Source organism: Haliotis cracherodii, unplaced genomic scaffold (assembly GCF_022045235.1).
Source record: "Haliotis cracherodii isolate W230 unplaced genomic scaffold, xgHalCrac1.p SCAF_11, whole genome shotgun sequence".
Classification (NCBI taxonomy): domain Eukaryota; kingdom Metazoa; phylum Mollusca; class Gastropoda; order Lepetellida; family Haliotidae; genus Haliotis; species Haliotis cracherodii.
The window spans coordinates 24472806-24529086 of NW_027266266.1; the positions used below are offsets into that span (position 1 = coordinate 24472806).

A 56281-nucleotide genomic window follows, 5' to 3' on the forward strand; every position below is an offset into this window, starting at 1 on the left:
CCGTTGTGGAAAGTCACGCGCACGATTTGTTGACGGTGAATTGACGATAGATGCGTTATTCGGATGACTTAGGGAAATAACAAACTACTTGTTAATAATTATGTCTAATACCAGTTCTCCATAATGGTTGATAATTTAGGAGTTCGCTGGGAACAGTTTTTTCTTTGGCGTCCCAGAAACCAATCATAACCGTTTCATTATGGACTGGAACATGATCAAACTGAATAAGTTCTCCTGTAAAAAGAAACAGATCCAAAGTACTTTAGCATAGATTGATTTTCACAATGAGTATAACCCCGTAAAACATTAAAACCCAGTGGCAAGGTCGATACGACCAACCGTTTGTCATAAGACCTAAATAGAAATCAGGTGGTTAAGATGTTTGACCCGGCTTGTGTGTCAGCTACAGGCATGTCCGACATGGTTATTTAAAAGGCGTCGTGATGTGGCTGGAGTGAGTGAGTTGGGTTTAACGCCGCTTTTAACAGTATTACAGTTATATCACGGCGTGTCAGCTTAATGTGGGAGGAAAGCCGAAGTGATGCAGGCCTCAGGCGTTTACCACTTCGGTGAAACCCATGAGCATGGATATGGTGCTGACAAACTTAGAAACATAATCGGGACGAAACGGGATTCGAAGAGGCAAATTCCTATCTATAATCATTAGGAATCTTTACCAATAGCAGAATCCATTGCACGATTCCCACTATATATCATACGCATGTGTTTATGAATCACTATCAAATGATTTTAATACCAGGACTTCGCGAATGTGAGTGTATCCCGTCCCGTTGGTAGTACCCGTCACAAACACATGCAAAGGCGAGTCAATTGTTTGCATGAAAATTACACAAATTACAGGGAATTTTCGTCAATGGTGTACCAAATATGGAAATGCCTTCCACAAACTTTTGAAAGCGTTAATTACTAAGGCTTTGAATTTTATAACCGCGATCGAAACAAGAGTCGCATGACGCTCTTTGACATCGTCACAGAAAGAGCATTCTCTGCTGTACAACAAAAAGTGTTAAATTTTAGACGCCAAAGGCTGGAGCTGCTGGAATATTCCGGGACAAAGCTGACTATTGAAAAGTTGAAGTCATCCCTTTTACCATAAAGTCTTGTGGGTATATTTTTCTCATTCTGAATCTTTAGATCCAAATACGACAACGGTGATGCGGTTTCACTGGCCTCTCGTAGTTCCAGCTCAGATGCGTAAATCAGTGGAAGGTAATTGAAGGTACAACTACTGAATAATATCAGATCATGGATATATCTGAATCGTAAGTTCAGCTTCTTGGACCAAATTCCCTCGTTTTGATTTTGCCAATCCAAACCGAAATTCCGACTTGTATGTGCATAAAGAGTGAGTGAGTGAGTATGGTTTTACGCCGCTTTTAGCAATATTCCAGCAATATCACGGCGGGGGACACCAGAAATGGGCTTCACACATTGTACCCATGTCGGGAATCGAACCTGGTTCTTCGGCGTGAAGAGTCAACGCTTTAACCACTAGGCTACTCGACAGAAACAGATCAGCAAGGAGGGAAGCACAACACCAGAAGAATTACACGTTAAAGAATCTAGCATCTTGTGGCCAGGCACAGTCTTGTAAAACACATGCGAGTAGCTAGACTAACATATAGTCTCTGAAATGAAAATATTTTACAGAAAAAAACAGTTGTTAAATTATAGTTTTAAAATATAATAAAAAGGAGCCCAGATACTTTCTACATTTTAAGATACTACAGTTATCTAACCTTGCCAAACATTATAGACTTGCATGGGCTGTATTGGATATATTTGTTTCAGGGTGTATGACAGACTAGCGAGTAGCCTGTGCGGCCTGTAAATATGTCATGACGTCATAATGTTTGACTTGCTTGACTTGCTTGTTACGTCACAAGTGATCCTGTTCGCACTTCGAGATACCATGCTAGATCCCGATTTAAGAAATAAAGTTTGCCCCAACCCCATGTGTAGTGTAATAAAGTATAGCTTTACCCTGAACTAGTTTAGTTAAAGCTGTCAGACGAATATGGCGGAGGAGGAGCAGTCGGATGCACTGAGCAACAAGTGTGAGTGCGTCATGAAACATTTCAAGGATTGCTCATGAAACATTTCAAGGATTGCTTATTCCTGTGTCCAAAGGCCGACATAGCAAGGGCACCAACGCCCGCCTCGGAAAACGTTGTGACTGCTGTGACACAGACCAGAAAACCATGCTATTATTCTATAAGGCGGAATAAGGTTCTGTCCATGGACACAGTGGTTTGAATATGTTTGGGACGACCACGACGCATCAGAGATGTTTGACGTCGTCTTGCCATATGTCTTCCCAAGGAATGATATGCAATTATTCAACATGTTTAAATAAACTGTTTCACCGATCTATTGATGTAGATGTTACCAAGGATACTTAGATCACGGAGGAGGTAATATGAACAGCGTCATGACGTCAACCCATTATGACGTAACTCAAAAAGCTTGCTTTATCGCATGTTAGTGGGCATATTTGAATGCGGTTTCGAGGTGTTATTGTCACACGAAAAATATTTCACTGAAAATAAATTTTGTAACTTGTGAAAACTTAATGATAATTTCGTTAGAAGTGTACGTGATTTTACGAGATAATCGTTGGGTACATTCAGCTCATGAAATTACTTACACCCCCCTAACTATGTATGTACGAGTGGGGTATAGCTTAACGCCGTTTTTGCGATATTCCAGCAATACCAGAAAAGACGGCGCCCTGTCAAGACGAACTGATGGATGACAAGATCTATATTGTAATAAAAAAGGTAATCAAATTACTGGAGTACCTTGATTAAAAAGATTTAAAGATTCAGAAAATGTCTGCCAGTTGACGGTACAAACGTTTTGCAAATCCTGCAATCGACTTAAATCTACACGGCGGTTTACGAACCGGATGTTGATATCGTTACGCGATTTGAATTGGGCTATGCATAATCAAGGTACTCCAGTAATTACAGTATAGCTCTTGTCAGTCATCACTTCGTCTTGACTGGGCGCCGTCTCTGTTTGAAGCAAATGAAGTAATATGCTTGGTGGAATCTGATTGGTAAGTAGGAGGGACTTAGAAGGGACATAACTCGTTAGTCAAGCAAAAACTCCGAAGTTCCAGCCTAGTTCGCCCATGATGGAAGTGGACTTTTACAGTCAGTTAACTCCCTTTTGCAGGAAGGTGGTTGACTCCTCCAAAGTGCAACAGCATGGGGCGTTTCTTGGGCCACCAAAAGATTTCTTTTTATAAAACACACAAAATACGTAATTATATTTTACCACCGATCTAACCAAAAATGAACACTAAAAATAATGTTTAAATAATATTCCATCAAGCAACGTTGTTATAACTGTTATTATCAGTATATGTATGTCCATATGAGTCCACTAATCAATAGAGTAGCCCTATTACAACCCCTACCGGAGCCCTGAACAACCCTCTCAGTTGTGGCAATGAGTTCACACACAATTAGCCAGGTATTTGTAGACAGGTTCCCAGTCTGAAGCGTCTTGTGAGAGTGGCTATAATATCTGCAATTTCCTGTTAGCAAGCTTTTCATGGGATCTGCTGGTCATCCTCATAAGCTTGGTGAAGAGTCGTGGCATTGACTGACCACTGGTCATGGCTAATAGGCAGCACTTAAAGCCACTTCAATCTCGCCCCTAGATGCCTGAATCATCATCGGTAAATGGTTTCACTCCTAGTATGCGCAGTAGACATGACAGAAACGGATTAGCAGACAGGATCCCAGTCTCTCATCACTCCTTCCCTGGAGTCTGACACCCTCGTTTATCTGTTTGAAAGAGCTCACTTTTCAGGCTGAATTAGCAATAGTAAATTAAAGTTTTGTAAATTCTTTAAGACTTTAACTTTAATTTGTTTTCAGCGGTATCCGAAGTTGAATGTATAGTCTTGGTGTCAAGAAAAACCTAACAGTCACCATTTCTCCCCGTATTCAATTATTGACATTTTGGAGATAAAGAGTCTTTTTTTATCAAAGAAAAAATAACCATGGATATCGCAACATCGTCAACCACGAAGACAACCGACGTTGATCGCCATCGGATCACGCCAACTTAAGCCCGAGATGCGCCCAGGATCAGTTTGCATGATATTTGACAAATAAATTAAATCAGAGTTTGTACTTAACGTTCATCTTTAACATGAAAAAGGCACAGTTTATTCTTCATATTTAACTGTAAACAAAATTTATGCTTATTGTTTAAATTGTTTGTTTCACACAGTTTTTACTTATTTATTAACGTTGTTACACACTTAAGCATTGTGTGTACCAAATGTTTGAGTTTGACACATTAAAGCACCGTGTATGCTTAATGTTTCAGTTTGACACATTAAAGCACTGTGTATGTTAAATGTTTCAGTTTGACACATTAAAGCACCGTGTATGCTAAATGTTTCAGTTCGACACATTAAAGCACTGTGTATACTAAATATTTGAGTTTAACACAGTAAGGCACTGTGTATGCTAAATGTTTGAGTTTGACACATTAAAGCACTGTGTATACAAAATGTTTGAGTTTAAGACATTAAAGCACTGTGTATACTAAATGTTTGAGTTTAACACAGTAAGGCACTGTGTATGCTAAATATTTCAGTTTGACACATTAAAGCACTGTGTATACTACATGTTTGAGTTTGACACAGTAAAGCACTGTGTTTCAGAACACTAAAGCACTGTTTATGCCCTTTTTTGAGTTTTGATTCGATACACGGTTTAATATTACCAAGTGGTTTGTGAACGATGTCGTTAAAGTTGTGACACCTACGTAAAGGTACTGACAATGAAAAGGAAAGAAAATGAGTCGTCAAAGAGATAACCTTCGGGCCGTGACATAAACAGCTAGAATCGCAGATCCAATTGGTAAATACGCCCGAATCGTTATTTATTCACTATACCTAACACGGTTGGCATTGGTAACTGAGGAAAATATTTATATCCCATTCCATAAAGCCATTCACAGATATCACTGACCAGTGGCTATTTCATACATAGCGTTAGTACTAATATCACCGGAATGGACAATAATGACCGCTGGCTATTATATTCCACGACCGTTATGAGGGGGATATGAGCCTATGGCACCGGCATGACCATTCACAGAATTAATGGAATATATTCTGTGCTGAAATGAGAATATTGGTTTTTGTTCTCCCAAGAAATTGTCTCATATTGCAGGCTGTAAATAGAACGAACACAATATGGCATTGTGGGTTCTGAGAACGAAGGTGGCGGAGTGAGTGTGTGTGCAGGGAGAGTGGGCAGCTCAGGTATGGAGTGATACACATCCATACTAAACAGTAAATCATCAGGTAGATCTCCGGCAATGTAGGCAGTAACGGTAGTAGTTGTTGGACTAGTAGTGCAGAAAAGCAGATATGGTGGGTGAGTGAGTGAGAATGATTTTACGCCGCTTTGGGCAATATTCCAGCAGTACCCCATCGCCCCAGTTGTGGTAACGTCATCGGTGCAGATAACAATAGATGTTGTGGTTACAGTGGTGGTGATGGTTACATCATCGTTGCAGATAACAATAGATGTTGTGGTTACAGTGGTGAGGGTTACATCATCGGTGCAGATAACAATAGATGTTGTGGTTACAGTGGTGATGTAACATCATTGGTGCAGATAGCAATAGATGTTGTGGTTACAGTGGTGATGGTGGTTACATCATGGGTGCAGATAGCAATAGATGTTGTGGTTACAGTGGTGGTGATGGTTACATCATGGGTGCAGATAACAATAGATGTTGTGGTTACAGTGGTGATGTAACATCATTGGTGCAGATAACAATAGATGTTTTGGTTACAGTGGTGATGTTACATCATCATAGCAGATAACAATAGATGTTTTGGTTACAGTGGTGATGTTACATCATCATAGCAGATAACAATAGATGTTATGGTTACAGTGGTGATGTTACATCATCGGTGCAGATAACAACAGATGTTGTGGTTACAGTGGTGATGTTACATCATCGGTGCAGATAACAATAGATGTTGTGGTTACAGTGGTGATGTTACATCATCGGTGCAGATAATAATAGATGTTGTGGTTACAGTGGTGATGTAACATCATCGGTGCAGATAACAATAGATGTTGTGGTTACAGTGGTGATGTTACATCATCGGTGCAGATAATAATAGATGTTGTGGTTACAGTGGTGATGTTACATCATCGGTGCAGATAACAATAGATGTTGTGGTTACAGTGGTGATGTTACATCATCGGTGCAGATAACAATAGATGTTGTGGTTACAGTGGTGATGTTACATCATCGGTGCAGATAATAATAGATGTTGTGGTTACAGTGGTGATGTAACATCATCGGTGCAGATAACAATAGATGTTGTGGTTACAGTGGGGGTGATGGTTACATCATCGGTGCAGATAACAATAGATGTTGTGGTTACAGTGGGGGTGATGGTTACATCATCGGTGCAGATAACAATAGATGTTGTGGTTACAGTGGTGATGTTACATCATCGGTGCAGATAACAACAGATGTTGTAGTTACAGTGGTGATGTAACATCATTGGTGCAGGTAACAACAGTAGTGAGACTGGTAACATCATTGGTTCCAATAGCAGCAGCGTTTGTGGTTACAGTTTTGGTAGTGGGGAACCCTTTATTCCCCGTAACAGTAGTGACAATGGCAACGCCCTGTATCATTGGGAACAACCGATCTCATTTACTTCGATACGATACCTGTCTGTGTTAAGATCCATAAAAGGTCATGTCATGTGACCACTGAGCGAACTTTGACCGTCAATTTAAATGAAAGCCGCACGGGTTCTTGAGCCAATCAACGGTCAGCTTTCTAAAACAACAGGGGCTCATTTTTTAACTATCCCTTTTCGGAAATTCGATTTGTACAAATGAAAACAAACAAAGGACACAAATAATACTTGAATGGTGCTCTCATTCGATGGCGTTCAGAAACGAGAGGATGTTATCATATGATTTATCCACATTATAAAGACGACGCCTTACTTTCTACTTTCAAACTTGTTATTTTAGTTTGTTTTCAAGTGAGTTAGGATGGTTTTACGCAGCTTTTAGCAATATTCCAGCAATATCACGGCGAGGGACACCAGAAATGGGCCTCACGCATTGTACACATGTCGGGAATCGAACCCGGGTCTTCGGCATGACTAGCGAACGCTTTAACCAATAGGCTACCCGACCGCCCCTAGTTTGTTTTCGAAATACAGAAAGCAGATATGCTGGTGTCAATGCTTCTCTCACTCGTACTGCATGAAATGTAGAAGCCTCGGCGCTAATTGGCTGATTACAAAGCTCACCTGACGCGACCTCTTGTGGATGTGTCCTCAGATCTTCACACAGTGAGGTATCTTATCGGAATGAAAGATCTGATTATAATGAGATTGGGTAACACCATTTGTGATAAGATTATACGGAAACCAAACCACATGAAACGTTGCTCAGTGATTATAAAAAACATGAGAAACAATACTATGTGTCGTGATATGCGCAATGATAGCATTAATCAGTGCTACATCTTACAGTCGGCGGCCTGAACGCATATTCTCTCATCACGACGCATGTGTCTGTCCAAGGAGTTTGTTCATATCCCGTGTCAATCACCTTTGACCCAGCCTCGATATGACATATGCAAATATCGGCGAGGTCATACAAGGTCTCGTTTGATTAGTTGTAGTGTCAAAGGTCACGTGATGTCTCATGCGATGATTCCTATATTGCTGCATAATGGAACATGCTGACGGAAAACCTCGTTAACGGGATTTTGCGAGATGTCCCGCAATATTTCATTTCAATACCATCTGTATCAAAGATGATTATATTTCTCACATTGGCCTCAAAGAAATTAAATGAGCTTGATTTCAGACGATACGGTTATATTTCTATATATTTCAACATTGGTTTGGTTGTTTCAGTTTTTCCTTAACCAACAAAAAGTTTCTTTTTTGCAACTGCACACATCTTGATCCGTTTCTAAAGAGCAATTCCTCTCTAAGATCACTTCTTGACCGATGTCATGGGAACTGTACTAATTGAGACACGCGGTTTCCACTCTAAGCATACCCGTTCGCCCCGATTATGTTTCTAGGTTTGTCAGTACCATACCTGTGCTCGTGGATTTCACCAAAGTGGTTAACGTCTGATACCTGCATCACTTCGGGCTTTCCTCCCACATTAAGCTGACACGCCGCGATATAACTGGATTTCTGTTCAAAGTAGAGCTACTGTATATCAGTCTTGTGGACGTGCGTGTGACAGAGACCACCCTGAATGTCCTAATTCAAGACACTTTTAAAAGAGTTCTGCTGCAAGCTATATTATGTATGAGAAAAACAAATTTAACAGCATTGTAAATACAAATTGAACATAAACCATTTAAAAATAGATGACGCTTCAGAAGCTGTTAATGAAGGGTTTATCACAAACGAATTTCTCCACTGGAATGGAGAGGGATCGTCTTTCTGAGCAAAGCTGAGCACCGTGATTAGGCCCATCCTCGACTATCCAGGGTAAAAATCTCCATTTCGGAAGTGATGTCACAATCACCATCTCTGATTATAATCGCACCGGATTTATCTCCGTTATTTGAAAGGACGCCTGTTTTTAGTTGTGAGTTTTTCGAATACGGTTGAAAACGAAGTTATAGTAGCAAATGAGTCCAGGCTATTTATCTGGGTATTTTAGTGGTCTTATAGTGGTCTCATTCACATCCCTAAAAATTTACATGATATCACCTGTGCAGTTCACCAGGTACACCTCATCATTTGATCATCCCAAAATATACATGATGCAATTTGGCATATCATAAATTCTCTTCTTGCCACATCATGCTTGTAAGAGCTGATCACAATGTGCTTCCTGGGCGAATGTGTGTCGTCGTCCCTTCGATATTGCTCATAATATTAACCATTGGTTTGTGTGGACCAGATGTTCATTATATAGACCATCGTGATAGCCCTGAAATGTTTCTCACTCTCACTATCAACCCTCAGCGCCTGCACCAGTTTGAATCATCCGGCGAAACAGATATCAGTGGGAGAAAGGCAAGATTGCAGTAAAATATATATGAATGAATCACTGAAAATCAGTGATGACACCAGGTGTTCGCAAAAGGGGTAAGCATACCATGCCTTACCGCTAGAACCTGTCACTTACACAATTTGCATACAAAATTAATTGTTTTTTTGTTGCAAACAACAAACAGAGAACTTCTTGAAACGAAATTCTTCTACGAAATGAGTGGATCTCGTTGCATTGCATTCTTACATCGCCCTTGGCAGCACAAATTGCCATATCTCTTTAAGAATACATTACAATAATTTACAGCCCCATAACGTATATCTTCCCTGCTAGTATCGATTATCCACCACAAACATGTCAGAAATTATCACATGGTGATCTGATTTAATATCCTGCTTCTGATAACACCATCTCCACATGCAGCTCTGGTGATTAACTCCTAATATCGCTGCTAGGTGTCGCTCCACAGGTCACATGATCCATTCAAGATGTCAGCCGAGGGCAGAAGTGACCCAAGGTCAAGATTTGGTTATTCCTTCTTGGACATCAACCACTTGAGAAGTCTTAGCATCGGAGTGGAAGGCATGTATGAATACAACGTGGTGTGATTGACTTGGCCCTTTGCCGTCTATGCAGACACGAATTCCGTTGGCTTTAATTAAAGCATTACTTTAGACCAGAAGGGTTTTTAACATTTTTGTCCATGTAGGCAGAAACGTAGTTTACCAGTAGAGCAGGACGTCAGTCGTGCTTACCCATTTCGCGAACACCTGGTGTCATCACTGATTATCAGTGATCCATTTATGTAATGTTCACCTATTGTGCCTTTTACGCCCAATAGAAGTTATTTCGGCAGATAGCCAAGACTGATTATTCCCTGGCAGTGAAGTTTGATATTTACAGCAATGGCGTTTAAACAAGAGAAGAAAACTCTTTGTTAAAATCCGGACAATCCGGACATATAATAAATACAAAACCATAAAACATTGATCATTAACAGTTTTATACTACTGCACGATAATGAGAAACATTTTCTTGTGTGCATGGCTTTAGTCACGACATTATACATATTAATTGTTATCACTGAATATTATTTTTTTTAAAGCTATCTATTTTGACATATTTTAACCGATCTCTCAGTTAGCTCGGCTGTATTGCCTACGTACTATGATGAATGCTCGAAGCCTGTTCTGTCATAAAGTACACGTGTCACCCAGAAGGTAAAACAAATTGTAATTTGCATTTGGTACTTTCAGAATCAGTCCTGAATGAGAATATGGCCGCCATATTACAGTTTAAATATTTTATGCAATATAAAAGAAAACAAACATATTATGAAAACAAAATAGTGATGTGTTTTCACAACAATGACTTCCTGAAACATTTGTTATTGTTTTCAAGGAACAGGGTATTAAGTTGACAATACCATGGTGGTGTTCATTATGCTGTTGAAATTGATAAATCTACATATTTTAATATTCTTCATAGTTTATCTTTCGGGGTAATAGCTACATTGTTGTAAGATTATTTTATAATGAAGTAGATCAGTGGAGACAAGCAGATATTGTTAAACTTGAAGCCCACAACGTTGTGATATGCATACAACCTCCCTAATGCTAGTATGTTTACTTCTGAAGCCTAACAGTCAATTATTAACACTGTCCAAAAGTGCTAGTACCTCGCTACACGGAACTGGGTCAACGTTTCTCGCATAGCGATATGCTGTAGGCCTGTACCAGTCCATCTCGACAGACAGACCTGCAACACGGAAATGCGTCAACGTTTCACCGCAGCGAAAAGTTGTATGGGGAAATATGTCGGATAGAGCTAGACTGATACCCTGCCCGTCTCCTCCTAGCGAATGCAGGCGAGAAGCGCAAGCGCTATAGGGCAATTAAACCAGTCTATGGCAATGTGTGTCCCTTTCAGGATTGTGTCCGAATAACACAAATCATGTTTTGCGCAATAATTTACAGTTAGGAATCTTTTTAAAAATAAAATAAAACTATTGCTGGAATACTGCTAAAAGCGGCGTAAAACCATACTCGTTCGCTTTAAAAATAATATCATAATTATTTATGTATTTTAGGATACATAATGATACACAGAGAAGGTTTCTTTTGAAAGTCTGTTTGCATCTTTCCAACAATCAGTCATCTGTATGTAACTTTCTCAAACTAAAAACAATTAACGCACGGTGCATGGCGCGTGCAAAGACATGCCGTAGCTGACAAGGAAACCAATCAGAGATTCAATCTATATTGTCTTCTCCGACGTCCGCGACCAATATCTAAACTATTTCCGCTGGACCTGTCGAATCCCCCTTTTAAATGAACAGATATTGGATTTGCTGGACCGCTTCATCTCGTTATTCCACTGACTATAAACATACCTATTTAAGTACAAGACCCTCTACTGACAGGTCTCGTCTGCTACCTGGTAATATAAGTCAACATTGTACAAAGTTCACGGCACAAATCGGCTTAAAACCCAACACTCCCACTCACTCACTCACTCGACCAGAGATTAACCAAGCTCATGTTTGGAACACTGACTGAAGTCCTTGACCTTGTGAGATCTCGAATGTGTCGGTGGGATAGCCGACTGGTTAAAACGTTTGTTACAATGAAACCCGGGTTCTTTTTCACGCATGGGTGCAATTTGTTAATTGAGGCCGTTGTTGGTGCCCCCTGTCGTGATATTGCTTGAATATTGCTAAAGGCGGCGTAAAACTCCACTCACTCACTGTCGATCATTTTGAGTTGGTGGTTATGATCTTCTCGTTGGCCGCCGGTCACAAGAACACGCTATATCTGACAAGGACTCAAAATGGTTACCTCGATCTTTCCCATCTGCCTATAAATTGTTTAATTCTTAATTCATTGAAACATATCCTTCCGCATAATTTCAGTTCTTGCCATGCCCTGGATTCAATGTACAGACATTGACAAAGTGTATCCGAAAAGAGACATTCCCCAAATGCGACAGAATGTTTCTTGTCGGAATCATTCATTTTATATGTTATATGTTATGTTTGTTTTTGTTTAACGCCACACTCAGCAGTGTTTAAATACTCGAGTCTGGGGCAGACAATCCAGTGCTTGACATCATGGGCATCGGCACACGCAACTGGGATACGACGACATGCATCAACCAAGTCAGTAAGCCTGACCACCGTACACAAAGTCCGGGTTCTAGACTACCACGTGTCGGACTTTCACTTTTAATGAAACCTCGGCGGCTGAGCAGGTTGGATCGCTGACTTTGCGCGCTGGCGATTAGGTGCGTCACTCTGACAAAATGGGTTCGATTCCCGGGCGGGACTCAACGCAAAAAAATACTTTACTAAGAAAGTGTTATCCAAAATTATAACATGTGTTACATTTGACCACTTTCTAAATGGCATTGTGTGTTCATAGCTTTCGGCCATGGGACCCGTGCAAATTTACACTTGTCAGAGGGGTACACAAAGTACGTATTCTAGACTACCAGTTGTCGGACTTTCATTTTTTAGGGAGGCTCGGTGGCTGAGTGGGTTAGATTGTTTACCTTTTGTGCTGGCGATGAGGTGCCTCACTCTGGCAGTATAGGTTCGAATCCCGGATGGGACTCAACCCCCAAAAGCACTAGGATCTGTACTTTACTAAGAAATATAACATTTGTTACGATGATATATATGTTAATATGTTATTTTATGTGTTATATGATGTGGACCGTCTCCGTGGTCTAGTGGTAGAACTTCTACCCAGGGAGCGGAAGGTCGTGGGGTCGATCCCCGGCCCCGTCATACCAAAAGAGGGCGGTCGGGTAGTCTAGTGGTTAAAGCGTTCGCTCGTCACGCCGAAAACCCGGGTTCGATTCCCCACATGGGTACAATGTGTGAAGCCCAATTCTGGTGTTCCCCGCCGTGATATTGATGGAATATTGCTAAAAGCGGCGTAAAACCATACTCACTCACTCAAAGACGTTAAAAATATGGTAATTGTTACCCTGCCTGGCGCCCGGCATTAAGGGGCCAAAACAAGGACTGGATGGCTCATTGTATCTCAGTGGGATAGCACTATGAAATTGGCATTAGTTCGGACTAGCACACACACACACACACACACACACACACACACACACACACACACACATGCACGTCGCTATACAAAAGCAATAACCTTGAACGCGACGTTAAACCCCATTTCACCTCACCTCACCTCACCTCACCTCACCTCACCTTGTTATGCTACTTAATGTGTCAATAATATTTGTTATATAATGTATCAATTATGTCTAAAGTGATCATTATATATGTTAGAATATGTCGCTGTTGTTCAATGTTTCAATAATATCTGTCATCTGACTACCAGTCAGTATTAAGAGTGTGACTACATAGGCTATTCATTACACAACTCGAGCCACACGTACGACGCCACTTTTTAAAAAAAACACCATTTTTGCCTGGACTCTTATTGAACGCCCTTGACAAAATTATTTTCAGACGTAAATGTGACTGTAATAATTGCCGAACAAGGCGTAAACGAATCATTGGTGAAACCTGACAAATTTAAATCACATCAAAGACTACCAGATAAAATTCAAGTCAATCTTAATGAAGCATTTAAACTCGATTTTCCCAAGAAATGACTTTTATAGTGAGTATTGACTATTTGGGGTGACCTCAGGGGTCATAAGGTGACGGCGGGAGTCATCACACGTTCAATTATAACAGAAGTTTTATAAGCGCTCACTATTGATATTGTTACTCAGTGTGATAATGAACGAGGAGCGCTCTCATCCACAGCTTTAATCGTCGGGAAATGAACCCAGCTTGTAGCAACACGGCCCCAGATTTCCCAAACATATGTCACAGTCAATATTTGCACGGCCCTTATGTGTGCGAAGTGCACGGGGTTGTGTGTGTGATCTGCACGTGCAGTGCTTGCTCCGCTTCTTACAATGACAGACCCTTCTGTGGGGGAAGTTTGAACCTTGTTTTCAACTCCTGAGGATCTTGTTTCAGCATCGATCGAGGATCACAGAACAGTTGAATGTAACAATGTTTGCGCTCTGACATGTTTATGGTACTGTGAATATGGTCGTTAGGTTAACTAAACATTGGTACAAAAAACACATGAAAAGTTTACCCTTACATTGGCGGAATGTTTTCGGGGTGTAGTAATTATCGCCATCTCTAATCGTCAAAATAATCACAAGCATCTTATCGGCTACAGAAAGATTACTGCAGCAGGTGGCTTGCTCAAAGGCGCTTTATTAACATCCCGATCGTAGAATGTTTCCCTCACATACCCCCACGCACGCACACGCACATGCACACACACACACACACACACACACACACACACACACACACACACACACACACACACACACACACACACACACACACTGTACAAGACTCGTGTATAAAACTCGTAGTCCGGCTCGTTGACTTGGCTGATGCATGTCATCGTATCCAAATTGCGTAGAGCGATGCTCATGATATCAATCACAGGACTGTCTTGTCCAGACTTGACTGGACCGCCGTCATATAATTGGGACATTTGCGTACAAACAAGCAATTGATATATCGAAAAGCGAATTATGCCAGCATAGAAATCGTTGGATAAATATATCATACCAAGTAGTTTACAAGCACTTTCGAATGTAAAAAAACCTTCAAACCAAAACATTAATTATATCTTGTTAACAAAATATGTTTCTAGTATTATGACACTGGTATTACGCCAGCCTAATTAAATACACGACGCGTCTCATGAATCTATCTAAACGGTTGATTATATTACCATGGTAAAACGAGTTAGCATGCGGCTTTTAAAGCCTAATATCATAAATATTTATATTTTATTAATCCATAACTTCTGAAATATACACCGCCCAAAATCTCAAAAGAATACTTGGTTGAGATTCTATACAATTAATAACCCCAATGAATCATTATAATCACGGCTTCAAGATAGATAAGCTTGTTGCGATGTGTCTGGTCTCGGTATGTTCGTCTCGCGGCTGTTACCTTAACCGTGTTACCGTGTTACCACTAACAAGTGTCTAATATAAATCAATTATTATCATACGTGCAGCGGGCTGTATTCTATCGCATGAAGACTGTTATTAAGTTGACATAATAGACCGTATTATCTACCATCATAAATACTCCTATTCGATAACGACCGCTAGATGGCGCGGGCTTATCACCTTCCGTTGTATCGTAGCGCGTACGGAAGTAATGTTACACGCGAGATTTATGGCGGATTTAATTGGCAGCGGTAGCCCATGACTGGGGATATATAGTAAGCACTGTAGATATGTAGTGGTCATTCGGGGCCATAAATTAAGAGACAATAGTTAGATATGTGCTTATCTTATTACATTTACCCTCGTTAATTGTCGTAAACAACGCCAGTTAATCTACCACGTGGCGCGGGAGACCACCAACCAACAGCTTCCGATTCCATCTTTTATCTCGTCGCGATTGCATGACGGGACGTGTCGTTCTGGCATGGTCACCAGACCGAGGCTGGCACGTACAGATCACGTGACTGGCTCATTATACGTGATGTATTGTTGATACGATTACAAAATTGCTGATTTATTCACAATGGCTCTCGTTCATTCTGATAGGAAACTTTGATGAATTTCAAGCGACGAACTGACAGTTAGCGTCCCCGAAGGCTGCCATCCTTCCGCTTATCTTACACGTTATTTCTGGTGGTAGCATGCAAGAAAAGAATCTTCTTCTCCGCTGCTGAAATTGATTGATAGTTTAGGGTAGCTCATATGCATAATTATTCCATACAGAGTTGGGTTGACTTCAGCATTAGGTACACGCCAGGTTGTCTACTGCTGAGGGATCTCAGACCACAGCTCAACTGACAATATTTGTACAGTTAAGTGTTATTTTTTCAGAAACCAAGATATCTACGAGAAAAAATGAATACTAGTATGCTGGGGAAGGGGGTGTCCAAAGCATCGCAGACTCAGAGGCAAAATGTCTGAAAAATGTTTAAAGGTTACTGTTGAAAAACATAGAGTGGAAACTTCTATTGGAAAGAAAGGTGGGTTTTATTAACTGGGGGGATTTTTTATATAATGTGCAACCTGTTTTTACAGTAAGAATCAGAAAACAAAGACTACAAAAGAAATCTAGATAGTGACACGAATGGACGCCAAAAGGATGCAATGAGGAACACATGGGCACCAAAGTATGTAAAGACGAACACATGTACATGGCCAGCAAAGGATGCACCGACGGACACATGGCCACCAAAGTATGTATCTACAGACATATGGCCAGCAAAGGATGCACCGACGGACACATGGCCACCAAAGTATGTATCTACAGACATATGGCCACAAAAAGATGTTACCGACAGACACAAGGCCACCAAAGTATGTATCTACAGACATATGGCCACCAAAAGGATGCACCAACAGACACATGACCACCAAAGGATGCATCGAAGGACACCTGGCCACCAAAGGATGCACTGACGGACATCGCCACCAAAGGATGCACTGAAGGACACCTGGCCACCAAAGGATGCACCGAAGGACACCTGGCCACCAAAGGATGCACCGAAGGACATGGTTATCAAAGGATGCACTGACGGACATGGCCACCAAAGGATGTATCGACAGACATATGGCCACAAAAGGGTACACCGACGGATATGGCCACCAAAGGATGCACCGATGGACACATGACCACCAAAGGATGCTGGATCTGGATAACGATACCGACGGATGCCTTAAGGATATTGAATATGGATAACTTTACCGACGAATGATCAATGACAATTATATCTTATAATCATACGACAGAGGCGTAAGGTTTAAAGGAACAATGTTAAAGATACATGTTTGTGCTCTCAAGTTTCTGGGTAGTTTTATAATTACAATGACACCTGTATGTAGCTCTTCACTACACTGCAATGCATCAAACATGCGCGTCGTCTAACATGCGCTGTATCAAAAATGCTCATTGTCCACCATGCACTGTATCAAACAGGCACATCGTCCACCTTCCACTGTATCAAACATGTGCAGCGTCCCTCATCATGCGCTTCCATGTGATCCATTCACACTGTGCTTCATCCATCTTGTGCGTTACCCATATGCGTTTCATCCCTCATTGTTTTACCCACCATGTGCTCCATTCATCAAGCCTCATCAAACATGTGCTTCGTCAATCATGTGCTTCTTGCAACAACAAGACCGCCTCCGTGGTCTAGTGATAGAGCGTCCGCCCAGAGAGCGGAAGGTCCGGGGTTCGATCATACCAAAAGACGTTAAAAGATGGTACTTGTTGTTACCCTGTCTGGCGCTCGGCATTAAGGGGCTTAAACAAGGACTGGTCGGCTCGGAGTCAGTATACTGTGTCTGAGAGGGGTATTCATGTTAAACTGCGGCATGGTATCTAAGTGAGGTAGCACTATAAATCGGCGTCAGTCCGGACTAGTACAAGCAGCCACACAAACACACGTACATGCACGTCGCTATATAAGTGCAATAATCTTGGACGCGACGTTAAAACCCCATTTCACTTCACCTCACCTTGCAACAACATGTGCTTCATCAATCATGTGCACCATCGAACACGTGCGTCATTCGCCATGCGCTCAATTTACCCAACATTCGTCAACGTACGCTTCCTCCAACATGCGCTTTATCCAACATGTGCGTCATCCGACTACGTGCTTTCCTCCCACAATAGCTTGACATGTTGCAATATAACTGATTGTATTTACTCACAACAAACGGGTCTTCAAAAACGCACAGAAGACTTTGAATTTACTGATCACATAATGTAACACGAGGGTGTATGGTTCCTATCTGCATGTAATAGATCTCATATCGCGACAGACAAGAACATACACCGTCTTGTGTAGGTTGAAGAGTCTACATAAAGTCAAAATAACCATCAAACATGTACTAAAATTACTCCAGTTTATACGAATTGTAAAAAGTACAAACGCTTAATAACTGACTCGGATTCCAATGATAAAACCCTTTCGAATAATGCACAATATATCATTCCGTTGAGTCTTATAAAAACAGAAATGATCTTGAAAAAACATTACACGTTGAAAAAGTCTTCATATTTCCTATTATGTTCGGCAGACCAAAACATTTTGACATAAAAACTGCACCGCTTGAAATTATTACGGAAACCATCAGCTGTTTGTTACATATATCCCCGGCAATGTGACGTAGACAGCCTCACAACACCTGCACGAATATGTAAAAATCCGCGAAGCACTTAACTGTATACCACGTGGAGGTTAGCATCAAGTTGAGATCAATAAGTAATAGAACTCACCCCAGAGGGACAAAGCAGTTTTTTTTATCATTACAGAGATAAATGTAACCTGATGCCTACGTGGCGAGCAGTCCCCGCTGATGCGGGAAGTCTCGCCACGATAACAACAGCATTTGTCTGTAGAACGATCTTCTCAATCTCCAGCTCCAACGTTTATCTCTGGCGATTCCCCTGGATGGGAATTTATATCGCTTTTTTTTCAGTGAAGGATATCCGATTGAATGGCTGTTCTTCCGTTACTTCCCCTCGGACCAAACAGATTTGGAGTGGTTTTTTTCGTTGTTCGACCTTTTTGTCTTACTAAATACATTCTCATGTCCCGTGAAACAAAATGGCCGCTGTGGGACTTGGTTCGCGGACGCGACGCGTCCGGCTATGCTCAAGGGAAGGATCTTTTATCTACACCATATTTGAGCCCCGTTTCATGATAAATAGCTCTTTTAAATTTTATTGAATTCGTTTTGGCACGGTTACAACATATATCTTTTAACCATCGCTAAGCGGCTTCTTTAATTTCTCGGAGGACTGCATTTGATATAGGTTCTTTGTGTTTGGGTGACACGTACTTTAGCTGTTTTGAGTGGCTGGTGAAATGAAATAGTCCCTTGAAAATGGCTTTCGATAGAATTAAGCTTAGTGGTCCTTTGGGGGGGACTCGATTCTTTTGACAAATGGTTCCGTGGATCGCGCGACTAACGCCGACTATTAGTAAGTTGTATGTATAGATGGAATCTGACGTCAAAAATGGCCTCCTGGCGAGACAAACCGCCTCCAGCAGAGAAGAAACTATGGTTCGAACGATAGCGATTTGGTGCTTGGGCTACGCTGGCAAACGTTTCACTATTAAGAACCAACGTTTGACAGATGAGAGTCATATTTTATGACGTCGAAAAGAACCTCTGGTAATGAGTTAAAGACTGAAAATAAAGAATCGATCGTCTGTGCGGCGTCCATTGGTATAGGGTTTGTGGGGATGCCAAGACCCAATGTCCGTCACGCTGAAGACCCGGGTTCGATTTTCCACATGGGTTGATCATGTGAAGCCCATTCGTCGTGTTCAATGAGGTGTTCTGGCTCTGCCTCTCGCCCTTGTGACATTGTTTCATTCCCGCTACATGTCTACAGTTTAAAGGTATTATTGTGTCTCGATTTCTTGTTCATAACTGACTGGGTAAGGAAGGAAAATGTGTTATTTTAATGGTTCTTGTGAATTACAAGTCTCTAAAAGTCAGCTTGATGTAAAGGTAGGATGTGACCTCAATTGGCCACGAAGTATGAAGAGACGTGCCCGAGGCCACAGTAACCACAACTAATTAAGTTCCTCTGCGAATCTGACACAGCTTTGAAAGGCATGGCATGTGCAAAAAGGTTGGAATCTGATCCAGAAATGAAATATAACTTGAATATCGGCTATTTTTAACAGAGACCAAAGTATATCATCAAGTATCTACGGCAGGGATAGTCATTAGAATCAAGACATGTACATGTATTTTGTATGAAAGGTGTGTGGTGCCGGTAGATCAGTATATGTTTATCCTTTTAGCGAACACCTGGTGTCATCCCTGATTTTCAGTGGTCCGTTCGTGAAGATACTTTCACAGATACGTTGCCCTTTATTCTCTTGCATTGCCGTAAGAGGCGACTAACGGATCGGGTGGTCAGGCTCGCTGACTTGGTTGATGCATGTCATCGTATCCCAATTGCGCAGATCGATGCTCATGATGTCAATCACTGGATTCCCTTGTCCAGAGTCGACTATTTACAGACCGCCGTCATATAGCTGGAATATTGTTGAGTGCAGCGTTAAACAAGAAACAAACAAACAAAGCAATGCAACATATGTCACCTCGATGAAACAGGGAACTAACATCATATTATCTTACAATGTACCCATTTCAATACCCACAGGCTCTTGTACATATCATGGTGGTATCGAAACAAGCCAAACATTTATAAATGTAATAATATGTTTAATAGCAGAAAAAACAGAGTTTTAAGAAAGCTAGACATAAGTGTTTTCTGTTCAATATAAATGAAAACTTACAAGTCCTCTGGTGAAAACTAACTCTGTTAAACGCTACCTATTAACAATATATATATTCCGCCATGTTCTATTAACTTATGGGGGTACGGGTGACCAAGTCGTCTAAGGCGCCGCGATTCTCTGTGTAGAGTTGCTCCCTTGGGCACGCCAGAATCCTATGATTGTGGGTTCGAATCCCGGTTCGCTCCTTTTATGTTTCTAGGTTTGTCAGCACCATATCCGTGCTCGTGGGTTTCACCGAAGTGGTAAACGTCCGAGACCTACATCTCTTCGGGCTTTTTCTCCCACATTTAGCTGTCACGCCGCGATATAACTGGAAAAATGTTAACAGCGGGGTTAAACACAACTCACTCACTCTATTAACTTATTCAAGCATATGGTACTTCATATGCAGTTATGGGCTGCCTGCAACACAGTTATGCTCTGTTTCATTCTACACTTTGCATCACTGTGATCTTTCCTCCCATTTCCTCCTATTAAGCTGACACGCCGTGAAATAACGATCAAAGCGGAGTTACTATATATCAATCTTGTGGACGTGCGTGTTACTGAAACCACTCTAAACGTCATAATTAAGGATACTTTTAACGAAAGAGTGAGACGGCAAGCTATGTTATGAACGAGCAAAAACAAATCTAACTGCACGCTCACAATACAAATTGGACATAATTTTTAGATAAAACCATTTGGAAATAAATGACGTTTTCGAAAGTGTTAATAAAGGGTTCAACACAAACGAATTCCTCCACTAGAATGGTGAGCGCTCACATGAATTGATTTATCACAAGCCGTAAACACCTTTCCAATTCCCGTATATTTATCACCTGTATTAGCGGAAAGTACAATGGTCTCCTAATTTTCTACCCTCGCGTTGTCAGCTCTTCTGATTTTCTGAAGCGAATTTAACACTTTAACATGTTATTCAATCGGTAAAAAATCCACGTAATTTGTTTTTCGATTTTTTCCAAGTTTACCTTTTAAAACTTCACGTTGGAACACACCAATTTGCTCGTCTAATTAGAGTTAGGCTACACATTCGTCACGGTTAACCACTGAAGATCATTACGTAATTCGTTCACAGGGATCCGATGACGTTCACTGACGTCGTGCAGGTGACGCTAAGACCGGAGATGCACGTGCATCTGTGACAACGTGGCGACGGCGACATTACGTAACGTCTGCCGGTAACGTTCGTCAAGCACGTAGCGTCGTATGACTTCAGTGCCATGGCTCGAGATACAGTAAACAAAGTTATCTCTGCACACAACAACCTCATTATTCACGAGAGTGTCACGTCGGAGTGTCACGTGCACGCGTTTCAGCACGACCATCAATAACCCGCCTGGTGACGTCAGTGGCATACACGTGTTTACCGAGACATCATCGGGAAATTAACGGTGACGTATGTTACATAATACATATTAATGTATTTATTTTAACACTGTGCACTAACTATGTTGTTAATCATTGTCTATTTAGCCCCGCTGACATTGACGAAGCGATACAAGGGCATCCGGATAGTAAATCATAACAGACTGATGCTTTCTCTTCATGAGTTTATTTTCATTATGCGACTTGGTAAACGACATCTTGTAGAACCAGTTATTTTAATTGATGTTCTGCTGGACGTTTTAATCAGATATTGATGTAAACGTGTCTTGTAGCCGAAAGAAGAATGTTTAACACAGACCAAACAACGTTTCCCATGTTTAATCGAGCTCGGAAGTAAACAGTCAGATACGTCAATTTGTAGATTTGTGGAAACGTTGATGTTTATAGTGATTTATATTCCGGTTTTGTTTTCTTTGTTTGTTTTGATAATTTAAATATCTAAATGCGAAGGATGTAGTTAAAAGGCAAATTTGATTAATGCAGCTTTTTATGGAAAAATGTATTAATGTGGCAACTGGGGATTTGTACATCATTATTGATGTTTTATTTAATGTGGAACTGTAAAAATAAAAAGTTAAAGTCCACAAGAGAAAAGGCCTCTTTACTGCCCTTTTATTGCACGAGACTGATCAAAATGACATCACCAAACTCAATCGCCACTGTTCAGGGTGCGTCTCAAATATATTCACGCCATTTATTGTTATAGTAATCTGAAACCAAAATGCCCTAAAATATCACTCTCAGGTTAAATAATTAACTTTGTTTAAAATAATGTCCAAAGAATATTAGGGTTGAGTATGTTTTTTCACTCATGTAGTGGTCAATCGCATTGATACGGATCTTCATTATGTTTCAGATCCAGCATCTGTGCTATCGGTACATGATTCATCTACGGATATCGGCCTCTAATGGTGGTCATTCATTAGATAATGTGACGACTGACCAATCCAATTCTAACCCTAAGTGTGCACGCCTGTCCTTCTAAGTCAAATTAGACCCGTTATGGGGCAATATCATTTTCATAATCGCATCAATATCTAATAAACTCGAGCTACAAAAAGGGGAAGACCATGATAGTACACAGGCGGTGCGAGATACGGTCGGAACGGGATTATTTCTTCACGCGTAAAGTCACAAAGAGTCCGAAGTAAATCACCTCGGGGCGGATGGCTCCCGTGGGACCTCTCATTCTGAGTCTGACACTGGGGGGTGATCAGCGGGTGAACGATTGGGGGAGGGGAGAGTCATGCTGTTTGTTTCAAAATGTTGGCGCAAGTGGACAATTCCAAGGAAGATACCATTTATTCAAATTTTGAAATATAACATATATTTGAAATATAAATATAACAAATGTTATGATTTTTTAAGAAATCAAATCTGTGTGTTTCTTTGAAACATTTATTGTATTGCTAAGTATGTTTGGCTTTCTAGCTCCCAGTTCAGGAGAGTCTGAGTAGCACTGTGGTTTAAGTGCTGGCTTGTCGTGGAGACGTCTCTGGTTCGATTTCCAACTTGGTACAATTTGTTCAAATTTTGAAATATAATTTTTTTTATGATTTTTTAAGAAATCAAATCTGTGAGTTTCTTTGAAACATGTTTTTGTATTGCTAAGTATGTTTTGCTTTCTAGCTCCCATTTCAGTAGAGTCTGGGTAGCACTGTTGTTTAAGTGCTGGTTTGTCGTGGGAACGTCTCTGGTTCGATTTGGTACAACTTGGTACAATGTATGTATCAGTCCCAGGTACCCCCCGACATGGTATCCTTGGACTATGACTAAAAGTGGTGTCATAAACCCGCTGTTCCATGCGAGGGAATGCCAACTACCCACACACCCAGACACCCAGATCAGTTTCACATGTAAACAATTCAATAATCAACTTCTTTAAGTGGTATTATAAGTTGGTATGACGGATGAGGGAGGTAGCTCTATGGATATACAACTTGTTTACTACAATGGATGCTGATTGTCTGGTGAGTCTGCTTCTTGTCGGGAAGGTGAAGTGATCGGAGAATTGGACACACATTCTCTTGGTTATTGAGTTTGTTGATGGCAGTAATTGCCACGTCTCCATGAAGACGGCGGATGGCATCTTCTGGCAGCTGGTATGATGAACAAGGGAGACAGTTCTGTGGATATACAACTTCTTTATTAATAAATGTAATAAAGAAGTTGTTTTTCCATAGAACGATCACCCCTGTTAAGTTAATTGTTACGTCAAATACCAGCATACGTAAAGGAACGTTCAACCCATGCAAATCTTATCGGAATTATATTTAAGAAAAAAACATATTGTAAAATTTTCAAAGAAAATACATAAACATGTTATGGAATATGGGTTTGTTTTTTCACAAATCGTCATATAAAAAATCAAATTATGTGAGTGCCTTTAAATAAAATACATTTACGACTTTTGAAATCAGCATGTGTTTTGCTCAAATGGAAATGATTAAATGTGTTGACAAACGGGATTTAACATGCATCGGCCCCTTCTGAAAACATAATATTCATATGGGAGCCTGTCTTATCCGACATTTGGTCTGGAAGCTACTTTTTCAGCCGTATGATTTCGAACTCTAACACGGAATATTAAAGAGGGAGGACATGGCCCGAAAAGAAATCCTTGAAAAAGATGCTCAAGTCCCTTTGCGTTACGATCTGTCAATCATCCTGGCTCGGCAAGGCGCGTCTCAATTGACAGTGTCAAATTTCACTGGCGAGTTATCAGGCAGATTAAATTCCTTTCCTGATGGTGTGATTACGCCTTTCTTCATCTGTTCATCTAATCTCACTTCGTTTGTGATAAACGACTTTCTCCCCAAAATTATTAGACCCGGAATGGATCTTTCCAGCTCTGTGACTCACCCTTAACTCACAACGCCCGCGAGGGAACGGGGGAAATAGGAAAGAAGGTGCGTTCTACCGGAGTGTGATGCGGTTAAACGGGATTAGAGTAACATTTGTTCTAATTTTGTTCAATTTCACAGTAATCACGATTTTTTGGGTATGTTTTTTAGGCTGGCCCGAAATTTTGGTTCGGTTCATGTTGTGTATAACGCATCGGTCGTGTAATATTTACAGTGGATGTTTACCTTTCTGAAATAATGTCACTAATTTTAAAATATTTTGCATTAGAAAATAGTGGAATGTGTCTACAAAGGGCAGGCTATTACGCCCTTAGGCTGAATTCGTCCCTCATCAACCAAAAATGATTTTTGTAAGGTGGATATGGATCTCGCATGGACTCGTGTAAGATTCAACTGAACTGTGGGTGAGTGAGTTGGGTTTAACGCCGCTTCTAACAGTATACCAGATATATCACGGCGTGTCAGCTGAATGTTGGAGGAAAACCCGAAGTGATGCAGGTCTCAGACGTTTACCACTTCGGTGAAACCCACGAGCACGGGTATGGTGCTTACCAACTGAACAGCGACTTATATTAGTGAGTAAAGTTTGAATATTCTGTCATTTCTATCAACACGTGTCAGATAAATGTAAGGGTGAATCGTGTTTTTCCCAGCACCAAACCGATTTTACTATGAAGAAAAGAGGGGTGTGGTTTTACGACCGGCATAACTTTGGGCTTTCCTCCTACATTAAGCTGTACTATAAATGAAACACTTTTAAAAGTGGTGATAAACTCACCCACTCACTCACGCACTCATCACTGAAGGTTACTATCAAACTCTCCGCACAATAAACTAGCATTTAAGTATTTTTTTAAAGATTCAAAAGTGTAAAATAATAATTCTATTGTGGTTATCACAACCCAATCCATCGACAAAACATCCGATAATCAGGATGGCGTACATGTATGTCAAGGCTATTTTTTGTTTGTTTGTTTGTTTGATGTTTATCGCCGCACTCAGCAATATTCCAGCTATATGACGGCGGTCTGTAAATAATCGAGTCTGGACCAGACAATCCAGGGCTTGACATCATGAGCATCGATACACGCAATTGGGATACGATGACATGCATCAACCACCCTGACCGCGAGCCTGACCACCCGATCCCGTTAGTCGCCTCTAACGACAAGCATAGTCGTCTTTTAGGCAAGCATGGGTTGCTGGAGACCTATTCTACCCCGGATTTGGATTTATGACGTAATCAACTACAGCAACCTCATAAACCTGCTTCCCTCGATACACTGACATGTTCCCCGCTTTTCTCCATGAACATATTGTGTACTGTAAGACATTTACGTCAAGAAACCATTTTAAATATTTCTTCAGCGTTACTGAATTTCTGACATTCTGTAAATAAACCATCACAATTTAGAAATCTAAGCGACAAAACCATTTCCATAGTCATAAGGGACCCGTGAAGATCCGGGGTAGAATAAGTCTTCAGCAACCCATGCTTGCCTAAAAGACGACTATGCTTGTCGTTAGAGGCGACTAACGGGATCGGATGGTCAGGCTCGCTGACTTGTTGAAGCATGTCATTGATCCCAATTGTTCATTATATCAATCACTGGATTGTCTGGTCCAGACTCGATTATTTACAGACTGCTGTCATATAGCTGGAATATTGCTTAGTGCGGCGTAGAACAACAAACCAAACCAAACCATAATCATATGACATTTCTACCAAAAGAAGAAGCTTTACTAAGGCTGTAACCCTGATCAAACAACTTTTAATCAAAAGAAATCCGCTCAGAAAGAACATGTTCGGTTGTACCTAAAAAAGACATCGCGCATCACATCGGCAAATGTGGACGCTACTTTATATCTCTATCATCCAGTTTACAATATAACAAATTCAGTCACGTCACTTCCGTCTAAAAAGGACACATGGTGTGTTGTAGCAAATGGTGTCCCTTAGTCGTGACAGGGTCCGCTGTTCGTGGTTCAAAGTCCGACTATGAGTTTTTATTTGTCAGTACTACACCCGTCTCCTGGTCAGTAAACCCCTTCAACCAGCGTAACTCTAAAATCATCCACATCTAGCAGACACGCCGCGATGTAACTTTCAAAGCCGTGTCAAGCCCAACTCACTTACTTGCTTCGATTCCATCTGAGACTTTTGTCAGCTCCTTACATCACTTGTTTCGTGAAGCTCCACGCATCGCATTGCCAAACACCGCCAACCTAAAGTTAAAAAAACGCTCTTTGTCCTAAGACTAAAACAAATATCTGTTTCAAATGTAAACATACTTCCACGGTCCAGAGGTTACGAGGTACGTACGCCTAGACACATGACTCTCATCACGCAACATCCTTACGTTGCGAGCTATGGCGTAATGTGTCATAGCAAAGTGCGTATTCCTTTCATGTGTTACATAACACACGAAGAAACAAGTTACCCAGACGAAACGCACAAGGGTCCTCCAGTGCACGAGGACATTAGGTCGACGGAAGTATGTAATTGCGTCCGCCGGTGAGTGGAAACACGGGACTTATATTGTTGTCTGTTTTATTTACTCTCGTTGTATGTCAAAATAAATTATGATTTTATCAACTACCCATACATAATGACGCGCTGTGAGAAAAAGTATAAAATCATTAAGTGCAAAACGAAAAGGGATGACATCTCATGCCACGTTAACTGTACATTGTACGAGAAACAAACATGGCCGCTGTCTCGTCATCATTTAAAGTTTTGACAAATAGGGGAATGATACAGCCATATCATCTCCGGCATGTGTGGATTAAATCAAAACGGTATAAAAACCTACAAGAAAATGACACTGAACCTGTTCTAAAAACACTACAGATGTTTTATGTGGTCGTTCGTTCTAAACGTATCTCTTACACAAATCTAAACTTGCCGTCACCCCTGTGCAAATTTTTGTTGGGTATAAAGCCAACTCGGTCAAAACGAGGCTAATTTTATTCACTTCCAGGATATACGAACTTTCTTTTTCGTGCGAACAGCAAATTTCCGGCATCATTAAAAGGCATTTATCGTGATATTTCTCAGCGTTGACGATGAAGAAAAATAAACTTAAATTTAATGTTTAATGCATCCTTCATGTTTATTAAGTTATTATCCTTACGTAAGGACACGCAGGACAGGACTGTAATTTGACGTGCAGAGTTGTGTCGCGTAGCTAAACAATGATCCGCTGTCGTTTCATCGAATCCAAGCACGTGAACCTTGGTTTGCCGGCGCCAAGGGGGGATCAGGGGTTTCACCAACGTGCTCGCTTACACCCTCACTCCTTATCTGCGAGCCCATTTCTAGTGTCCCCCGCCCTGATATTGCTGGAATATTGCTAAAAGCGGCGTAAAACCTCACTCACTCACTCTTATCTGCAACATAAAATGAAACTGTGTCTGGAAACGGTCATGAAAAGCTTCAAGTGGTCAATGTCGACTCGGACGCCTGTACTTTGAAGCCGGCAAGCATGGCACCAGAGTGGGAGAACGTGAGACGCCCAGTGTCACAAGACCTCCTGGACTCCGAGCAGACATTACTGTTTGGAGAATATTGGGTGTCTAATGCACTGATACAGCCCATCTCGCCGGGATCATCATCAGCCCCTGGACACAAAGCCGTAGAATCGAGGTTAATAAGTGAAACTCGTCGACGGCTTTTGGCGGCTGTAATAACATCTTATTTGTCTGCGGGAGACACGACAACCATTTTCGACACCTTGCGAGACGCACAACCGACGGCGTCGTTGCAACGGCGTTTTTGTCTCGCGAGATGTGACGGAAGGGAAGCCAGAATGATGCACGTGTTGACGAGACAAACAACGGCCGTCAAACAGCCGCCATTCATCTTACAATACGCGTGATTATCCGAGATCTCGAAATTAGCCGAAGGAGACTCGGAGACGGGGAAGATGAATACACTATGTCAGCATCAAAAAGACAAATTACAACTGGCTTTGCTTTTTTTATGTCAAACTGTTCTTTCATGTAAAAAATGACGTTGATTGCTGAGATGTAATGTGTTTAAAATTGTAAACGGTGACCTTGACCTTAATGTTTCTGCGTAAAACTCTCCTCCGAGTTAGATATAAAAACAACTATGACGGTCATTTGCCGTTGAGCATGGAACATAAAGGGCAATCATGGTGTCTTTATTCTCCGAGCAATGAAAGTTCGTTGGTAATTCGCTCCAAATGTTGAGATCGAACAAACCTTCTAAAACATGGGCAAAAATTGGCAATCGTGTCACAGCATTACATCATGAGTCCGAAATGAACAAGCTAAAAACTTATCGTTTATCTGGATTTCCCGTAAAAATAAAGTGTTAATAAGTCTATATGCCTTTTTAATAATGTTTATGGGATATCGCCGCACAAACAATTCACAATAAAATTCGGCTAATGTGTACATTCCTCTGAACCCGAAGAGGGCGCGAATGATCCAGTCGGCCATGGCGTGGGTTCGCATCCCCCATTCGCCATGATTGTGTTGATAAGTTTTCGGGCACCGACTCATTCGCGTCGGTGTCGATAGTAAAGAGGTAAACGATCAGCATCACTTCGATCTTTCTTAAAATTATTCGCTGTTCCAAGCGTCGTCAAACCAAATTCACCCACGCTGTATAACCAGAACAGGGCTTGCTGAGACGGAGTGTGTTTTCTGTCAGTTCTGCAAGACATGAAAAGTGTGGTGAAATGCGGTTTAGCGTTGCATTCAAGATTGTCCCATGTTGTATGGGACACATAATACATTATATTTCTGGACAACCAGAGGCCATATAAGGCCCGTGAAGATCCGGGATATAACTTCAGTAACCCATGCTAGCCGTGAAAGGCGACTCACGGGATCGGGTGGTCAGGATCGCTGACTTGGTTGATGCAAGTCATCGTATCCTAATTGCGTGGATCGATGCTCATCACTGGATTGTTTGGTCCAGACTATTATTTACAGACCGCCTTCATATAGCTGGAATATTCGGGTCGGGTAGTCTAGTGGTTAAAGCGTTCGCTCGTCACGCCGAAGACCCGGGTCCGATTCCCCACATGGGTACAATGTGTGAAGCTCATTTCTGGTGTTCCCCGCCGTGATGTTCCTCGAATATTGCTAAAAGCGGCGTAAAACCATACTCACTCACTCATTAATCCGGAAATGTGTTTCTCCTGTGATTTTGATGGACGCCGTACAGTCCGGATCAACGAGGTTCAACTGCTTGTGGTATTGACAATGCATCTGACTAGTGAGTGAGTGAGTGAGTTGTGTTTAACGCCGCTTTTAACAGTATTCCAGCTATATCACGGCGTGTCAGCTTAATATTAATGTAGGAGGAAAGCCCGAAGTGATGCAGGTCTCAGACGTTTACCACTTCGGTGAAACCCACGAACACGGGTATGGTGCTGACAAACCTAGAAACACAATCGGAGCGAACACAATCATAGGTTTCTGGCGTGCCCAAGTGACGCAACTCTGCACAGAGAATCGCGGCGCCACCTGTGTCCCCTGCATTTGACTGAATATAATAGGCGACATATAGCGTCACTATGGAATTCTCGAAATTGTTCTTATCTCGATGTCATGAAGGTAAGATTATCCCTCTTTTGTTATATTTTTCTCAAAGTAGATGTTTGACGCTTGACCTTCAGCTGAAAATGTGATACCGTTAAGCTTGGCACGAAGTTCTCGAATACCTGCGCTTGTAGGCAAAGTCTCAATAACAATACTGCCTCTGTGGTCTAGTGGATACAGCGTCTTACCGGAGAGCAGGAGGTCGGGGGTTCGATCCCCTGGCCACGTCATACCAAAGACGTTAAAACATGGTACTTTTTGTTACCCTGCCTGGCGCTCGGCATTAAGGGGATGAAACTATAATACCAATTTTAGTCCGGACGTTAACACCCATTTCACCTTGCCTCACCTCAACAACAGAGATGCTGCGGTGTCCCGCATCACAAGAGAGAGCTACTGTGCAAATTGGGCTCATGTGATTAAGTTCTTTCTCATTTCCTTGCATCTTTGCAAATGATCGTTTACTCGGTCAGTGATGTAGAATCCGATTTTAAAAATTCCGATTTTAGTAAAAACCCTAACTTCCGGTTTTGGGGACGAAAAACTAGCCCTGTTCGTCTGGAATTGCAATCATGACTTGATCTTGTTAACCCCAACGCACTGACGTGATCTGCGCCACCTGTAGGTGATTAAAGGGGTGCAACTCCGTGTCCTCTGTCTGTTCAAACATGCAGATGTAAATAGAACAGCTCAACAAATTGTCCATATGTAAATAAAATTAGTCTGAAGTTTCCGCGTTACCAAAACAAAACGTTTTCGCGTGAGTTCTGTGTTTATTCCTAATCAGGTGCCCAATTAGCCTACTGCCTGCGGAGGGCGTGTTGATTCGACATGGCCGCCACAATTCCCTGGTTTATATAAAACTTGGAATGACAAGATGGATCCACATGGAGTTGTAATTACCCAACAAGAAAAATATTTCCGTGCATGAATAAAACAAGTGAAAGCAAATTAGCCGTGGTTTATTTAACCATTGTGTCCGAGAACTGTATGCTGTAATTAGAACTGCTGGTTTTCGCATTGATAAATATTTTCAGAGGTAATATGCTTTGTCAAACGCTGACGTCGTTAATGAGAGAACACTATGTTGTGAACTTAAAGATAAATTATTGACAATTATTTCACCTGTTCTTAGGAAATCGATAGCATTATTAAACACTGTTTAACACTGTTCTTAACCAGTATTTGTATCGATTTGACAACGTTCAGTTTCGAGAGGATGCTTCAGGAGGAGATCCAGAGAGGAGATCGGGTGGTTACAATGCCTTACCTGGTGTGTGGTGTCGTGCCCCCGTGACTTGGGTCGTTTCTTATGCCATCCAGACTCGATTATTTGCATGCTGTCGTGATATGGCTCTTAAGCACATGCGGTGTAAAACAACATTCACCATCTTCGAGATGCAAGGGAGTTAACTGACTATGAAAGTCCAGTTTCCACCCTTGCCGAACTAGGTTGGAATTCCGAGTTACATTTCGGGTGGAATAACGAGTCTATGCATGGTCCAATCAAAAGCGCGTTATGATCTAGTCATATGGTTCGTAAACAACATGCAGTGTAACTTGCAGATTTCGGTCGACTGCAGGATTTGTAAAGCATGCGTACCTCCAATTGGTCGGCGAGAGATATTTTGCAAATCTTTTCATGCTGTTTAATTAAGGTGCTCAAGTGATCTGATGCGCTTCGCGGGGCAAGACCCGTTTTGTTACAAAAGAGATTATTGATCGGATCGTCGTGACTGAGCAGGCCATTTTGTTTGAAGCAAATGCGAGTGATATTGAGTTATTGAATCTGATTTGTCAATAGGAGGGACATAGAAGGGACATAACTCGTAATATCCTATGTATGTATGTATGTATGTATGTATGTATGTATGTATGTATGTATGTAAAACTATGTATGTATGTATGTATGTATGTATGTATGTATGTATGTACTAGTAGTTAGACAGTTGGGGGTATTCACAGACGGTTGGCGGTGTAAATGTAAATTAAGTCTTCCGTAGGTTATTATAGACAACCTAGTTTTTTTACCTTTATAATATATCTTCAGTGTAAAACTTGTTCTTCTTCGGCCTTGCAACAGCATCTTTTGCATCATGGAATGACGTGATATACAGTTTTATGCATCATCGCCATAAAACATCCTCCAGTAAAAGCTCGCCCCGATCACCTACACCACGTTGTGTCCAATTAAGCTCACAAAGGTACTCGCATTTGTCTAACTCTGCCCTAACTGCCATCGTAACAGATTTCATGGGGGCTTTGTATAATGGCAGTCGTTATGTTTTGTGTCTTTCTCATTTCCCACCGGTTCCAGTTGCAACTTATCGTCCAGTTATGTTATGTTATCCCGCCTTCGAAAAAAAATCCCGTTGACTTCAATTAAATCCGCACTCTATTGTACTGCAGAACATTCGAAGAAGAGAAGTTTGGCTTTTTCGTCGTAGAAGCTTTCCACCTTTTCTGTTGTAAAATATCTTGACACTGTAAGAGGACACCATTTATTTACACATCTTCAACAACAGGCAGCGTATCTGTTTTATTCTCAAGTCACAGTCTTCTTATTGTGTTTTTTAAATAATTGTTTTTCTCTTAACCCTATGGAGTAGGCTCGAAACATATATATATATATATATATATATATATATATATATATATATATATATATATATATATATATATAGAGTCTGGATTTTATTATATAACATGTAAATAACGTTTCAAATAACCTTTGACATGCAAACAAACAAAATACACCAAAAGATTAAAGCTGGATATATTGTTCCAGAAAATTAATAAAATAAGAAATGTTTCCAGAGGGTTTTATGTGATTGGTGCGAAGAGAATATATATGTTATATAATAAAATGCAGACTGCACCAATCTTAACATGGAGTTGATACAACACAATTATAATGATGTCTCAACGTCTTATCGATACCTGCCAGATGATGGTGTGAATGAAGACCCACTAATGCTCCATACTCTTACTCATCCGCCTCCTTAACTATGAGGACGACGTGCGGTACGGCTTCAACGTCATCGTTGATGTCTGAGCAAACAAGTAGTTTGTATAGGACACCGTCGTTGTGCCAGTTAGTCAATTTCCTTTTATCTACTTACGTTGGCCAAGCTCAGGAACTGGCTTGATTTTAAAGTACTTATGTGCCGAAAATAGTTTTTACTACAAATGTTTGAACGCTATTAAGAAGACATCGACCATGATGGCTCAATTGTTACGTGGCTAAACCAAATATATTTTTACAGAGGCTGAGAAATAATGCCCGTTTGCAAGTTTGACGGTTGTGATGTTAACTTTTGCACATAAACTTGACACGGTAAAGCTGCATCTCAGGACATGGAAAGGGGACTGACCTGTGTTTACTCTGCGTCTGGGTAACGTCATTAAATTGACGTTTTTCCGTCGTTAGTTGTATAACGTCATCGCTAATAACGTTCCAAACCGTGAACCCCTCCGGGTTCCGGACACGGACTCCGGAGTGAGTGAGTGAGTGAGGTTTAACGCCACTTTAAACAGTTTTCTAGTTACATCACACCGTGCCAGCTTAATGTGGGAGGAATGTCCGAAGTGATGCATATCTTAGATTTTTACCACGAGTATGGTGCTGACAAACCTAAAAACATAATCGGGGCGAAACGGGATTCAAACCCACAATCATAGGTTTCTGGCGTGCCTAAGAGATGTTACTCTACACAGTGTATTGACCAACATACGATTGGGCCACCTGTGTCACCCTGGGTTTTGTTTTTTTGTTGTTGACCAATATAAAATTAAGCAATATATATTTCTTGAATCGATAACAGAAGCTGTAAATATCTATGTAGGTCTAGCATAAGTATCACAACACATCGACACAATTAAAAAGGCTGTATGTCTCACAGTCTTGAGCCGATGGGTCAATAAAAGTAACCATAACGCTTTTTGTGAAAATGATCCATTCGGTCTTCGTAAAATAGGTAAATAAACGTCTAGGTTCATCTACAATGTAAACATTTAGTTGATAGACAAACCAAGTTCATTTCAATTTATTTGAAATTCAATTAATCTTTTCCGAGACGAGAGCCTCTTTATGGGCCATGTTAAGTCTCCCTTGAGAAACTCGTGAAAACTCTCACATACCCAAACAGACACTCATTCCACCGTGCTGTTTCCCCTTCCCTCTAGAATCTCTCGGTGCAGTATGTCAGCCACCATTAGTAAAGTCTTACATATACATGCAAACTTCACCGAACTGAACCCGCGGGGGCATATCATGTGTCGACATACATATGCATATGTCTCGAGCGAGAGCCATACTAACACCACTGATCAATCACGGCATCTGCGTCAGAAAAAATGTCACGGAAATGCCAAATGTAGACTTGTCGCCCCATCCCTAGCGCCCACCCTGCAACACCCACCCCCAACATTAAGCCCCAGTTCGAACACAATACCCCTACCCCAGGCCCAAATACCACCCCCCGCCCAAGCCCCAAACTCCGCGCCCCAGACCCAGCCCCAAACTCCACGCCCCAGCCCCAACCCCAGCCCCAAACATCCAGTGTCAAATACCCCGCCCCAAACGCCCAGCCCAAAATATCTAGTGTCAAATACCCCACCCAGAACGCCTAGCCCCAAACATCCAGTGTCAAATACCCCGCCCCAAACGCCCAGTCCCAAACATCCAGTGTCAAAAACACAGTCCCAAACATCCAGTGTCAAATACTTCGCCCCAAACATCCCCTTCCAAACATCCAGTGTCAAAAACACAGTCCCTAACATCCAGTGTCAAATACCCCGCCCCAAACATATGCATCCAGTGTCAAATACCCCGTCCAGAACGCCCAGCCCCAAACATCCAGTGTCAAATACTTCGCCCCAAACATCCAGTGTCAAATACCCAGCCCCAAACATCCAGTGTCAAATACCCAGCCCCAAACATCCAGTGTCAAATACCCAGCCCCAAACATCCATCCAGTGTCAAATACCCCGCCCATAACGCCCAGCCCCAAACATCCAGTGTCAAATACCACGCCCAGAACGCCCTGTCCCATACATCCAGTGTCAAATACCCCGCCCAGAACGCCCAGCACCAAACATCCAGTGTCAAATACCCCGCCCAGAACACACAACCCCAAACACCCAGCCCAGAACACACAGTCCCAAACGCCCAGTCCCAAACTCTCAGCCCCAAACACCCAGCCCCAAACAATCAGTGCCAGCCCCAGCCCAAAACACCCAGCTCCAACCCCAAACAATCAGCCGCAGCCCCGATCCCCAAGCTACCTGCTCTCACAACACCCCTCATCCCTGCCCGACAGTCTTACCGTCATGTATACGACGTTAGCAGCATTTCGAGTAACATGAACTACAACTGACAATTATTCCCTCCACTGGATGTAACGAGGAAGATTGGACTCCCTTTTTCAGCTTTTTCAGGAAAGAAAAATGAAAGTGTGAAACGAGAAATAAACGAGGCCCTCCGGGTCCGCTTCATTACGCGGACAAATATTATTACAGTTACGTGTCATGGCCGGCAAACACGGGTCACGTGAAGAGATGTCGTTCTCGTGCCGAGGTCACGTGATAGCTGAGATCTCGCACTGGCCCAGATGACATTTATTTCGCTCAATCACTCACCTAATGAAGTGTGAGTTTAATCGCTTGTACTAATCTGTCTGTTGACGAAGGAGTCTTATCAGGGTGACTCCAAAAAGACTGCTGTCAATATTGATAAATTTAGAAAAAATACGGAAACAAATATTCTTTGTTGTTGTTAACGGTGACATTTTGAATAGTGTGTCGAAAAAGAGACAAAGCGTTCCGTGACAAAATATGAACATGAGTTTTAAAAATTAATTAATTTCGTTTCAGTATTAAAGAGGCCTCGAATGGAACAATGAGAGGCCAACTTTTTTATACAATCCATGTAAGCTTGAGACCCCCGACATGTATCTACAAAACAAATCCAGATGGAGCCCAGAGTGATACTTAATTCGAGTTAAGGAAATCTAGACTTGTCAAATCATTGTAGACTTGGGTTGGATACCCTTTTTAGATTATTTATTCTTTTGGATCTGGGAGACCGACTAAATCGAGTGGTCAAGCTCAGTCACATCGACTTGTGTGATAGCGACGGCGAAGGCTTGGGTCGTTGCTCATAATGTCAACCACTGGTTTGTCTGGTCCAACTGGATTATTTACAGGTCGGCGTCATATGGCTGTAATATTGTTGAGTGCGGAGTTAGACAACAACCAACCAAACAAACAGGTGAGGTGAGGTGAAATGGGGTTTAACGTAACGTTCAAGATTGTTGCATTTATATGAGTCATTTTCAAAAGATGTCACTATTTCTGTCCGAACCCATTAAAAATTTTAAAAAAAATATATTGACATTGCAATTTGTATAGATTATCACCTGCAAAGTAATGCATCTAGTAAAATGGTTATTTTCAATCATTGTGTCATATTACGTGTTTTTGATGCGTTTTAAATGGGTAAAAAGTGCATTTTTGGCTGTCCCAGTGCATTTAGCTTCAAATTTGAGAAACTGTCATTTTATAAATATTGGCATATATATAATATTACTGTGGTTATCTTATAAAAACGAGATTCATTTAGGAATTTCAGTGTATGATTTCAATCTAACTGATATAATTCCTGAATAATAATCATATATAACACCGTCCTTAGATTTTGTGTCTTTCCTGTAACACTTAATAAAACTTTGGAATAATCAATGATCCCCAATGCAAGGATATCAGTACTTTCTGTCATGCCTAGTACCATTTCCTATACAATAGGAGTGTGATGTGCCATGTGCACCAGGAGACAAATAAGCACTAAAAGTTAACCAAAAAGGTAAGGAAATGATGAGTATTTTCATTTCATGTCTTTCCCATAACGCTATAATTCAATGGAACAGATGCAAAATAGTTATTTCAAGATCCAAGTTTATGTGCCGATTCATGAACAGAAAATTGTGTAAACATTCAGCTTCATGAAGGGACCATTAATTAGTCAATATAATTTTTTATCTAATGATTTGTCTTTTCTGTAACAGTCTTTCCTGTAACACTAAATTCTGTTACAGCTAAGACAGATTTTGTTATGGTAATGACTTTCTTCACTTAATAAGCTATAAAGTAAGAAAACTATTACTTTCTGTTCTTTTACAACATTCCAACTGAATATTTTTATTCAGCAGTTTGAAAGACAAAGCTGTATTTTATCATTTTGAGCAACATTGTCAGAACATATGGTTTTAAAAGAAATGTGTTACAGTAAAGACATATTTTGTTATTGTAATGACGTTTTGCAATTGAAAAGTTATAAAGAAGCAAAGTAAATTACTCTGTTCTTTTTCAATATTCTAATTAATTATTTCAATCAAGCAGTTTGTAGGATAAACTTGCACTTCATCATTTTATGCAAAATTATTGAAACACCTAATTGTTATAAGAAATGTGTTACGGCAAAGACAGTTTTGCTTCAGTAATGACATTCTACATTTCCATAAGACAATCAGAATCAAAGTAACTACTCTCTGTTATGTTTGATGATATATTGTACTAAAGGGATCAATGAGATTTTAGTTACTTGTTCCTAAGCTTGCTAAAATAAGTGTTTATGATTTCGGAGTTAATATGGTACCATGGTTATAGAAAAGACAAACTTTACATTTAATATAGAATCATGGCAGTGATCATGAAGTACCTAATAGCTTATGGGTATTTTCTATTTTAAAAGGTCAAACAAGTTTTAGAATAGGAGTTTTGGAGAAAAACATTTCCTCACTGCACTAAAATTCAACTCTCTACGCTTCTTTATTTTCTGAAAAGGTCTTTGTTGGCAAAGACAAACACTCAAGTATGACAATGTATAGATTTCATTACATCATCAAAATAATTTGAAATTCACTAATGCTGATTTCATGAAGGTTTACTGAATAGCAATGTTTGCTTGACTGGAATACAAAGCAACTCCAAAGTGGAACTGTACAACTAAATTAACCATGGCAATGACAAATGGCGAGCTGTATCCTTGTACTATGTTATCAAATGGTAACTGCTCACCATCATGTGGCAGTGTACTTGCTTATGGGACAATTGACAGAGCAGCAGAAATGACAGTGAAAGTAGTCTCTGAACTTGTTGCCAATGAAGCCAAAGATCTTGATTGAAATTTCCAGTCTCAAGGCATAAAGGAAGGATGTCAGTGTAAAGGGACATAACTTGCCACGTCATTATGCTCAGTATTCTGACATATATGTTCCAGGAACTTGTCTCACAGACAACATAGTCCAAAGCATATTTCGACTCAAACCCCTCAAAGTAAAGAAGGACAAGTCTTTTATGGGAATCTGGCAAATTCACACTTTAGCCAATGTTTTGAACAGACCACTACACACAATCTACCCCAAACGTGGTTAGTGAAGGAGAGAAGGTGAAGGCTGAAGATGCTGTTAGAGATAGAGAGAAAGAAGGTGAAGGCTGAAGATGAGGCTAGTGATGGAGAGAAGGTGAAGGCTGAAGATGAGGAAACTATAGTGATGGAAAGAAGGTGAAGGCTGAAGATGAGAGGCTAGTGAAAGAGAGAAGGTGAAGGCTGAAGATGAGTAGGCTAGAGATGGAAAGAAGGTGAAGGCCGAAGATGAGGAGGCTAGTGATGGAGAGAAAGTGTAGGTTGAAGATGAGGCTAGTGATAGAGAGAAGGTGGAGGCTGAAGATGAGGAGGCTAGAGATGGAAAGAAGGTGAAGCCTGAAGATGAGAGGCTACTGAAGGAGAGAAGGTGAAGGCTGAAGATGAGGGGGCTAGTGATGGAGAGAAGGTGAAGGCTGAATATGAGGGGGCTAGTGATGGAGAGAAGGTGAAGGCTGAAGATGAGGGGGCTAGTGATGGAGAGAAGGTGAAGGCTGAAGATGAGGGGGCTAGTGATGGAGAGAAGGTGAAGGCTGAAGATGAGGGGGCTAGTGATGGAGAGAAGGTGAAGGCTGAAGATGAGGAGGCTAGTGATGGAGACAATCATCCCAAAGTTACAGAAGACTCCAGAATCATCTCATTGTGAGGTTGACAATAACATTTGGTCTACAGTTAAAAGCCACTATGAAGGGGTATAATGTCTTGGGAAGACAGCTATAATCTTTCAACTTTCTTCTTAGATGGCTTGATGTTTCAAGTGTTGCATTCCAGGTTGTAGTTTAGATTCTTACTTGCAGTTGAAAGTTGTGTTCTAATTGTAGGTCATGTGTTTTCTGACATTTTCTGAATTGTTCATTCTACAAGTTGATTAAGTCTTTATTGTCTCAAGTATACCACAATTCTTTTACCAAATACTTTCAGTGTTTCACAATATTAGTAAAATTAATACTCAACCTCAAAAACTTTGGATTTGATTGTTGATCATAGAAACCATAAAAAGACATAAAAACTATTCTCTAAATGTCTTTCATGTAACAAAATGTTGTATTCACCATAACTGTCTTCTATCACATCAGTCTGGAGATTTCACAATGAGATGGAAATATAACAATAACTATATCTAGTGGCACCCCTGTTTGGTAAACCTTTGTTTACTTATGATAGTGAACTAACTAGGCTGACCAAAACTTTGTTTCACATTGTCAGTACTGTAACGTCTTAGGTCTTTCCTGTAACAGTTATAATGTAGGTCATAGGTAACATTCTTCATATTAATCATTTAAAAATATAAATATAACAAACATGTGCATTGTTATTCAAAGTAACACATTTGCTATTACAGTAAAAATGCGGAAACTGCTTGGTGATCTAAAATGTCATTGTATGATAATTTGTCCTGTCATGTAACAAACCTTTGTCCTTACTGTAACATATTTTAGAATTTATCCTTTAAAAAGTTGGAATAAATTTATCAATATAACTGAAAAAGATAATGACTGGTATTACTTTTGCAAGCATTATTATGTACATGAGAAACATTTAAGATAATCTTTACCACTCTTTTCATATTGATGATATGAATTTGCAATGTCTTTTCTGTAACAAATATAGTCAATCCTGTAACATGCATGTCTTTCCTATAACGCACTCATTTAAAAAATATATATATCTTAATATGTCTTTAGTTTCCGCAATGAGACGTAAGTTGATCACAGTTTATCTTTGTTTATCAAATAAAAAACCTCCAAGAAATCTTGAAAATTTAGAAATCATAATATTTATGTTGAAGGGGTAACAGTATTTCATAGAATTGACACTGAGTACATATTGATCATTAAGAGACGAAATAAATGCCCTTCATCCTCACTTCAAATTTAATATACAAAAATATGAAGAAATAAATATGTTTCGTATGTGCTTTTTGCATTTTCATGAATTTCAAACCAAAATAATTCACACAAACATTGTTATGGGAAAGACAAGCCAAGTTTCAGTTGCCATGGTAACTGGTTATTCTTCTTTCAAAAAAGCATCATTAAGACTTCCATTTGATGTTACTGACAGCTTCAGATATCTGTTACTCCATTTAAACCAAAAAAAGATATTATATCAACCATTGGATTTTGTAATTTTGGAAACTCAAATAGTGACATGTTTTGAAAATGACTCATATAGTGACGTGCATGCACGAGTGTGTGTGTGTGTGTGTGTGTGTGTGTGTGTGTGTGTGTGTGTGTAGCGCCAGGCGGGACGTTTTAACGTTATAACGCGGCCGGGGATCGAGCCCCCGACCTTCCGCTCTCGGGGCAGACGCTCTACCATTGGACCACGGAGGCGGTCCAAACAAACAGATAGACAAGGAAGAGGTATGATGACTTTATCCACTCTTTTTAACTCTAAAGAAGCATTATGTCCCAATCTCGTGTTTATGTCAACCTCATGATAGAATAACTCCTATATATTTGATGCGTTATCAAAGAGGCGATTAGGATGGTGATCGCTTGGTGGCTGCATGGTATGTAAGTACTTAACGGCCAATTTTGGTCCATCAAACTTCAGCTGTGATATCCCGACTACATCAATTGTTGCTCACACTATCGACCATTGGTTTTCCATGATCTTCTACAAATCGCGAAACTGGTATTGCTATGGTTAAGGACACCGGGACAATGAATACAAATCACAAAATGACAGCATGGGACATAAACGTACTGTTATAAGACAACAGATAACACTTGAAAAACAAACAGCTGACGGCAGGTAACAGAAAGAAGATAACAGACAGCACATAACAGACAGCACAAACAGACACGCGCTTACAGAAAGAAGCCAACAAGACAAGAGCTAGACGCATTTCCTGCATAAGAACAGGCTTCACGGGGTAGCCAGTACATGTTTATTACCAAAAATTCATCCACTGTATATCAAGCAGGATATTGGCTCTATGCACAAGCATCCGCGCGTAAATCTTGACTGACACGACAAGTAGCAGGTACATACCACAATGAGGCTTTATGTAGACACTAAATATATTTGCAATAACCTGTCTCAAACGTATGTCTGTTTCTCTTCAAGTTTAATTGAAAGACCAGTGACCCGGATATTTATTGTCAGACCACGTGGTCAAGGGAGCGGTCGTTGTAATAAAATGTTTACGATTATGAGGGAAGAATGTTCAACATTTGAAATGTTGATCTGTAACAGCGATGAACAAGTTACATGTCTAATTCTGAGGTGTAACCTCTTTCATTAACTGATACGTGTCTTTGACGGTGATGACTGCATGTGGTAGATATGTTAAATAATATTTCCGGTGATGTATTTTTTATCGGAGATATGTAACATTTGAAGTTTGTCTTTGGCAGGAAAGGAAAACTCGTCCAATAACACGATAAAGTGTAAAGTGTTGATACATCTTAAACACCATCTCGAAAAAAAAGATTTGTTTATGTAAGGTGCGCGAGTTTGGGATGGGGTATATCTTTTTTTATATTAATGCGTGAGCTTGGTTGATGCCGATTTGAACAGCATTTCCGTTTAACGGCATGCTAGGTTTTTGTGCTTTGGAATTCCTTCGTTTCTACCCAAGGTGAACGAGGGCTGGACAAGCATAAAGTGTGTGCAATGTTTATTTCTCATTACATTTCTCTCTTTTAATTTGTTTTGTAATGTTGATTTTACTGGGCTGGCTTTACTCTTTTTTATTATTTAGTCAGATTGATGGTTTTACCAATTTAAAAGTACATATTCAACAGTCTTTCGGAACTACAACGAGGGTATGGTACTTCGGACTAGGGGCGGTCGGGTAACCTAGTGGTTAAAGCGTTCGCTCTTCACGCAGAAGACCCGGGTTCGATTCCCGACATGGGTACAATGTGTGAAGCCCATTTCTGGTGTCCCCCGCCGTGATATTGCTGGAATATTGCTAAAAGCGGCGTAAAACCATACTAACTCACTCACTCGCTTTCAGACTAAGACTAAGAACAAATCTTGGATTCGAACCCTTTTATGGATAGGAAGAACATTGAACATATATGGAATCAACAGAGACCAGGTGCACTTCAAATGGTCAATTATGGGTGGCCTTCCACAATTAGCTGTCATGCTGTTTATAAACTGTAGACTCTCTGCATTACACCAGACAGTCGTTCGAATAGCCTTGCTCCAAGGCTATACTGAATGATAAGTCCATGGGTGTATAGAAATTATATCGTTATAATAGGCAAGTCTAGATAAGCAGACAGTACACCAGTCTCTTAGAGGGACAACTTGTTTTTTATTATTTATATAATCTAGAATTATGATTCAAACCAATATTTTTTGCCTGAGAGACGTCTATCGTTCGAAATCCGTAAACATTTGCAGGTAGGAAGATTTTTAATTAAAAACACTTTTCTATGAATCCTACGTACCAGCATCTTTTAACCCGATGACACAAACCCAATGACACAAAAGCATTTCTCCCTCAGTGTCATTGTCCATTTTGCAAATATACTACTCAAAAGAAGTTAAGGAACATCCTATTCTTTCATACCACTATCGTTAATCTGTCATGCCATGAAAGAATCTTCTTAAACTTGTCATGGCATGCCAGATTAACAATAGTACGAAACTGTAACTGTAACTGTAACTGTAACTTCTTTTGGGCAGTATATTATGTTTGTACTGATCCACAAATGAGAGATATTGAAATGAAAATAGATTATTCAGTTCATAAAATTCAGTCTATCAGAAGTCTTTAAAGAACATGTGGCTTTCTAACTGAATCTGTCTTGTGCTCTGAACAAGTTGATATATTTTCGGATCAACCCGCCACGAGGCAAGAGCAACAAAGCCTTCGCGAAACGGGCCACGCATTTTCTGCGTCATTAACACAGGAGTGTGTATATTGCCGCTAGGGGGCGTGCGACATGTGGGGTCAACCTGTGGGGCATGCGCAAATGAGACAACTCTTAATGATTCGCATATTTCACAGAGCTTGTGGACTTTAAAGACGATTATTAATCGCCTGTGTCCAACTGGTTTACTGCGGATTTTGCGTGAAGTCGTTTCGTTTCTGTCCCGTGCCTATATATTTCCATGTTTTCTTCTTCCTGGGATATTTTTTCAAGTTTGAATGATGATCTGACAAAGAAAACTACAAAGATTTCGAAGGTCTTCTCTGTTTTGTGAAATTTAACTTCCTGTTGTTTTTTGACAATGAAACGTGATCTCGCGTTGCTTGAGAGTTGAAGCGTTTCGATAGAGCAGCCATCTTCATTTGTTTAACGGACCAGGCATGACTACAATAAATCTAAAACTTCAAAGCCGTCAGCCTCTAACTACTGTTTCCAATTATAAAGTGCGTACACTGTTTACTGCAATGCTACTGTCCCATCAACGTATAAACGTAAAGATTAGTGAATGAGTTTGAAAAGTATTGCAATTACATCATCAGCCCCGAAGTGATGAAAGCGTAAAGCGTGTACCACTTTGGTGAGACGCCACGAGTAGTAGTAACAGCAGCAGTAGTGGTAGCAGTAGTGGTGGTACTAGTAGTAGTTGTTGTAGTATCAGCAGCAGTAGTAGTAGTAGCTGTAGTGGTTGTAGCAGCAGCGGTAGTAGTAGTGTGCTGGTAGTAGTTGCAGTAGCTGTAGTAGTGATGGTAGGTGTAGTACTAGTAGTACTAGTAGTAGTAGTAGTAGTAGTAGTAGTAGTAGTAGTAGTAGTAGTAGTACAATAGCAGCGGCAGTAATCATAGTTGTTGTGGCAGTAGTAATAGTAGTAGTAGTATTGGCGAGGTGAGGTAAAGTGGTGTTTAACACCACGTTCAAGATTTATATTTCCACGTGCATGCAGGAGTGCGTTTGTGGCTGCTTGTACTAGTCCGGGCTAATGTCGAGTTGCTAGTGCCCACTGAGATACCATGCAGACACAGTACACTGACTCCGAGTCGACCAGTCCTTGTTAAGTCCCTTAATGCCAAGCGCCAGACAGTCTAACAAGTACCATCTTTTAACGTTTCTTTGGTATGACAAAGCCGGGAATTAAAACCCGGACCTTCCGCTCTCCGGGCAGACTCTCTACCACTAGACCACGGAGGCGGTCCAGTAGAAGTGGCGATGGCGTTGACGGTGACGGTAGTGGTGGTGGCGATGGCGGTAGTGGTAGTGGTAGTGGTGGTGGCATTGGCGGGAGTGGTAGTGGTAGTGGCAGTATTGGTAAATAGTATTGGTAGTGGCGGTATTTGCGGTATTGGTATTGGTAGTGGCAGTGGCGGTATTGCTATTGGAAGTGGTGGTGGTAGTGGTAGTGGTAGTGGTAGTGGTAGTGGTAGTGGTGATGACAGTGGCAGTGGCAATAGTAGTAGCAGTTGTAGCACTAGTTGCAGCAGCATTAGCAGCATTAGTAGTAGTAGTAGTAGTAGTAGTAGTAGTAGTGGTGGTGGAAGCAACAGTATGCGTTGTAGGGGTAGGCGGCAGTGGTAGTGGCAGTGGTGGTAGTGGTAGGGGTAGTGGCGGTATTAGTAGTTGCGGTTTTGGTAGTAGTAGTGGTAGTGGTAGTGGCAATAGTAGTAGTAGCAATTGTAGAGGTAGTTGCAGCAGCATTAGTAGTAGTAGTAGTAGTAGTAGTAGTAGTAGTCGTCGTCGTAGTAGTGGTAGTAGTGGTGGTGGTGGTGGTTGAAGTAATGGAAGCAACCGTGTGAGTTGTTACAGTTGTTGAAGTACAAGCAGCCCCCAATCAGCCTTATTCCAGCTATTCAAGCGTCTACTTCAAACACAAATCCCACTCCTACAACGATCACCACTACTTCTACATATCCCCCTTCTTCTCCATCCCTACTTGCTGTCACACAATAATCACTCTCCCCTAGCGCCCACGGGCAGACATCTATTCCTATTGTACAACTACTAATGCGAGTTTAAGACAAATTATTCTTGCAGAAGACATCAACGTTTTTTCATAGCTTTCCCATAACTCCACATGATTTGTATATGTCCTTTAATGATTATAGATGATGCAGTAGACATATACCGGAGTATAGAATAAATGTGTAACTTCCAAAATCTCCAATTATCCGCAGCGAGTCCTGTCCATGACACCAGGGCCTGTGCGCCAGAGCTTGCTCTTGTTTATGACTCCAAGTGTCGATTCATTTTTAAAATTGATAGTTGTTAATGTCCCTTCTTAATTGTTATAAATAGCCATAAATTTGAAGAAGATCAAGGGATATGAAAAAGCGAGCATGTAATTTGATGATTACGAAACCTGGACTAGCTGGCCTTTGATGTGACGCTAACGACGAGGATTAATTACTTCACTGCGCAGTCACGTGACATGCGCAGATGACCCATTGAGCATCCGGGTCTGTGTACGATGTATTTTAATTACACTCGTGGCACTTTATTGGCGCTACCTGTCGGCTTCAAAGCGGATTTCACTCATTAAGTGACAATTAGATATTGCACAATTCTTTGGGGTTCGATTCTGCTAAAGGGGCCCTCTTCATGTGAAGAAGACATTGTTTGCCACAAAAGAACATTGATTGTGTGGAACGGGTGTGTCTGGCGATTTCTTGGTCTGCCTCATGTCTAGAATGATTTGACAAGTCCTGCCGCAACACTAGGCTGGAATTAAGAATTGTTCTTGGCTCCATTTGGATGTTGGGTTGTTGAAACCTCGTCAGGAGTTCAATGATTGTGACGACACGAGAGCGTGGGTGTATAACCACTGCAGACAGGCGTGTCTCAAAGAAATGAGGTTGACATCACTGAACCAGATTTCGTTATATATATTTTTATTTTAAATATTTGTAGATCAACCTGGAACCGGGTATCCCCGAAGATCCGGGGTAGAATAGATCTTCCGCAACCCATGCCTGTCACCCCGTGAAGATCCGGGGTAGAATAGATCTTCGGCAACCCATGCCTGTCACCCCGTGAAGATCCGGGGTAGAATAGATCTTCAGCAACCCATGCCTGTCACCCCGTGAAGATCCGGGGTAGAATAGATCTTCGGCAACCCATGCCTGTCACCCCGTGAAGATCCGGGATAGAATAGATCTTCCGCAACCCATGCCTGTCACCCCGTGAAGATCCGGGGTAGAATAGATCTTCCGCAACCCATGCCTGTCACCCCGTGAAGATCCGGGATAGAATAGATCTTCAGCAACCCATGCCTGTCACCCCGTGAAGATCCGGGGTAGAATAGATCTTCGGCAACCCATGCCTGTCACCCCGTGAAGATCCGGGGTAGAATAGATCTTCAGCAACCCATGCCTGTCACCCCGTGAAGATCCGGGGTAGAATAGGTCTTCAGCAACCCATGCCTGTCACCCCGTGAAGATCCGGGGTAGAATAGGTCTTCAGCAACCCATGCCTGTCACCCCGTGAAGATCCGGGATAGAATAGATCTTCAGCAACCCATGCTTGCCCCGTCCCGTGAAGATCCGGGATAGAATAGATCTTCAGCAACCCATGCCTGTCACCCCGTGAAGATCCGGGGTAGAATAGATCTTCAGCAACCCATGCTTGCCCCGTCCCGTGAAGATCCGGGATAGAATAGATCTTCAGCAACCCATGCCTGTCACCCCGTGAAGATCCGGGATAGAATAGGTCTTCAGCAACCCATTCTTGTGCCACCCTGTAAAGATCCGGGCTAGGTCTTCAGCAACCCATGCTTGCCGTTAAAGGCGACCATGCTTGTCGTAAGAGGCGACTAACGGGATCGCTGACTTGGTTGATGCATGTCATCGTCTCACCATTGCGTGGATCGTTGCTCATGATGTCAATCACTGGATTGTCTTGTCCAGACTTGTATATTTCTCAGACCGCCGTCATATAGCTGGAATATTGCTTGAGTGCGGACTTAAACAACAAACATCCCAGATGTGCTGTCATGCTACGGGAGTGTGCAGACCACGACAACACGTTGACATTTATGGCCGCAAGGAAGTTCTGTTTGATTCGGGCTGTATGGGGTCTGGCGTTGTCGTGCTGATAAAGGACACCATGTGGCAGCTGTTGTAGAAATGGTAGGGCAGTCGGTGCAAAGAATGTCATCCATGTAACGCTGAGCTGTAAATTTTCCGTTAACGATGACCAGTGGTGTTCTCCCCTGCCCACAAATTCCTCCCCATAACACCCCATCCACCATACGGCATGACCTCCCACACGACGCAAAATGCCGCTGTTCATTCTCCTCTCAGCTCTGAACAGACAGAACCGACTTTCTTCAGTGAAGATGACTCACTACCAGTCACGTCGCTGCCAACGACGTACATTCCGGGCCCATCTCAATCTTTGACGACGATGTTGCGCTGTCAATAACGGCCTCTTGAAGGTCAGAAAGCCCTAATTCATTGAGCCCTGAGTCGCCCGGGCACTGTCTGTCGACTAACCATATGTCCTAAGGCATTCGACGCTGATGGGCGTCACTGTGAGGAATCGAATCCGAAAATGCAAAGTACGTAAGTACCGGTCTTTATTGGGCGTAGTTACCCTGGGTCTGCTTGTTCTGGGCCTGTATGATGTCTGCCCGGTCTGTAACTTGCATCAGCTTAGCAGCACGAGAGAAACCAAACGTTCTCGCAACGTGGGCATGGGTGGTCCCCATCGCAAGATACGTTGGGCCCGCTCGTGTGGTTCGGGTATCAGTCGTGGCATTTCTGTGGTGGTTTCTTATCAGTGTGAGTGTCTGACATGCCGTCCGTATCATTTATACATGTATACCCTTATTGCACGTGTAGTTTCGGCGGCCCAAGCTGCACGTGTTTTTCACTTTTTCGCATCTTCTACAACAACAAAAAATTCTGTGGCCGTGCATCACTTTATGCATAGAGCATTGTTGTGTTTGGATGATGTGTTTTGCATTGATTTAGTTTGAACTTGTGTTTTTAATGACCCTTTAAGTTTCTTTTGGCTGTCAGTTTATATTTTTATATCATTCAGACCATCTTTATTTCCATGTCATCTCGAAAATCTATATTTCCAGAATCTGTAATTCCAGATCATTCCGACAATATATAGCACCAGCTTATTCTAGACTTGTAGCTTTAATACCAACTTATCCCAGCAATAAAATAAGTTGATCAGCGTTTATCATGTTAAGAGCTGAAACCGACCAATTTTTCTTTGAAATCCCCCCTTTGTCCCTCTATCAAAGAAGCGTATGTGTTAAGGTTTGGGTTCAATGAGAACACAAATGCCTATGTGAACCAATGCCAATTAACTACGTCAAATGACGGTTCCAGTGCTTAATTTTGTGTCGTTTAGAGGCCACACCCTCCAAGATAATTGCACCGTTCTAATTGATTTAATTCGCTTCGTGTTAATTGAAAGATTATTGCCATTGATAACTACAAAGTTTTTCCGACACGGAGACAAAGTTCTTTCAGTATTGGACCGGAAGCTGCATTTTCAGCGCATTACCCCCAAAGCCTACTTCAAAGAGTGATTTGTGTTTTGAGGTCCGGATCAAAATAACCGGGAAGTGTACGACTAAGCCGAGAGCGACGGCGCGATAAATGGACAATTTCACAAAAGTTGCACCGTGTTTGATTTACCTGGACAATTAAAGCGGGTATTTAAACTTTTTGTCTTCAAAATCGATGAGGGTAACAGAGCTCGAAATATCCCTTTGTGGAGAACTTTGAACACTTTATGGTTGAAGTTTGTTCAGCGAACAGCGATTTAGTTTTTATCAAAAATGTATTGTGCTTTGGAATCGATGTCATCCAATATAACCTGATGTTTTGAAGTAAAGACGCACGACCACCCATGCATTCTTTCTGAAGCTAAATGGCACGGCTGCTGGTACCGTATACAGCAAAACCCCGTTAATCCGGACACACGTCTTCTTGTTACTTCTTTGAACGTCTAGATATCACAAAGTGACATTAATCCATAATTTTTTCATTCGAAAATACATTAATCCGGAAGATATAGTGCAAAACGTGTCTCTTCATGAAAAGTGAGTGAGTGAGTGAGTTGGGTTTAACGCCGCTTTTGACAGTATTCCACTTATGTCGCGGCGTGTCAGCTTAATGTGGGAGGAAAGCCCGAAGTGATGCAGGCCTCAGACGTTTACCATTTCGGTGAAACCCACGAGCACGGGTATGGTGCTGACAAACCTAGAAACATAATTTGGGCGAATCGGGATTCGAACCCACAATCATAGGTTTCTGGCGTACCCAAGGGACACAACTCTGCACAGCGAATCGCGGCGTCTTAGACGACTGGGCCACCCGTGCCCCCCTCCATTCAAATGTCGGATATAAGGCTTCGTGGTAACGTGACGCAATATATAAACTAAGCGGCAAAAGAAAGTATAGGTTAGCAGTTTGTAATTTTCCTAAAAACAGCGATAACTAGTCGAAAGTGGGTATTGGGAATATGACTGCCCAGGAACAGGTACCAAAAAGCACCTCACCCGAACGCGCCACCTTTGACGGCGCTCATGCGGTGACAAAAAGAATGGTGAAACAGGTTTCCCGCCTATGGCATAAACTGCACGTGCATGTTAGCTGTATAAATGCGTTCGTCTGCAGGGTATTACAACACGTGATGAAAGCACACAAAAGAAATGCCACGACTGTCACAGGAGCAGAGAGAGAGAGCCATCGGTGGGGGCAACTCAGGTCCAAATTGCCAGATGGTTTGGTTGTACACCTTTGACAGTAGCCAGGCTGATACAACGGTACAGGCAGACAGGGAGGACAGAGGACAGGCCTAGAACCGGAGGACCCCGAGTGACAACACCACTGGAAGACGGTCAGATACGGCTCATTCACCTGCGGAACAGATTCGTAACGGCGACGGCAGAAGCAGCGTTGGGACATCCCATTAGCCAACGTACAGTACTACGACGACTTCGTGCTGCTGGAATCCGAACGTATCGTCCTTTCCGAGGAATGGTACTGACTGCTCAACATCGACGCCTGAGACTGCGATGGGCGAGGCAGGTTCGACGCTGGCATGTGAGAAATTGGCGTCGAATACTGTTTACTGACGAAAGTCGTTTTAACTTGTTTCGAAATGACGGCAGAGAACGAGTTTATCGACGCAGAGGGAAACGTTTGGCTCGAGAGGTCCATCCATTCGGCGGGGGAGGAGTCATGGTGTTGGGCGGTATTTGTGGAGATCAGAAGACTGATTTTGGTGATTACAGGAAAACCTGAACGCTGTGCAGTACAGAGACTCAGTGTTGCAGCCAGTTGTGCTTCCGTTCTCACAAAACCAACAGCAGGGGACATTGTTTCAAAACGACAATGCCAGGCCCCATACTGCAAGACTGACTCGGAACTTTCTAAACCGGCAGAACGTTGACGTTTTGCCCTGGCCTGCCCACTCACTCGATATGAATCCTACTGAACATCTGTGGGACCATCTTGACAGACAGATTAGAGCACGCCATCAGCCTACCGTCAACAGACAAGAATTGCAGCAGGCCCTGAGAGACGAGTGGCAACGGATTCCAGTCCACGTCATCAGAAGACTGACGTCACCGATGAGGCGGCGTATGTATGCATTGGGGCAGCTTGAGGTCATACACGCTATTGAAGGCAACTGTGTCGACAATGAACTTGTAGTGTTTCTGACAATGTGTTGGTGACATTTCAGACAACTTTTGAAAATGAAATGTCTTACCCCACAATTGTTTACCTTGAGCTTACAATACCTGTGATTGAACAATTTCATTCAAACTGTTGATCAATCATTTGTTACCCCTCCCTTGATTATATTATAATTCCCCCTCCCTAGATTATATTATAATTCACAACAAAACCTCTTCTTGTTATTTTTTTATCGATCATGGAACTCGACCTATACTTTCTTTTGCCACCCAGTTTATTTCAGAAAAAGGGAGACAATCTCAACCTATCATGTTCAACAAAATGTCTACACTCGGGATCAGTTTTATTACAGTTATTAGTGTACAGGTAAAATGATCATCGATGTCGTTTTTTGCACACAAATTAACACACGAACACATGAAAAAACACTACCACCACTTTCATGTTGGTCGTGCTTTTCAGTTTTCACATTTCTTTTCTCCTGACATTCCGATTTTGTTTTTTCAAAGCACCCTCAGACCTGGAAAGGGTTGTTTAAAAAATAAAGGTTATGCCCTATGATAGTATGGTTTTAGAATCAACTCGTTGTGAAGATTAGGGGCGCGCATAGCCTAGTTGTGAGATAGGTGAGGGGGGCACAAGCAAAGGACTTCACCCATATGGGAAATCGAACACGGGGCTTCGGCGTGATGAGCGAGTGAGTGAGTGAGTGAGTTGGGTTTAACGCCGCTTTTAACAATATTCCAGTTATATCACTGCGTGTCAGATTAATGTGGGAGGAAAGCCCGAAGTGATGCAGGTCTCGGACGTTTACCACTTCGGTGAAACCGACGAGCACGGGTATGGTGCTGACCAACCTAGAATCATAATCGAGGTGAACCGGGATTCGAACCCACAATCATAGGTTTCTGGCTTGCCCAAGGGACGCAACTCTGCACAGCGAATCGCGGCGCCTCAGACGACTTGGCCACCCGTGCCCCCGCGTGATGAGCGAACGCTTTGACCACGTGCTTCCCCACCTCGCCTCAATGACTGATGTCAATATTATCCGATTATTAGATTCGCCTTGATTATGATCCTTGGAATATCAGCACCATGCTCGTTGATGTCATCAATGTTATGTGGTAAATGTTGAGAACAAGCGTAACCTTTGACTAACCCGCCGCTAGTTTAATTTGTATCCGACCAACCGATTTGTTTAAAACCCAAGGCAACTTTGAACACATGCCGCATCTAGACAGTTCATATTCTACATCTAATTGTGGAAAATGACAAGGAATGTTATGTCAGCGCTGCTGTGACTGTTACGTAACCATGGAAACATGTATAGATTCGATTACTGCGCCAAAACTGAATTTAATTTGCCTGTATATAGCTGACAGCAACACTATTCGGAGAAGATTGAGAACAAGATAAAAACGATGTCATTTGGTGAGAAAATGTTTCTTAATACAGATAGTTGGTTAATGTGATAATTTAATTTATTCCGATTCAGTACATCCATGTAATCATAAAACAACCGGATAAAAATATTGAGTTTAAAAATAAAAGCATATGATGTTGCAGAAGAAGGACAATTGATGCATTTGCAATAGATGTGCGGTGAATCCTGTCATTGTCATTATGTGATCAGATAAACCCCTGACATCAAACATGCGACATTATCTGCTGGAAATGTTACAGTTTGGGCGGTTGAGTGAGTAGGTTGGTGGGTGCGCAGGTGAGCGAGTGGTTGGTTGAGTGAGTGAGTGGTTGAGTAAGTGAGTGAGTGAGTGAGTGGGTGGGTCACGGGGTGGGTGGACGTGAGTGAGTGGTTGAGTAAGTGAGTGGTTGAGTGAGTGAGTGAGTGAGTGGTTGAGTAAGTGAGTGAGTGAGTGAGTGGGTCACGGGGTGGGTGGACGTGAGTGAGTGGTTGAGTAAGTGAGTGGTTGAGTGAGTGAGTGGGTCACGGGGTGGGTGGACGTGAGTGAGTGGTTGAGTAAGTGAGAAGTTGAGTGAGTGGGTGGGTCACGGGGTGGGTGGACGTGAGTGAGTGGTTGAGTAAGTGAGTGGTTGAGTGAGTGAGTGGGTCACGGGGTGGGTGGACGTGAGTGAGTGAGTGGTTGAGTAAGTGAGTGAGTGGGTGGGTCACGGGGTGGGTGGACGTGAGTGAGTGGTTGAATAAGTGAGTGAAGTGAGTGAGTGAGTGGGTGGGTCACGGGGTGGGTGGATGTGAGTCAGTCAGTCAGTCAGCGAGTGAGTGAGTGAGTGAGTGAGTGAGTGAGTGAGTGAGTGAATTAGTGAGTCAGTCAGTCAGTCAGTCAGTGAGTGGTTCCATAGGTTGGTGGGTGGTTGTATGAATGACTTAGCGTTTACGCCGATTTTAATAGTATTCCAGTCATATCACGGCGTGTCAGCATGAAGTGGAGGAAAATTTTAAAAAGACGAAGATCACAGACATTTGCCAGAAATGCAGACAAACCCAGGATCACAGAACGAAACTCGGTTTTGAATTCACAATCATCGGATCTCGTCACCACTTATAGAGGAACCTAAATATTCAAACCAAAGTACGGCACCTAAAACCGGTGACTCCCCTCTAGCCGCGTTAAACAGTGAGTGAGTGAGTGAGTGGTTTTACGCCGCTTTAAGCAATATTCCAGCAAAACCACGGCGGAGGACACCAGAAATGGGCTTCACATGTTGTACCCATGTCGGGAATCGAACCGGGATCTTCGGCGTGACGAGCCAAAGCTTTCACCACTTGGCTACCCGCCCGCCCCAATAGTGAAACAGGGAGTACAGAATATAGTTACAGAGAGTAACAAATGTCCAGGAGGGTAACATAAGAATGTGCCTCACTCATTGTACCAAAATTGGGAACAGAACCCGGATCTTCGCGTTACGAGAGAGTGAGTGCGAGTTTGCGCCGCGTTTAGCAACTTTCCAGTAATATCACGGCTGGGGGCCCTGAGATGGGCTTCACACATTGAACCAATGTGGAGAATCGAACGCTGTAGCCACAAGACTATTTCGCCCCCCATCGCGTAAGGAGCGAACGCTTTGATAACAAGGCGCCTCAGGGACACATTGAGGGGTGCAAGCAAGAACAGCGTAATTTTTCGAGGTAGGTGACGAACAAAGGCTATATGCTGTTTAGAATTCAATTTGTGTTTGTTTGTTGTTTAAAGCCGCACTATATTCTAGCTATATGACGGCGGTCTGTAAATAATCGAGTCTGAACCAGACAGTCCAGTGATTGACACCTTGAGCTTCGATCCATTCAATTAGGATACGATGACATGCATCAACCAAGTCAGGAAGCCTGACCACCCGATCCCGTTAGTCGCCTCTTACGACAACCAAAGTCGCCACTTTGGACAAGCATTGGTTGCTGAAGACCCACCGTCTATATAATGTGAGATACTAATTTTTCACCCAGTGTTAACAGTAATACATCCTTCTTCTTACATTTCAAGATTATGACTGTCCATTTGTAGAACCAGATAAGGATTTATAAAATGACAAATGAGCCTATAACAAGAATTGTCTATTGATGAGGGAACAGGACGCCATTTTGAATTGCTGTATTTCAGTTACATCGCGGAATAATCAAATGGCGTCATATTAGACGAGAAATATAAGACCATAAATGCTTTATCACGTCACGTTCAATTAATTTCAGATTCAAATTCTATGTTATTCACAGGTTTTCAACTGAAACACGTTGAGCGCATCATGTTATCACATCTTGATGGCAGATCACCAACAGGTGGCGCCCCACGTGTATTGATACAGGAAGATTGTTAGCGCCCCCTGGTGAGCGGGCAGAACAAAACACCACGTGACCACCATCTGTGCGTCTGATTATTTCCCCTGCCAGCTAGACATTGAAGTTACGCTACCAGACCGTCGAACGTATCACCATGACCTCATTTGCACCGGTTTTTATCAACGCAGAAAACCAGCCAGCCAGACAGTCAGACAGATTATTTTTTTTACGTCTCACTCATGATACAACATATATATAATATGGGGGCACGGGTGGCCAAGTCGTCTAAGGCGCCGCGATTTGCTGTGCAGAGTTGCGTCTCTTGGGCACGCCAGAAACCTATGATTGCGGGTTAGAATCCCGGTTCGCCACGATTATGTTTCTAGATTTGTAGCACCATACCCTTTGCTCATGGGTTTCACCGAAATGGTAAACGTCTGAGACCTGCATCACTTCGGGCTTTCCTCCCACATTAAGCTGACACGCAGTGATATAACTGGAATACTGTTAAAAGCGGCGTTAAACCCAACTCACTCACTCTCTATATACAATATATAGTTCGTAAAAATCGATATTAACAAGTTGATCACGACCAATCGGTTTTCATCAATGCATTATGCACCTGCTTTGAATCGTGTATACACAAAAACCCGTCTGTGTCCACAATGTGCATCGTTTAAGGCGCAATTTTCTATGCAGATTTAAATTTCTAAAATCCTATGCTTTTAGGTTCGAACCCCAGAATCGCCAGGGCATATGTATCTAGGTTTGTCAGCACCATATTCGTGCTCTGGGTTTCATCTAATTGGTAAACGTCTGACACCTGCATCACTTCGAGCTTTCTTCACACATCAAGCTGACACGCCGTGACATAATTTGAATACTGTTCAAGGCAGCGTTATACCCAACTCACTCACTCACGCTGCCAGTCGCGTCAATTCATATCATTTGAAATAACCGATATTCCAGCGAAAAGACGGCCGTCTGTAAATAATCAAGTCTAAACACGACAATACCAGTGATTGACATCATGAGCATCGATCTCCGCAATTGGGATACGATGACATGCATCCACCAAGTCAGGAAGCCTGACCACCCAATCTCGTTAGGCGCCTTTTACAGCAAGCAGGGGTACTGAAGACCTATTCTACCCCGGATCTTCACGGATGACATACAGAGGCCAAGGTTTTATGAAGTATGTATCGAGACGAATAGCTGGTTGGACTGTGTATTTGCCCTCAATTGCAAATTGAAATATGAACACACCATTGAAACAACGCTCTTT

General features: G+C 41.8%; 1 protein-coding gene across 1 annotated transcript; it reads left to right on the forward strand.

Moving 5' to 3' along the window:
* The first annotated feature begins 2038 nt into the window (after positions 1 to 2038).
* On the forward strand, positions 2039 to 35648 carry LOC139454958 (uncharacterized). Its single transcript, XM_071236556.1, has 2 exons — positions 2039 to 2078; positions 35161 to 35648. Exons 1-2 carry the CDS (start codon positions 2039 to 2041, stop codon positions 35646 to 35648), a joined length of 528 nt encoding a protein of 175 aa, XP_071092657.1.
* Positions 35649 to 56281: the final 20633 nt, after the last annotated feature.

Bases quoted from the DNA above. Each gene is read 5' to 3' on its own strand.
- LOC139454958 (XM_071236556.1), top strand. From the start codon at position 2,039: ATGGCGGAGGAGGAGCAGTCGGATGCACTGAGCAACAAGT. The intron at 2,079-35,160 runs GTGAGTGCGTCA...CCAAACATCCAG, and splicing joins GGATGCACTGAGCAACAAGT to TGTCAAATACCCAGCCCCAA.